Source organism: Argiope bruennichi, chromosome 1, assembly GCF_947563725.1.
Source record: "Argiope bruennichi chromosome 1, qqArgBrue1.1, whole genome shotgun sequence".
Taxonomy (NCBI): Eukaryota; Metazoa; Arthropoda; class Arachnida; order Araneae; family Araneidae; genus Argiope; species Argiope bruennichi.
Genome location: NC_079151.1, coordinates 14576226 through 14648314, shown reverse-complemented (window position 1 = coordinate 14648314; position 72089 = coordinate 14576226). Strand labels below are relative to the sequence as shown.

At 29.9% G+C, this 72089-nt stretch overlaps 2 protein-coding genes across 2 annotated transcripts; one reads left to right on the top strand and one right to left on the bottom strand.

Annotated features, from left to right (window-relative positions):
- The first annotated feature begins 10572 nt into the window (after positions 1 to 10572).
- LOC129962518 (uncharacterized) lies at positions 10573 to 11784 on the top strand. The gene has a single exon (XM_056076273.1). It carries the CDS (start codon positions 10573 to 10575, stop codon positions 11782 to 11784), a length of 1212 nt encoding a protein of 403 aa, XP_055932248.1.
- A 24724-nt stretch (positions 11785 to 36508) lies between these two features.
- LOC129981539 (supervillin-like) lies at positions 36509 to 70083 on the bottom strand. Its single transcript, XM_056092455.1, has 23 exons — positions 69901 to 70083; positions 68428 to 68644; positions 67271 to 67376; positions 65259 to 65472; positions 63089 to 63181; positions 61824 to 62004; positions 58839 to 58999; positions 57461 to 57598; positions 56276 to 56412; positions 55017 to 55196; positions 54485 to 54604; positions 53589 to 53745; positions 51033 to 51193; positions 50403 to 50691; positions 48851 to 49002; positions 48162 to 48267; positions 47409 to 47616; positions 45796 to 45926; positions 44064 to 44219; positions 43635 to 43793; positions 42994 to 43115; positions 41618 to 41764; positions 36509 to 39638 (listed from the first exon to the last, which is right to left on the bottom strand). The coding sequence occupies exons 2-23, from the start codon at positions 68610 to 68612 to the stop codon at positions 39552 to 39554; spliced, it is 3390 nt and encodes a 1129-aa protein (XP_055948430.1). The 5' UTR covers positions 68613 to 68644; positions 69901 to 70083; the 3' UTR covers positions 36509 to 39551.
- Between the last annotated feature and the right edge of the window lie 2006 nt (positions 70084 to 72089).

The following is a 72089-nucleotide window of genomic DNA, read 5'->3' as shown; positions in this document are numbered from 1 at the left end:
TTCAAAAATAACAGCCATTAAAATATCATAATTGAACAGACAACATTTAAAAACTTTAAACTGTCGTAGTTTTTAGGATAATTATTTGATATAAAAACTTTTTAAAAACCTACTGGATTTAATTGTTAGCAACAAGTAAAATTTTCAGATACTTTCAAAAGATTAATAAATTGCATTGATAATTGTTCATTTTACTAATTTTACAAATTTCTTAATACTTGAAAGGTTTTATTTTGTGATTTTATCTTTTAATATTTTTGTTTAAAAATTAACTTTTAAATTTTTAAATGACTGTTTTATTCCTTAATTCATTGTTTTTATTTTTGCCTTTTACAACTGCAATTAGATATTAAGTAGCTCTCAAAAAATGATCTTTGATCCACAATTCCATAAGAGATGAAATCGTTAGAAGTAGGAAGTTAATAAAAGATGGCCCTTATATTAAAATTGAGTTACATATAATCTATTTTGAACTTAATTGCCTCGCATCACATGCTGATAAATTTGAAGCCCTAAAACTGAATCTGAAACGATACGTGCCAGATTTTAAACTTTTGATCCATTGCTTTATTCAAATTTTTAAATTCAGAATCCTTTCTGATAATTTGAAATGGAATCTCTATTCCCAAAATAATATTAATTCAAGTTAGACAAATATATGATGCGAGGGAGACAGATTTGATAAGAATGTTGAACTTTTGTTTTAAGTAATCTGCCTAGATTTCTATACATTCGAAAAGTTCTCATACTGACATTTTACTCTTAATCTATTTCAATTAAATGTAACTTATTTCAGGAGCCCCCTTTTCTCATTGCAAGTGGAAGTTTATCTCTGACATCTGAGCGGTACATGACATCCGACTTATATAATTTTGCCTTTTATATATTTATAATCTTTCTTGCCATTTTTTTGTTTACTCTGCCAAAATGGTAAGAAATGCCGCAGAAGAGATGAATTGTCTTCTTCTTTATAATTAACAAACTTCTTCTAACCAACTTCTTTATGATCAATTAAAAAGGTATGAACCTGTCTATTTTGGATCATATATAAAGCTTGTAATTTTGGATAATATTTCAATTTGTTCTGAAGTTCAAGTATTTGCATTTAAATGTTTACGCTTAAATTTTGAAAAACCTCAATAGCTCTGCGAGTAATTTATCGAATCTTAGTGCTATTTTTAATGAGTCAAAATGTTTCTAAGGATACATATTAGTAATTAGACTTCAATATTTAATCATCAGGCCATAGACTTTATCTCACATGTAATGAAAAATTTTTATATTTAAAAGCCTTGTCTGAAAAGAGTCAGAGGAGACACGAATTTTTTTTCCAGTGACAGAAAAGTTCAGAGAAAGTAGGAAGCAATTATGAGTGTTATCATAAAGCATCCCATACCATGCTAGTTTGAGATTACCAGGACGAAAGTCTTCGTTAAGTCCTTGTTTTTGTAGATAGAGGGGTGGATTCGTTTAAAAATTTCTCACTAGATGTCGTTTCTTAATCTTGAAGAATGAATGCTGTTGGTCTCGATGGTCTCTAAAGTGTTTAAACTCTAGCAGCTTTCACATGAGACCAGTTATTGTGCGCAATGAAAAGTCATGCTTAACTGCGGAAGATGACCCCCGGGGGTGGCACGTCGAAATGAGGATGAGATGCTTCCGGCATGGTGGTTGGATCTCGCCACCCTGGAGGGTACACAAATAGGTGGGGGATCTGACTCCTCTCATCGATAACGGGACGTACTTCCTTCGGGGAGGGTTGTACCGTGGCCGGTGATGGCCATTAGGACTCAACCACAGTTCCCGCCAGTGTTGCTGTTGCGGCGGTCTGGCCATTCAGCTTTTATGGTTTAAATTCGTGTGCCGTCATGGCGGGTCGGAGAGTCAGATGGCTGACTTAACTGCTGAAGATCATACTGGGAGAATGGCAAATAATTGTCTCGATGAGAACTTTTTGCTATTGTCCTAATGGGGTCACGTGATCTGGTTGAGGTAGGCGGGAGCTTCTATTGCTCTTAATAGTTGTCCTGCTTCTCTGTGGCGAAAATTTGCACCCAAAAAACAAAAGCTTCATTTACACGGAAACTTGATATTACTGAGTCTAACAAATGCAGTAAATAACTGAAATTGTGTAAACTCTTCTCCTGATCTGCAGTATTTGGTTCGGAAAACGAATTTAAATTTAATGTTTCTTCATTTCTTTCATAGTTATTTTAATGTAAGTTAATTAAAGGTAAATAACGCTTTTGTTTTCACAAAACAAAATACGAATTTAATTTTTAAATATTCAATTACATTAGTAAGAATCTTAAAACCTATGGCATTAAGTTTACACCAAAACAACTATCGCCAACGTGGAATGGATTTTAGTCAAATTGCATTTCTATATTTCTGCAAACTACATTTCTGCATTTTCTGCAAAGTTTTTTGATATTCTATAATTTTTATAATATTCGTAATCTTGTCAAAAAGAGATATTGGTATGTATGAAGAAAGATCTAATGATTGTAAGAATAAATATGAAAGGTATAAAAGCAACTTCTGATCATAAACCTGCATTTCGTTTCCCCTGACCACAGTTCAAAATTATGAGATGTGTCCCAAAACACAGCTTTTGTTTAGGAACAGCACGCTAATGCAACGAAAATTGTTATCATTTCAAAATTTAAACAAATCAGTAAATGAGCAGGGTTTTTTTTTTTTTTTTTTTACTAAGTTAGAAATATTAAGAATATTTTTAATATACTTGGTTCGCAAACTAGCAGAATACAACCCAGAAATTTAAGCATTAGCTACCGTTTTAACATTGATAACCGAATAACATCTAAATATTGATTCATAATGAAGATTCCATTGCATAAATGCAAGTTGAGCCTATAAAATCGAATTGTGATCAGATTAAATATAACAATTTTTCAACAATGGGCTAATTAGAGCCTTAAAATTTCTAACCTCAGAATTTTTCCAATATGAAAAGCTTATTATGCACCTTTTTGTTTTTCATGTAAAATTAAAAATTTCAAATCGAAACAGAGCTAAAGTTGGTCACAAGTCAACCATTTAATGACTATTAGAATTTTCCCAAATCCTTTTATTTAACAAATGCACGAGGTCTTCAAATTGCTTCGAATTTTTCGAAAAACTCGTCCACTATATTTCGCTCAATATATTTCAAAAATAAAAATTATGCTATTCCATAATCCCATGTATAGGAAATAAGATCCAAGGGGTAACTTTTTCCGAGTTCCGAAGCAGTAGATATGACAAGTCTGATTAGATCTTAAAGATCTAATTCTTTATATACCATTTGCTTACCAAATAACGACTGAGGCCTTGATAAAGAACAATTACTCCAGTAAAGCCAATCAGGATTATTTGGAATATATAATTAGTAATTAAAAATGCACTTCCTAAATTATAGTATTCGAATAACAACAGCTTTGTAGGAATTAAATTATTTTCAATTTTCTCAGGAGTTCAAATTATTCGATTGAACTCTACTCAATGGAATTTTAAAATTAATATTAGCTTTTGAGTTCTAAATATGCATAATTAACAGATATCTAAAAGCGACTCGTCTTAGAGCTTCAACAGCTGTAAGTTCTAACTAATGAGTTTGTTGAATTGATAGTTTTTTGCATTTTTGTAAAATAACATTTTGTTAAATATTTAAATGTTAAAAACTTTTCAATTAAATTTTGGATTTCGATCTGATAACAAAAAAGCAAATTACAACGACGAACGAATTGTATGCTCCTTGTAACATTAGAAAAATGATTCATTCTCCAATTAATAGCATAATTCATTCTCGAATTTTACACATAATGTGAAACTCTTTAAAGGACATTTTTTCCATAAGAAACCATGCAAAATAGGACAAAACACTCCATTCAAATAATAATAATAAAGTTATAATAATGTATCTTTGTAATTATCTAAAGATATCTGTCGTTGACTACACTTCAAAATTTGGCGAAACAATGAAACACAACATTGTCGTTAAAAGAATTTTTAATGCACTAGCTTCTGCCTTATCAGGGTATGTTTGCTTCTCAATATACAATAATTTCCCAAGCTTTCAGTATCTCCCTTATTTCATTCGTAGGTTGCTGCTCTATTTTATCTATTGCCTCCTTTCAAACCTTCTCCTTAGCTTTCTGTTGCGATATGGAATGCAGCTCGGTAAGCTATTCGGTAGTTCTGGCCTTTTTCATCCATCAGCTCATCAGTTTTGTTGCTGTGCACCTCTAGGCCTATAATCTTGGCCAGAGACTAAATCTTGTCAATAAAGGTTTCACAGTCACACTTGTTGAGATCCCCGGAGTCGCGTTCGACAAATTTTTCGTTTCTGGTCAAAATTTCTTCCATATAGATGCAAGAGCTCTCTTCAAACAAGCTTTCAATTCAGACAGATACATGCCAATCCCGCATGCTCCATCTCCTTGCCGCTTGTTCTGCGAAACATCGCTTGTTAAAGGAGTTACTATTTTGCATTTTCTTTTGCTTGTTGTGCGAATCACTCGTTGTACGAGATGCTCATTAAGAAGGTTTGACTGTATTAAAGCAGCGTCAGTCCTCTAGGCAGCGTGGAATGCTTTCTTACCCTTAACTGCCCATTCTTACTTCGTGAAAAAATAGAGGGTGGACAAGGTGTCAGCCGGCTGGTGAGATGAGAAGGAAGAATGGAGATACCAGGTATGGTTAGCATACCCTAGTCAATTTCCATGTATCATAAAAAAGCTGAACTTTTACCATTAATGACAGGGAATGGTCTGAAAATATCGAAGTAATTTACCACAGTCAGTTTTCAAATGTATATCAATCAATAAAATCCATTCAATATAATTTTTTACTTGGGAAAAATAATCCAGCTTCTTATACTAAATTTATTTGCAAAAAAAATTACGCATTTATATCTGAAAGACTTATTAGTACAATCTTTTCATTTCAAGAAATGGGATCGAAGCTTAGATATCGCACCTTTAATGTTGCAAATGGCGTTATAAATGTTTCATATCTTCTGAATGTTCGCGTTTACAGTAGAATAGCTAAATGGCATATAACTACAACTTTTTTATTCACTTCAACTACAATCCGTTTTTCACTGTCTATATTTTAATGCGTAAAATCTCGGCTTTTTTATAGTACTCGGACCTGTTGCGAAATAAACACACCTCACATTTGTAGCTGAAACGCAAGTCACTTGCTCGTATTTATTAATATATTGTCTTGATGTTCAACAAATTCACAATTTCGCATATAAATCTCTTATCTTTTACATTTGCTGTTTCACCGCATACCAGAAATTAGGATAAAATTAGGAAATTTAGATATAAATGTTATTCGAAACAGTTTGTTTCAAATTCATTCCTATTCGTCAAGTCTGAAATTTGTTAAAAAGATGTTGAGTTTTAATTTGAATCCATTTCATTACATTTCGAAAAACGGAATCTTATGCAGTCGAATACCTACATAGAGCTCTGTACGGTCTGTCAAAAAAATAGTGAGACTCACCACAAAGTCACAGATTTTTATCATATTTTGTTTAAATATACGAATGAAACCCAAACAAAGAAATGAATATTATTTTGGTATTTACAAATCGTAATAATCCAAACAAAACTCTCATATAAAGCAATTATGGCTATAATTGACAATAAAAGAAATCAAGTAAAAAAACGTGCTCAATGTATTGAGACACTTCCCAATAAATAAAAACAAATCAAACTTAAAAGTTAATATCTTTACGGGCTGCCTTTGCTTTTTAGACCTCTTGTAGTCTATTTGGTATGGGTTGGACCCATTTTTTGCAAAATGTTCCATCGAATTTGGCCCTCACTTCGACCCAATGTTTCTTAAATCCTGCTTGTTAGAAATTTGATGTTCATATAATTTTTGCTGAAAATAATCCCAAATCTGGACTTTGTGCATAGTGGTAAAGAACCCATTACTTGCAAATATCAGTCATGAGTCCTTTATGTTTCGATTCATTATCTTGGTATAATTTAAAATGTCTTGAGATTCCCAACTTGCTCGCACTTTGCTTTAAATTTCGTTTGAGAATGTAAAGATAGACATGTTTATTTATTGTACAACCAATAAAATGTAAGTTCCCTACAGCCAGTGCTTGCCATACGACCCCAGATTATTTGATTGCCACCTCCATATTTGACAGTAGGCCATACATTTTTGCTTTAAAAATACAGTTTGCTATGCATAACTGTATTTGGTTACTGCCAAACGTTTTGTTTGCCATCCGATTCGAAAATGTTGTATTTGCTTTCATCAACAAAACTTACATTTTCCCAAAATTCTTTTGGCTGCCTGCTTTATAAGCATTTTAACAAATGCCAGTCTAATTTGTCTATTTGCTTTGCTGATGTAGGGCTTTCTTTGAGGTACTCTGGCATGTATTTGTTTTCTTAAAATATTTCCTACAGTTTCAGGATTTACAGATTTTCCGAACTTACTTTCATATTACAGATTCAATTTTTATGCTCTAGTTTTTGGATTAAAGTGAACTTGTTTCACAATTCAGCACCCTCCACGTTCATTAAATGTCCTTGAAAGCCCTGATCTTTGCTTGTTTCGAACACTATTTGTTTTCTTGAACCTCTGAATAATGTTAAAAACAGTAGACCTACTCCGTTTCAAGATGTGTCCCATATAGCGAACTGAGTTTCCATGTTTTCAATAAGTTATTACAAGATTTCCCACATCAACCGATATATTTTTGTTTCTTGGCATATTTTTCTATAACTAATCTTATCTATTGAAAATTTTAAGTTTAAAATTATAGTTTACAAATTTGGTAATAAATTCAGTTCTATTGATGTGCTATATATTTGTTCAATTTCTCATTTCAAAAGTGTCGCAATACTTATTTGACACCTATTTGCCTTTGAATTATATTTGAAAAGTTAGATCAAAATGAAATACCAATGAAATTTTCCTTAGAAATTGTGCACAAAATGTTAAAATATTTCTTAATTCATTTTTTTAATGTGATAAATAGTGTTATAAATAGCTTTGTAGTTATTTAAGCCAAGTGTCCCAATACTTTTTTGAGTGATAGTAAATGTTTAAGGATATGAACTTGGAGTTTAAAATTACACATCGTATTGCATTTTAATGACTTGAAGTTTGCTTGTAAAGATTTTGCTCTTGATCAGTCTGCTGCAATTTTTTAAATGATTTCATAAAGTCTGTTTAAATCGATCTGTTTCTTGACATTTAGCCGCGTCTTTTCGTAGTTGCTTTTTCAGTCTCGTAAGCACATGAATCGATACTACACATCGATTAGAGAGGTATGTCTTATCTAGTATCTTGTGCCATAAAACGAAAGTACACTTGCTGGTTGCTGTACGCTTCGAGAGAAACACTTCAATATTTATGCAGACTATACTTCTAATCCGAATGACAAAGCATCCATTCAGTTTTATAATTAATGAAATAATGAACACGTCTTGTCATCAGTTTGGAGAATAGTATCAACGACTCTTTGAGATGGAAGTTTATTAAATGAAGGCCACAACTGGTTCAATTAGATGCATTTCAGTACCATACTAATATTGAATATGAAACTAACTACCTCTGTGCCTGGTTTTATTTACCCTTCCCCCAAATCGCCACTTTTGTTTAGAACTGTTTCAGTCTAAAATGTATTATAAACGAAATATAATGTCAAAACTATGTTGTCGAGTAGTAGTTTTAGATAAGTATAACGTTATCGAAATATGTGGGAAGACCCATGGTTTTAAGCAAAGGAAATGCTACTTACATCATACAACGAAAAGTTAGTTGCATAATGTAGCAAAGTTCGAAATAAATCTTCCAATAAGGGAATACTAATGGCTGAATAATTTATAAATATCAAATTTTATTTAGTTTCTCCTATACTGCGATGTTTAGGAACATATAAATTCTTTCGTGAATGTGTAGTCGATAAATTCTTTATTATTAGTTTAATTACAAAGCTGATCAATATTTTTTTCAATGACAAAATGGGAAGTCAACCATCTAACTCTCCGACCCGCCCTAAGGCACACGGATTTAAACCATAAAACTGAATGACCGGACCGCCGCAACAGCAATTGGCGGGAACTGTGGTTGAGTCCTAAGGGCCGTCACCGGCCACGGTACAACCCTCCCCGAAGGAAGTACGTCCCGTCATCGATGGGAGGAGCCAGATCCCCCACCTATTAGTGTACCCTCCAGGGTGGCGAGATCCAACCACCATGCCGGAAGCATCTCATCCTCATTTCGAGGTGCCCCCCCCCGAGGGTCATGACAAAATGGGAAAAAAAACTGTATTACGACTACAGTAACAAGGCTTAATAAAATGGGGGGGGGAAATGAAGAAAGAAAAGAAAATCGACGCAGCCGTTACAATATCGACGCAGAATGGGTGATGCTTAAATGCCCATTGCTTTTGTCAGTATCTAAAAAACTAATTTTATGTTTAATCATTTCCTCTATTCTTTGGCAAGAAATAGTAACGGAGTAAGAAATCTTTGCTTCGTGAAAAGAAGGAAGGATAGAATGGCGAATACGTAATGACTGATTTCTACATATCTGAAATTCAGAGAGCACAACAGGTGCTGTCTGAATTTCCCCAGAAGCCGGCTGCTTATGAGATTTTTAACAAATCTGCTTTTCAAAGCTTCAATGTTATACTGTTGTGCGCCATCTCATGATGTAATCGCTGGTAACGAAAGAGCGGATAAAGTTATGAAATTTGCACCTGATTTTTAGGTATTTCTGTGCCTTCTGAAAGCTTTCTTTCAAGCCCATTAAAATTCTACTCTAATTCAAATGACGGATGTATTGAGACTTAGATTAAACTTCGCGTTGCCAGTTTTCGTCTTCTCAAAAGAAAATGGGTATCTGATTTCCTGTAACTCGCCTGCTTATTTCACACAAGATCCACATTTTCATTTGTTGCTTTGTGAATGAATTAAAGTCCAATGTTTGCATTATTTTCTTTATGCACTTTATAAAATATATATTGTTTCGCATCGTTTTAATTACTTCTTTATTTAAGCAAGAAACGATTTAGAACTATTTTGTGAAAATATATAAATAAACGCGACACTTTTGAACGCTCTGTCGGCGCGATATATACTCCGTTGTGTAGACGTCGAATTCTCTAATAATATATCCCTGATAATATTTGTAATATCCCTGATAATATCTCTAATAATATATCCCTGATATCCTTGCAATATGTCTGATCATTCCAGTCATCAGACATAGATTCTTGAGCAATCACTGATTTATCGAATTGTCACTGATAATTTAGAATTATAACATTAAAATGAAAAATTATGGAGCAAACTATTTTAAAAAACTCGAACAGATGTTTTTATTTTTATTTTCTATTCTGAAAAAATTCAGATGATTTTAATTAGAGCAAAGTAACTCAGTAAGAATTGTAAAATGATTAAATAATATTTGTTGTATTTTATTTTAGAAATAAGATTAGAATGTTTTATTAGCAGTAATAATACTTTCATCATACTATCATAATACGTAATTTAATTAAATTCTTTAATAGATATTTATTTGTTGATTATTTTTAATTTTCACCCCTCACAAAGTTGTTGCAATAGATGTACAACTCAACGAGCGAAAAAATAGTAAACAAATTAACTTCAGGGTTACTAGGAGAACTATTTCGCTTGCTTGTATGATAGATACCATATTGGTGACAAGCTCAAAGGCACACTAAGCTAGGATTCAACCCAACCGTGTTCTTGTATTAGCTTCAGTTTCTTTGCTTTCTGCATCTTCAGATATAATAGAATTGGATCGCGTTCTGAAAAACTAATGAAGCATCTTGTGGGCAGGTATATAGTAACACTTAAAAAATTTACTTTCATTTATATTTATTTCTGATATTTATTGACTTCTCTATAAAACAAAACAAAAACCAAAGCTGAACTTGAATATAAACAGTGAGGGATATAGCGACGAAGGCTGTTATCCCATAGGAGCGACCCCTCAGGGGCTCACCAACTATAGGTGAGTACGGGTGTCCAATCCCGAGGTACCCAGGGATCTATACTCCCTTTATGTTTATACTCCTCTTCGCCTTCTGCTTTCTGCCTTGTTTTTTCTTTCCCTCGACGGCAAGCGAGGGAGCTCTCCATGAGAAGCTGTCGCCGCTCTGTTTGCTTCTTGCTTCTCATGGACAGCCAATGTCCCACGTGTTGGCCGTGCATGGCGACCCATTTGAAAGACGGGTGGTGCACTGTGGTCCCCTGTGCATCAATCGGCTGGTAGCTAGTCACCTGAGTGGCTAGTCTGCTAGGGATCAAGCGAAGGGGTTACTCCTTGGGCTTGGCGTTAAGGGTGGTCACTGTCCCCGGGGGTAACTCCGAGCGTATAGGTTCCGGCTAGCACCAAGGTAAGCGCCGAGGCTGGGAATGGCCAGAGCCGGTGGCTGCCTTCCCTTGTTGGGCTCCATGGTGGGCGGTGCCGTCGGGCCCGAATCTTATATCATATCGTATGGGCTCCTCCAAACGTGGTCCCTTCAGTGGGCGTAAAAATGTTCCTAAATTTACTACAAACATGAATCAATTTGACACGTATTTTATCATGAAGCGTATATCTGAAAAAAATGAAACCTTTAATTCTGTCTCCCCATTTCTGGTACAGAAAGCCATCGCAGCAACTGTAGGCGAAGTTTCCTCTATTAGAAAGATGCGTTCAGGTGATTTGTTGGTGGAAGTTTGCACGAAAAAGCAAGCCCAACAAATCATTAAATTGAAGGCTTTGGCTACGTTCCCTATTGCGGTCACTCCTCATAACTCATTAAATTATTCAAAAGGTGTTATTACCTGCGGGGAACTGTTTAATGTTCCTATTGAGGAAAAAACACACGAACTGAAACCTCAAGGTGTAACGCATATACGCCAAATTACCATTCGAAGAGAAGGGCAAATTTTACCAACAAAGCACTATATTTTAACTTTTCATTCTACGAAATTACCTGAATGCATATATGCGGGGTACATAAGATTGCCAGTTCGGCAATATATACCAAATCCTTTGCGATGTTTTCAGTGTCAGCGCTTTGGGCATTCCAAAATTAATTGTCGAGGAACACTCACTTGCGCACGCTGTGCTGAGAAAGGTCACGACAGCCAGCAGTGCACGGCGCAAGAAAAGTGCGTAAATTGCAGTGGTTGCCATGCCTCATATTCCAAATCGTGTGAACGCTGGCAGCTTGAAAAGCAAATTACAAGCATAAAATTTAAAGAGGACATATCCTATCCCGAAGCAAGACGGAAAATTTTAGCATCAACACCCAAACCTGGTGTGAGCTATGCATCCGTTGTGCAAAAATCTTTCTGTGAAAATTGTAGTTGCCCAAACTGTAAAAAAACAGTCAATAAAGAGAAAACTCAGGAAAAAATTTCCGAATCCGACACTGAGGCATCTTTGACCAGTACTCCTGAAAGTAGTAACGCTGTTGCACATAAACCCAAACCAAAAACAAATAAATCTTTGAAGTTAAAACTCTCCAAGCGTGGCTTGGTTGCAAAAGACATTTCTCATAAACTTAAAAAAACTACTTTACGCAGTTCTGTAGCCCTTGGACTTGCAAACAAAGGGGTCGCTCATAAAGACTTAACATCCATTTTTAGTGGCTCCAAGAAAAGTCCGGCAACCATCTCACTCCATCCGTCTGAGGAGGAGGATGAATTTGAAATGAGTTGCAATGCTTCGCAACCTCCGAACATTGTTCCCAGAACCTCCCTTGCAAAAAGATTTTCTTAATGGGTACTTTCCTCTCTTGGAATTGTCGCGGCATTAGATCCAAACTTTCTGACATCAAGTCCATTTTAAACAAATTTCATCCAATCTGCCTTGGGGTACAAGAAACTTTCTTGACACCCAACATCCCTATCAAAATAAGAGGCTATAACTGTGTTCGGAAAGATGCAGACACAGGAACCCGAACCTCTGGTGGTGTCTGTATCTTTACTTCAAATCTATATCCGAGCACATCTCTCAAATTGGATACACCCCTGCAGGCTGTGGCTGTGCAAGTTCACGAACGAACTTTGGTCACAGTCTGCTCTATTTACTTACCACCTCATGATGTTATTCGTCAACATGAACTTGATGACTTAGTGGACCAACTTCCGTCCCCTTTCATTATATTGGGTGACTTCAATGGGCACAGTACGTTGTGGGGTTCTGATTGTACAAACTCTCGTGGGCGGCAGATTGAACAATTTATTTCTAACAACTGTCTCTGCCTGCTCAACAATGAGGAAAAAACATATTTCCATGAGCCTACACGCAGCTTCCATAGTCTTGATCTAGCCATGTGTTCACCTGAACTTCTTCCAATGGTAAACTTTCAAGTATGTGATGATTTATATAATAGTGATCACTTCCCAATTATTGTCTCTAATATTGATAGAGGAAATACGGATCTTCGCAGTCCACATTTCCTATTCCATAGGGCAGATTGGGATGCTTTCACACAACTGGCAGTTATCACAGAGGACATGGTAAGAGGTGTAGACATTTCGGAAGCTTTACAACATGTCACTGATGTCATAATGAACGCCGCTAATAGAAGTATTCCCATAAGTTCACCACGTCTAAGACGATTTCGTAGACCGTGGTGGAATGACGCATGTCGCGACAGTTATAAGAAACAGAAAAGGTGTTGGAATATTTTCAGGAGATACCCAACTACAGAAAATCTTCTTGCTTTTAAATGTGCCAAAGCCTATGCTCGACGTATTCGTCGCCTTAGTCAAAGGGAATCTTGGAAGTCCTTTGTTTCTTCTATTACATCCTGCACCTCCAGTAAGATTTTGTGGAGAAAAGTCAAAGCCGCAAATGGGATTTATCGGGAATCGTTCTTTCCTGTATTAAAAGTTGGAAATGTAACGCATTCTGCCCCATTAGACATAGCTAATATTCTCGGAAAGGCTTTTGAACAGGTTTCCGCAATTGGAACTTACAACTCTGATTTTCTAGCAATTAAGAAACCTGCAGAACGTTTGCCTTTGCGTTTCCATAACAGGAATGCTTTCCCATATAACTCTGAATTTGGGAGGTTTGAACTAGAAACGGCCTTGTCTCAAGCCCATGATACCAGTCCAGGGCCAGATGGAATCACATATAACATGCTCCGCCATTTGAATACCATCTCCCTTTCCAATCTGTTGATATTATTTAATAGAATATGGACTGAGCAGAAATACCCTTCACAATGGCACGAAGCTATTGTGATTCCAATCTTAAAACCCGGTAAAAATCCCGAAAACCCTCTGCACTACAGGCCAATTGCTTTGACCAGTTGCGTGTGCAAAACTCTAGAACGCATGGTCAATGCCCGCCTCATCTATGAATTAGAGAAAGAAAGATGCATCCCCCCGTTGCAAAGTGGTTTCCGTCGAGGTCGTTCTACTTTTGACAACCTCATATTACTGGAAACCCAAATTCGCAACGCGTTTGTAAGGAGAAATCATCTAGTCTCTATTTACTTTGATATCGAAAAGGCACACGACCATACATGGCGCTATGGCATACTTTCTACCCTTTATAAATTTGGTTTTAGAGGAAACATGCCCATATTTTTACAAAACTTTTTATCACTTCGTACTTTTCGTGTTCGTGTTGGTAATTTTTACTCAAATCGTTTTATACAAGCTGAGGGTGTTCCGCAGGGAAGTGTCCTCAGCGTAACACTTTTTATAGTTCATTTAAGTCAAATTTTAAATCATTTGCCACAATCTGTTCATGGAAGCCTGTATGTTGATGACCTGCATATATCATGTCAAGGAAGCAATATGAGCCTCATTGAGCGACAGCTACAAAATGCTGTTAACAATATGGTAGCTTGGTGCAACAATAACGGGCACACAATTTCTCCGGAAAAGAGTAGATGCGTACATTTTTGTCGGAAGAGAAGTATGCATGTAGATCCTGTTATCCACATACAGAATACACCTATTCCAGTTGTGGATGAAATACGGTTTTTGGGAGTGATTTTCGATCGTAGACTCATTTTCCTTCCGCATGTTCTTCAACTGCGAAAGAAGTGCGAGAAGGCCTTAAATATTTTGAAGGTACTCTCCAGAACATCTTGGGGGGCCGATCGAACCTCCTTACTCCGTATATATGAAGCAATCATACTTTCCCGCATAGATTATGGATGTATGGTGTATGGTTCTGCTCGAGATTCCGTTTTGCGACGACTGGATACTGTGCACCACTCTGCTTTGCGAATCTGCTCAGGAGCATTTCGCACCTCACCAGTTGAAAGCCTATACGTTATTTGTCACCAATTGCCCCTTAATTTAAGACGAAAAAAATTGTCCGCTTTATATCATTTTCGAACTATATCTCTGTCAGGACATCCCGTGTCTGAAATTACACTCCCAGTTGGCCTTCGCAGATTATATGATGCTCGTCCGTTTCATATCCCCCCATTCTGTGAACGAGCCAAAATTCTTGTACAAGGCTCGAACCTTGAGAATATCATTCTTAAATCGGCTGATATGTCATGCTTTCCGCCATGGGACACTCCAGAGTTTTCCTTTTTAAATCCCTTTCTCGGATTTGATAAATCATCAACTGCTCCGATTGTTTTTCAACAGCTTTATCTCTACCATCGCAACCAGTACTCTTCCTCTATACCAATTTTCACAGATGGCTCAAAATCAGATGGTCATGTTGGTTGTGGAATCGTATTCCCGTCTGATACGCTGAGCTACTGTCTTCATAATTGTTGTTCCGTATTCACAGCTGAGTTAATGGGTATATTCTGCGCTGTACAGAAAATTTCACCATCCCTTCAGCGAAAATTCATTATTTATACAGACAGCCTGAGTGCATTAGAAGCACTTTCTCATTATCATAATCGGATGCACCCGATAGCTATAGAAATTTTGTTCGCTTTGAGTCTCTTGAAAAAAAAGGGTTTTCAAATCAATTTTTGCTGGGTTCCGGGTCACCTCGGCATCTCTGGAAATGAAATGGCTGATTCGGCGGCAAAATCAGCAAATACTGTTTTGTCTCACGGACTTCCTTATTGCGATGTCAAAAAGGCCTTGGTGAAACACATTTTTTCTACTTGGCAATCAACGTGGGACCTCCGGACACAAAATAAACTGCATTCCATCAAACCTATTATTGGATTGTGGTCTGTTCTGCCTACACGCGAGACTGACGTAAAATTGACTCGTCTCCGTATAGGTCATACGCGTTACACACACCGACATCTCATTTTTGGTGATGCGGCGCCAAAGTGCCCAACATGTCATGTGGATTTTACAGTAAATCATATTTTAATTGAATGCCCTGCTTTTAATTTAAATCGTGTTCTTTTTTTTTTTGAATCATCGCAATTAAATTTGCAGGACTTGGTGGGTGAGAGATACCACCCGAGTATTTTTAAGTTTTTAAAGTCAATTAACTTTTATATATACATTTAGTATTGTGAGCTTTAGTTTTACCTTTATGGTCATTACGTTCATGTCATTTATCTGGCATTCATTCAGAAAAGTTTTATCTTATTGTATTGCATTATTATACTATACAGAATTTTATTTGATCTCCTTTTAGATTTTAACTAATGTATTAAAACACCTATATATGAATGTTTTATTTTACCATTTGCTTGGCGCAGTATGGCCAAATATGGCCCTTGAGCCACTAAACATCATACAACAACAACAACAACAACCCATAGGAGCGAAAAAGTTACAGTTAATGGATATAAAAATACTTTTGAGGGCTTGAATAAAGATGTTTAGATGGTATTTGCTTGCGACAGCTTGAGACAAAAGAAATGTTTGGCTGTCGGATGTTGAGTTTTTTTCCAGAGCGCCTCTCTGCACATCTGTATATTTTGAGCATTTTAACAAGGTATGGGAAATGTCGCTGTCTTCGTTGCATTTGAGGCACAAGGGGTTGTCTGAGAGAAGACTTGGAGTAATGATCATTTTACAAATCACCCAAGCTATAAGTTTGCCTTGAACCCTACTTTTAGTCCAATTGGGGATTGTGTCGATGTCTGGGAAATGCCCGATCAAAGCTAGATATTTGCTCTTGTGATAATTATTTGAGGTGATTTGGCCCGAGTTTTTTTTTCTCAGATTGGAGATCGTATTCTCCGGGAAGATCCACTTTATGAATGGCGTGGATTTCTAGACTGCTTTTGTAAGAGTGTCGGCTTTTTCGTCCCATGCGATACCAGAGTGGCCAGATACCCATAGAAAAGAGATTTTTTTTTTTTTTCAAATTTTTCTTTGTGTAAATTTTTGAGGTTAGTGTTTGAATAATTTTAGGCGAATAGAAATTAATATTTTTAAGTGCAATCAAAGCAGAATAACTGTGCGAAAGAATTAGTATATCTTTATTTGGGATTGTCAGTTCATCCAGATCTTGGCAGATAGCTAAAACTTCAGCTGTAAACGTCAGCTGGAGTTTATGGCATTAATGCGATAAATAAATTTTCTGGAAACAAGAAATGCCAGCAATTGAGGTGAAGTGCTATGATTTTGAAAAAATCAACGGCTATGATGAAAGGATTCGGAAATGTCTTCTGGATGCATTCAGTGAAGTTTGCTGCGATGACAGTAGATGGAAATTCAATGTTTTGGAAACTGAAATCGATCAGAAAAATTTCACAAAGGTCGGGGTTAGAATGGGGAAAAATTGTATTCTTATTAGATGCTTTGGAGAACAATTAAGGTTTTGAAACGTAACTTTGAGCATTTCTTCATTCTTTTCAGTCAATAGGACATTTAGGTCATCAAAATTGTCGGTTAAAGGTGAGAAAGGATTACAAGGCGCTTAATTTTTTCTGAAAGTATTTCTTGCCCTGAAAATTTTATAAAATGGTATTGGGTGTCCAGATGGGGACGGAAAGTGCTATTCTCAGTGTCATTGTTGAATTGTATTACGGGATTTCGGATGCGTTTCATAGAATTTGTTAATGATGGGACTACTGTAATAGAATAAATTAAGTATGCTGTTATTAACGATTGTGATTTTTTTTTCTTTGTTATTGGGCCGTGTCTCATAGATCCTAAAAATTGGAAACTTGGCATTTTTTTTTAAGTTCCTTATTTCTAAAACTCTAAAATTTTGCCATTTTGATTAGTTTAACAAACGGAATTCCAAGATATTTGATCAATTCATTCCATGTAAGCGGAAATCTGCCATACGTTATATACGGAAGTAAAATTGTGCGCTTCCTAGAGAGATCAATTATAGCACTTTTTTCAGCGCGAATGGAAATTTTATAACAAGAGCACCATTTATAAATATTTCCCAATGTATTTTGCAATTTAGGTTTAATATAATTCATTGAAGGATGAGAACAATAAGCAAAAATATCATCGGCAAAGATGGAACAGTCGACATTTGTGTCTAATGTTTCAAAAAGATCATTCATGAAAATGACAAAGAATCGGAGAGAGAACTCTTCCCTGCGGAAGGTCTTTATGAAAGAGATTTGGATCAGGATTAGTGTCTAGCCAACTAATTTGAAACGTTCTTTCTTGAAGAAAGTTGTGCATTCATTTAGCGATCTTGCCTGTAATGCCAAGTTGGAGACATTTATAAATGAGGTCATCTATAGGAATTGAGTCGTAGGCACTTTTGAGATTGAGACTAACACCACCAACAACAACAACAAAAAAGTGTTTCTTTCTATGTGCCTCAGATATTGCTGAATAGATTTCATATGTTGCTGTTTGGCTCTCTGAAAGGAATAAAACCATGTTGGTTCATGTTGTTTTTGTTGTAGCGAGTTAAATATTGAGTTATAGGCTAAGATGCGTTCGAAAATATTAGAAAAACTGAAGTTAGAGCTATTGGTCTATAGGAGGTTATTTTTGCTTTATCTTTGTTTGGTTTTGGGATTGGAACTATGATGGCATGTTTCCGATCGTTTAGAAGTAAAGAGAAATTTAATTGCTATTGAAAAATATCGAGGATTTTGCAAAAGGCCGTATCATCAAGTTTTTTTAATCAGGCCGCTGGGATGTTATCTGCACCTGCTGCGGAGTGTCTCGTTTTCTGTATGGCTCTTTTGAGTTCCCAGATTTTGATACTGCTATTTAAAAATTGGTTGCCATTACTGTAGTCCATCAGAATAGGATCCAGTTCATAATTATGTGATGAAATATTTTTTGCAGAAAGTTTAGTTTGAATTGCTTAAATATCTATTGTTATGAAAAATGATTCCATTAGTTTTAATATCGGGGTTAGTATGACTGGATAACTTGTTCAGTATTTTAAAAAACATTCTAGGATTTTGAGAAATTTTGCTTTGTTTCTTTGGTTTCCACGGTTTTAATGTTGTCACATATTTTTATCTTATCATACGTACTATATAGAACGATACAATAAATCAGTGTGATCGAAGCGATACAACATAATGCAACTAAATGCATAATGGTATGCATAATGCATACCAAATGCATGGTATGTATAATGCATACCAAAACACAACTCATCTTCGTATAATCCAAAACTAATTTTTCTTTAACAAATAAAATACCGGTTACTAATCTTAAAGAAATTTACATTGCTTTAAATTAATTAATCCATAAACGCTCATTTCACAGATAGCAGCTCGTGAAGCATGGGATGGTAATATTTAAGCTTAATGCAATATTTAAGATAAAGTGTATAAACATTTTGTAGATAGCTAAATTTATCTTTTCAAAGAAAAGTAGATTTTTTTAAGCTAAATTCATTTTTTTTAAATGTATATATTTTGTTTTTGGAATCCAAATTATCGTTTGTAATATAGCGATCTGCTTCATTTGAAAATTTTTTGAATGATATTCTTCTTTTTAAATTAACTCAATCAATGATTCATTTCATCTGAACAAAACAGTTCAAGTTGATTCAGATAAAATCATGGATCTCAATATCATCAATGGTTCTTGTAAGGTCTCGGAGCATGTTGGAAAATGTGTAGGCAGAAGACGCGCAAAATCGGGGGCAGCAGCGGAAAGAAGACACAGTCGTAATAGGTCCAGAAACAGGAGATCTTCAAGAAGACGTTCTATTGAGGCCAAACGGAGACGAAAAAGAGCCAAGGAACGAGGAGAACTCAAAGATGAAGGCTATTGATTCGGGTAGAGGATTTCAAAAACATATTAATCACATTTGAAATCCAGAAATGAATTCAGAAACTGTTTGCTATGCTGAAATTTGTGATTCAAGTGAACTTAGCTTAATTCATAGCACAGAAATGAAAATAGATATATAAAAGACTTCTAAATTACAGTCTTCTGTACATGTGTCGTACAATAGTCTTTCCTCTACAAATTTCTTCAGAAAAATTTTCTTTAGTTGTATCGTTTGAAACCTATTTTAATACGTTCCATCTTATCGCCAATGATGTCAAGTCGCTAATGCCAAAAAATAAGATAAGCTGAGGCAACGAAATAGTAATTGAAGGGCTGCAAACAAAATTATTATACTCAAGGTGATTGTATTGGCGATAAACTCAGAGAACTAATGGTACGACCGGAGTTTAAACCCCTGCTTGGCGCAATTTTCAAAAATCGCTAACAACGGTCTTGCGCCGTATTTTGCGAAATGTTCAAAAGCGAGGGAGCAGATGTCCAATCATAGCGTATAATAAAGACGAAAGATAATAAGTTTGTCGGTCTAGAGAAAATGGTTGCTAGCTTTGGCGCGTTATCGCAACTTGGCGAAGAAGGGGGTTAAATGCCGGTTTACACGAACTAATAAATCATCGTCGTGAAATGTCTTCATCACATCCAATGTCAAATCGGATGGGGGAAACCAGCACTGTTTTGCTCAATTTGTAATTGCTCTATGTCTGTTTTACACATTCTTGTTTCATAGTGTCTAATATTTTTCCACATGTCTCAACTCGATTTAGGCGGTCTGGTTTCGAAAACTCCTCATGTTAACCTGTTTAAGTTTTTAAAAAGTATAACTTTTTTAATAATCATATATAAACAATAGCCCAGCTTTTAAACACTAGGCCATGTCTTATATCATTGTTCCGTAATTTTCATTACTTTTTTTTTTCTTTTCCAATTGGATTTTCTAACACATCCCATGCTTCGAATTTTATGAAAAACTGATATAAATATTTTAATGCCATGTGCGTGGCTGATCTTAGCCAAAGACAACGTTTGTGCCTTAAAATATAAACAAACTCGAACCCAATGTAAAAATTTATTCACATTTCCTGTTTTTCATGTTTTATCCAGTCTTGTCTTCGTTTGCTTTTAAAAAAATTTGAAAGTACTTACAGAATCCCTTCTCAACATATCAATTGATAATTTGAGATATAGCAATTGAAGTGAGAATTAATCTCAAAAAAAGCATGAAGCTAAACTTAACTTTATGGCTGAAGGATCGTATTAAAGTAGATTTTAATTATTTTGTTTCGTTATTGCTACATTTCTGTTGTCTCAAAAAAAAGATATTGAAGTATTTCTCTCCATTCCCAAAATATCATAAAACGGATCACGATATGTATATTTCTTTAATTATATCCGAATAATTTTGTTGATTTAATTAACGAAATTATTACGAGTAACACGTTATTGACAGATTTAATGAAATTTATTTAAAATTTTATACACTGAAGTCATATAGTAGATGGTAGTGTAATGAATCAGCTTCTTCCTGGGTGACCACTGTGACATTCCTTTTTCCCACACTCGATAATGTACATTCCGGGCCATTCTTCATCAACGAAACTCCCACAGTGTTAAGTGCCTCCAGATTGCCAAATGGAAGACCCTCCTTTTAAGTACGGTCATCTGGCCATTTAGTGCTAATCCAGATAAGGAACCACACGTGCGTTTCCCAGGGAAATAAATCGTGTCTTCGAAAGGCGACAGTGTCAAATACTCCAGATGTCCTGCATTTTTCCCATGGTGGAGGGTGAATCATCAATGGACATTTTCCCACGGGCGACCAGAGACGATTCAGGTTGTTCTGAACGGTGATTGGGTAACAGGGAGTCTGAGAGGAAAATAAAAGGTGAGAGTTTTCGGAAGAAGAAGGAGGCATTTTCATTTTCATTTTACGTCCACCGATAAGGTTGGAGGGATTCTGCTTGGAGCTAACTGTTAAACTCTTCGCTCTTTATTACTAGACCGCTGCCGAACTTGTTCTTTTTAGAACTTTGTGGAACGGCATGTCTGGAAACGAGAGTGCGAAAAGATTGTGTGTGGAGGAGACAGCTATGGCTATCGAAAATATGCAGATAGCACAACACTGCGAGGTTAGACATGCTACGGAAAGGACGATTGAATTCTATGCAACCAAGGCCAGAAAACACCTAGCAAGGTTCCATGCACTACGGGAATTGGATGCCAACTCACCTCAATGCGAATGGGCCCAGCACTCCTACCAGGAATTACAGAAAAGAGTGGAGCACTATCAGGGTGAGTTGAATTCTATTCCTGCGTGCGGAACACCGGATGTGTGTAGCAAGCTACCAGTAAATGCTCAAATTGACCCCTGTAATAGTGACGATGACACAGGCTTCACGCTTGTACATAAAAGAAAGGCAGGACGAAATACCACCACTTTAACCCAGACTGAAACGATCCAAACAAACAACAAATTCTCTAAACTTAATACTGAAGAAAACCTAAACAACCCAGTAGATAATGACCCACAGGAAACCAAAGAAAAAACCCCGCCACTAATGTTAAAATATGTTAAAGACTACAATAAAGTACTGCAAAGAATTCACGAGAAATTTGGTCACACTGACAATAGACTTGGAAATAATTTTATTAAAATATACCCCAAAGACAACCAAATGTACAAGGAGATCCAGGAATTCTGTGCTCAGGAAAATTACGAACATTATGTAATCACCCCTAAAACCTCCAGGCCATTCAAAGTCGTTGTTAGAGGACTCCCAATAGATACTTTCCTTGACACTATTGAGGATTACCTAAAAGAACAGGGATTTTCTGTTATAAAGGCATTCAGAATGACCCACCAAATCACGAAACAGCCGCTACCCCTATTTTTAGTTCACTTGAACAGAACTCCAGATGTTCAAAGGGTTTACAACATCGAAACAATTAACTATCTTAAGGTGACAGTAGAGGAATACCGGGGAAGAAACGTAGTGTCCCAATGTTTTAGATGTAATGGATTTGGGCACAGGTCAGGGAACTGCAAAATGAATGCGAAATGCCTAAAGTGCCTGGGTGGGCACGAAACTAGACACTGCAGTATCAAAGAGAGATTAGATCAACCGCAGTGCGCGAACTGCATGAAATTTGGGCACACTGCAGCCTATAGAGGATGCGAGCTATTCCCCAAAATAATCAGGCCGCAAAGGAGGGAATTTAACACAAACCAGGGCAAAATCAAAACAGGAACCTCCTATGCGCAACTTTTTAGCAACAATAGCTCCCAGCAGATGGCGCCACAGGCACAACCAACCTCAAATGTAAACAAACCCAGCCAAGCTACTGAGGATATACTTAAGGGCATTGATTTAGCGGATATCCTTAATACAATAATGCAAATCAAAAAATTCATTGAAGAGTTCCCCAAAATAATTAATATATTCAAGCAAATGTCAACAATTACAAATCTACCGGATAAATGTGGAGTTCTCCTCAACGAAATTTCGCGCAACGTACAAACACCCAATAATTAATGTTCAGAGCCAATAACTTAAAAATTGTATATTGGAACGCAAATGGGATTAGGCACAAAATCCACGAGCTGAGACTGTTCGTAAATAAGCATAAGCCCCACGCTATTCTTATTCAGGAAACAAAACTGAGACCCGGAAAAAAGGTGTATTTGGCGAATTACGATGCCTACTATGACTATAGGGAAAATCAGGATCCAGCCCAGGCTAGTGGAGGAACCATGATATTTATTAACAACTCCATTAAGCATCACCAAATTATACCACCCAAACTGCATCATGTAGAGGCCACTGTTGTTGCAATCACTCCTAAAAACTACAACACAATCACACTCACATCCATCTACATTCCACCCAGCTCAGACGCACAAATGTTCACATTTGACCTAGAAACCCTCTTTCAAATCAGCTCCAACCAAATTATCTGTGGCGATTATAATGCCAAACACAGGAGCTGGAACAACAACACTAACACACCAAGAGGGAATACACTTAGGCGATTTGCCGACAATGCTGGCTTGGAAGTAATTGCCCCAGCAGACCCAACACGATACGGACACAACAGCGAAACCACAATTGACCTTGCACTTGTAAAAGACTTTTTATTTCCTTATGAAATCACCTCACTCCCAGAAATGAGCTCTGACCACAACCCGGTTGCTCTACACTTTCACTTTAAATACACACTACCAGACATCACAGGAAAAACAAAAACAAACTGGAGAAACTACAACAAAGACTTGAGCCACACTATTGTAAACTTTACTAACATCGACACTCCAGAAAAAATAGAAAACCTGGCAACACAAATTGAACAAGAAATTTGCAACGCAAAAAACAGGAACTCCAACTTGATCACCAACAGAAAACCTCAATTCGACCCTGAACTAATCCAAATGAATGCTGTAAGAAATGCCGTCAGGAAACAATATCAGAGAACCAAAAGGCCTGAAACTAAAAGGTTACTAAACAACTTGAATAACAAGATCAGGAGGCTCTCTAATATGCTCGAAAACAAGCAATTTGTGGATAAACTAGTAAACCTATGTCCTGAAAATCAGAACGTCTGGGACTTTGTGAGACCATTTAAAAAGAAAAAACACATTATTCCGACCCTTAAAGGTCCGGCTGGAATTGCACAAACAGACCTCGACAAAGCAAATTTCCTGGCGAGCAGTCTGGAGAACCAATTTAAATTAAATCCCTTATCCCACAAGGAAACGGAAGTCGAGGTCGAAGAAACAATTAACTTCTTTAACTGCACACAGATGGCGCCACTAAATGTAAACATTGAACCGATCAGGCCGACAGAAATCATCGAGAACGTCAAAAAACTCAAAAATAACAAGGCGCCTGGACATGACAACATCACTAACAACATGATAAAACACCTCCCATTGAATTTTATTCTATATTTCACCCTTTTAGTACAAAAAACACTAGAACTTGGATATTTCCCAGCTAGATGGAAGACAGCCACAGTCGTACCCATTTACAAGCCTGGAAAGGATCCCACGGATCCCTCCAGCTATAGACCCATTTCACTGCTTTCCTCTCTTAGCAAAATTGCTGAAAGTATTATCTTAAAGAGACTCAACCAACATCTAGTAGAGAACAACATTCTTTGTCCGGAACAGTTTGGCTTCAGACCAAGCCTATGTACTGCACACCAACTCATCAGAGCCACTGAATTCATCACTGCAGGATTCCAAAACAAACAAAAAACAGGAGCTGTCTTCCTTGATATACAAAAAGCTTTCGATCGGGTATGGATCAATGGTTTAATTCACAAGCTAATTAAAAATGCTACCCCCAGATATTTAATTAAAATCATTGTTTCTTATCTCAACGATCGAAGCTTTAAAGTAAGGGTGAAAAATGACTTCTCAGACACAAAACACATACAAGCAGGAGTTCCACAAGGCTCTAAACTAGGTCCAATTCTGTTCTCCTGCTACATCAACGATATTCCAAAACAATTTAACACCATGTTGTGTTTATATGCAGACGACACTGCAATTCTGGCCAAAAATCATAATGCAAAATACATAAAAATAGCACTGGACAGGCATCTAAACAGCATTACGGAGTGGATGACTCAATGGAAAATTGAGATAAATGCAGACAAGACCGTTGCTGTTATGTTTCACAAAGCTCCCAGAGATATAAATTTTGAAAGAATAAAAATCAAAGGGAAATACATCCCGTGGTCTCAGGAAGCCAAATACCTAGGTGTCATAATGGACAGAAAATTAAGATGGAGGGCACACTTTCATTATTTAAGGGATAAATTCCGAGCTCAATCGCGCAGATTTTTCCCCCTAATTTCTCGGAATTCTAAGATGCACAGGGACACCAAGATGCTTATTTACACAGCCTATTTGCGTCCAATATTGACTTACGCATGCCAAGTTTGGGGACATGCAGCCAAAACAAATTTAAAAATAGTGGAAAGACTGCAAAACAGAGTCATAAGACAGATATGTGGTGCTACATGGGCTATGCCCAGTTCGGAAATATACAAAGCCCTCATGTACCCCACTTTCAAACAAACCATTAGGAAAATAGCAACAAATTTCTTCAATAAACTTGATGACCACGATAATGAGGCAATCCAGGCAATAGAAAAATACACCCCCCAACCACATATTAATAGACCTAGAAATATACTGCTACTCTAAAATCTCATCATTTCTAATTTCCCCTCTAACATGTTATACCAAACTGATTTCCAACTAAGTAAGCGCATGCTGATTGGCTCTGAGCAAACAATAGTATATCTCTCAGTGTAAACAAATCTCTCTGCCGGCTACACACTCCGATCCGCACTGCAACCCAACGCACCCTCTCCACTGCTGCTGACTTCCCATTGGACGGCGTTTCACCCTCCTCTCCCTCTCCATCAGGGGACTACTCTGCTTCGCAGAGTAGCGCCAGTTCCACCACTACCATCACACGCTAAGGAACAGTGAAAGACAACGGCAATTATGTGAAGCCATGTCCACCGTCATCAATTAAAAACCATCTACAGGAGATAGCTTCTGTTGGAAGCGGGCTCTCCTTCAACTTCTACCACTCGTCGAAGAAGAAGGAGAGAAGCTTCGTGAACCAAAGAGGGAAGCTTCGTGTGAACCAAGGAGGAGAAGCTTCGTGTGAATCGGACTTCTGCGTAGAATTCCACCCGAAGAAAATTCGGTGGATTCCGAGAGCTACCCCTGGAATAGCCTAAGACGCCAACAGCCTGTTAGCTGTTCTTGTAAAGTTGTTTCCTTCGAAATTGTTCGAGGAACTATTCTTGTTTAATTTTCGTGTTGTAAATAGCATCATTCATTTAACCTAGATTAGAAAGAGTTGTTTTTATGTAATAAAGCTGTAAATAAAAAAATTTGATCATATCGCTACCTGTTTTTGGATCGAGACTTTACAGTAGCTTGATAATTTGGAACGGAAAGCAGAAAATATTGTGGCAGGTATTATCTAATTTATTATAAAATCTTCAAGTTGTTATCAAAATGTTTTACCAAAAAGCAGCAAGGATGGTCCCCCCGAAACTTTCCCGCATATTCTCTAATAAACGTCTCATGCCAGAAAACGCTTTGCATACCATTGACGTACTATAATTGCAATACTATCTTTTGACGTGAATTTAGCAATTTTACTGAATCAATTGTCATCCTTGGCGATGAATCCCTGTCATGCGTTAATAGTATCCAAAAAGAGCATTTGCACGTTAGATACGTTTTTCTCAACCGAATGAAACAAAGATTTGACACAAAATCTCATAACAATTTGATATATTTAAGTTCTTGCCCTTTTGAATGATCGCGCTTCCATGTTTCTGAAAGTACAGACCGATAACCCGTAGTTGGATTTGGCTCAAACTTTGACAAATGTCTGCATTATAGATGTAACATCTATGTACCGAATTTTATATTGTATATCTAGCTCTCTTCATTTTGTAATTATCGTGCAATAACTTATAAATATTAATATAATATTTATGACCTACTTTTAAATAAATTATTTACATTTTATGCTGTTACACTTTCTGGTTTGTTAGGTATTGGCCAGACTCAGTGTTAAACGAGCAGAATACAATATCCGCACACATTATTTTAGTTTCGTAGCGTAATGTAAATAAACTAACTGTAATTTCAGCCTATAAGAACACACACTTCACTTCAAGGTGTAAGTTTGACGATAATTGTTGACGAACTATTGAAAAACACGATTTAGTTAATCATATTAACAAACTATTCGGAATTTATTCCAAAGCTGCTACTGTCGAGCAACATAATTTTGAAGAATGACCAGATAACAAGGACGAGAGCTAAATTGGCAATCTATTTTTAGGTCTTTCGTTTAGTTATGTTAACGTCCCGTTTTAAAGCAACACTACGGTTTCTTTTGGGACGGACTTGGTAATTTTGAACTGCCGTCAGATGACACCCGAGTTGGTACCCCCTCTCCAAACTTCCATACCACGCCAGCAGGAGGGCGTTTGGCTCCGACGGATTTAACGTGCACCAGGCCCGCTTACATGAATGTTCTTCGGTGGAATCGGGTCTCGCACCTGAAACCCTCCCATTCTGAAGCCGAGATCTTACCACCAAGGCCCTTTAGGTCTTCCGAATCACAGCAATGTAAAGATTATAATCATGCGATGGCATCTTAAGAATGTTGAGAATTTTGCCCCTCTCCGAGCATGCGTTATCAAAATGCGCTTACCGTTCATATGATATTTGTTATTTCATAATGATGTGCTCGTTTGTTTCATATGACTAGTTTCGTAACTAACCAGAGTTGTTTCCCCACAACTTTCTCGCCTTCTTTCTAATAAAGGTCTCATACATACGTAGGCATACAGTTGTTACGAAATATTAACCTTTGGCGTGAATTTAGCATTTTTACCGAATTTACCGTGACATCCTTCAGGAAATTTTCTTGGCGATTAATCCCTGGTATGCCTTAATAGTATACGAAAGTCGAATTTGTGTTTTTGGCGCGTTTTCTCAAACCGATTGACACCAAAATTTGACGCACCACTACAACGTATGTCATAAAATCCCACTCCAAATTTGATATATTTAAATCATTGCGTTTTTGAGTTATAACATTTACATGTTTCTAAAATGAAACGGGCAGACGGTCAACACTTTGTTGGCTCAAAATTTAATAGATGTCTAGACAATAGATGTTAAAACTGTGCATCTAATTTTATTCATCAATCTCTCCGTTTTGTAGTTATCGTCTTGGCTTAAATCAGAGACAGACCTCCTTCGAATGGAATTTGCTCAAAATTAGAGAGAAATTTACAATTTGGTGTAAAGACAACATTCAAAATCTCATCTGTCTAGTTCAAATCGTTTTTGAGTTACCTCTGTCTCAAACAAACACAATGCCAAAAATGCGTTTTTCGAACTCGGGTAGGTTTAAAAGTGAAGATTGCTGAAAATCTTGAGTTCGAATTTTTTGGATGATTAACGTATTTTCTTTATACTACATATACGAGAAAATAGAAATCGTTACATTTCGAGATCTTAAAATATCGAATCTTAAGAAGGCTGCAACCCATCTGTGCATCACAAGAACATTTCCAGTATTACAGCATCAAAAATCTAACTACTAATGCTTGGAAATTTACGTTTTAAACTAAAAAAAAAAATGATGTGATTTCTTAATATTGAGATTGACTACTCATGCCAAAGTAAATCGGTAGCATTTATTCCAGAAGGTCAAATGGGATAAATTCATGTGACAGCAGAGTCACACGGAAAACATAACCGCAAATATTGTGCATCCGCGCGTCAACTAGCACTTTGAGCTTATTTACGTTTTCCCTTTAGTGAAAATATTCAATTTTTTGCTAGGCTGGCGTGAACTTCTTGAAAGATGTAGATAACGCCTTAGAAAAATGTTACGCGCAGTTTGATTGTGAAAATAACCAAGTGGTTGCTGACTTCTATAGTTTTTCTTACGCCTATATAACAAGAGACATGTATTCGAGTACAATCATAGAGAATGTAAGTCCCATGTGGTTTGCTAAAACGCCACAGAGAGACGTCACTTTATTCCTTCAGTGCTAAATCTGTCGAAAATGATGGCCAGGAGAAATTATTTTTCAGTTACATGGATGAGATGCGATAATATTTTAGTAACACAACTAAACCTATAAGCGACCACTCCGACGGCACTCGGAAAAATTTAAATGGTCGGATCGCCGGAACAGCAATACTGGCAGGAACTGTGGTTGAGCCCTAAGAGCCATTACCGGCCACGGTACAACTCTTCCCTTGTGAAGTGCGTTCCGTCATCGTAGGGAGGCAGCCGACACCCACCTTTTTTTGTACCTACCAGGTTGGGAGAACCAACCACCATACCGGAGCTTCTTAACCTCAATTAACAGGTGCCTCCCCCCCCCCCCCAGTAGGAGTAATAACACAACTCAAGAAGCATATGTTGCAAGAATCAATACTGATTAAAATGCAGTTGCTTTCGACATAACCCAACGGGTTCGGCGCATTATCATTTTTTGCAAAATATGCCGGGTAAGTTGCTCGGTAAGTGAATCTCACTTTTATTTAAATAGGCACTTTATTAAGAAAAATATTAATGAAAAAAAAGTTGATCAGAAATTATATCTTCCCTTTCTAATTTTACTATAAAGAAATGAAGGATCAGATTTACATAAATATTTATTAGACCTTGGTAATACAAGCATAATTTTACAGCTAATTGCACTTCTGTTAAAATGTACAACGTATGTTACACAAGAAAGGCTGGTACAAAACAAGTGTTAGCCAGCTAACGCTACCTCTCGATTTCACAACATCGAGCCCAAAGCAAATTCATGAAAGACAGTCTCTACACGTGCACTGTAACTTATCACTATTTTCTCTCATAAATGACACAAAATCTATTAACTCATACTCTAGATCCTAGGTGAGCTCTGGAAGGGAACACAAATAATCTGAATAAAAAGTTTTTAACAACATTCATTAAAGCATTATTTATAGATTCTTATTATTTTATTGTTATAAATATCATGATGTAATCGTTTCTTCTTTAATTAGGTGGCAATGTGTATAGAATCAAGATGAATTACAGTAGTCTAAGTATCACGAGCATACCACTGTATGAGATTCCAGAACTCTAACCAATAAGGAAGCTACTGGAAACAAAAATTTGGAAGAAACCTAATTAAAAGTACAGAAAGATGATTTGAATCAAACAGTAATGAAACCTATATTGATGTTTAAAATATTTATATCAATTTTGGCAAAATCGATTCAAACTTGCATATTATAAAAAATAATAAAAATAGTTTCAAAAATAAAGTGGAATTTTGACATTCATTTTCTTTTCTGGTACAGTTTTAGAGTCTGAATATATATTTACGAACTTTGATATGAAAAATCCAATTCAGTGGAATTTAACAACTTTAGTTCCGAAATGGTCAAAGTAAAAATTCGAGTTTTTACTTTTTTAATTTCACAACTTTAATAAATGATATACGAATAATCTAAAAATAAATGACTTTTCTCCGACGTTCACTTTATTATACAATAATTTATTTAAGTAATGAAACAATTCAAAAAGGAAAATATTGTAATTTTTAGTTTTGAATTTAAATTAGCATTCAAGGGACCAGAGAAAAAAAAAATTAGAATTCCCTATTAATTCGAATAAATCTTCTACAGTCCTTAGAATTTAAAGCATATAATCCGTTACAAATAATATTGATAAAACAATTTCTTTTATGTCAATAGTGAAAATGCAGCTTTTACGCATTTTGTAAATGTCTCGCACAATTTTTCATGCACATCTTACTTCTCCTAAAACAATTCTCATCAATCCCGAGTAGCTTAATGACTTAATAAAAAAAATGGCATTAAAAATAGAACTAGAGGAAAACAGTGAAGAAAAAAACAACATAAACCTGAAATAATTACATTCAGATGCAGAATATGTTAAAAGAAAATGTATAAATTCCTTTACAGAAGTACAGGAATAACAATTTCAATTCTTACTAAAACAACAAGGAGATCATTTTTATAAAATTCAATTTAATAAAAATGATTAAAAGCATATTCTTTTCAATTGAATGAATTTTTATTCGAATAATATGCGCCATTTGCGAAATCAGATTAACCCTTTCGCCGTCCTCTCCTGTCCGCGAAAATTTGTTTTTCGACGCATTAGAATAAACAAAAACTCAGATATGTACAAAGAGTTTTAAACTGTAGAAGAACGCTTGAAGCGCATTACAGCCGCCCTGCAGAAGTGGTAAAATATAAATATAAATGAATAAAAGTAAACCTGATAATGTTGGTATCGTTTCTTTTTCTCTCTGAATAAACCAACTGAAGTCAAACTATTTCAAACTGGATAGAAAAATCAACAAAACTTCTCATTAATAATAAATATTCATTTGTGATAGCAATCACAGATAAGGAAGCAATTTTTAGTCCAACGAATTTAAGTTACTAAACACAATAAAACACCGTTTGATAAGTTTGTCATTTATACATCGTTTTCTCAGTCATTATTGTAATGGTAAAGTGCCTCATTTATTCGGCATAAAGATTCAGCCTTTGCATCAATTTTCCTCATTATTTGATCCATTTGGATGGCAGGAAAAAAATGAAACGTTGTTTAAAACGCTAATGTGCAGAAAATATCTTGCTAAACATGGGCCAGATAATGATAAAAAAAATCAGAGCATATAAAATTTTAAATTCCTTAATTTTCCCAGCAATATGTTTATTGATTAAACTAACAAAATAGAATTCTTTAACTGAAAATATATGTCCATCTTTAATGCTTTTGGCACTGATTGGAATGACCATCCTGCATGTTCATATAAAATTTCTAGAACGTATTAGAGGCTCTTGATATAAGTTTGAGCACAAAACATTTCGCCTAGATCTTTTGTAGAAAGTAGAAAATTATGCAGAATAAATCAAAGACGAAAAATATATTGCGAACAAAAATTAATTCTAGACAGGGATCTAAACTGCAGAATCTGAGCAAAAAAATTATTTTAAATATTAAAAACATTAATAAATTATTTTATTCCTAAATTTCTTTAAAGATTTCAATTACTTCTATTCTTTTAAAATTTCAATAGACATTAAAAAGAAAAAAAGATATAAAAATTATTTCATTTGGCCAAAACTTTATGCAATCCTATTTTTTTTAAACCTTTATTAACCACAATATCTACTGATACACTCTACAGTAAGAAAGATTTTTTTTAAAAGCAATAAGCCGTCAAATGCAGCAGTTCAGAGAATTTCAATGGCAACTGGACGAAATAAACAAGACAGATTTACTTTTCACTGTCATTTAATGAGCAGTAAATGCTGATCTGAAATTTAACAATAATTATGACTATTGAAAAGATGAATATTCTGCACTTCCAGAGCTCAGTATTATTCCATAAAAGTAAAAAGAAAACCTTTAAAACATTCATATATTTTGTTAACTCTTAGATTCTAGAAGATTTTAAAATATTTATTACCTTTTTAAGGCTATCATAAAATACAATAAAATTTGCTATTATCTAAAGACAAAGAAGATGACATAAAATGCATTTATCCATCTACTTACATCATCGAACAATGGAAATAAAAGCTTAGGAGAAACATCTACAGAAAATAAATTAATATTCTTATAATCATTAACAAAATGCAATATAATTTTTAAAGCAAAACAATCTTAATATTTAACAAAAGAAAGAACAGAATAAAATTTAAAACATGTTGCAATTTCCTTTTTTTTTAAGTCAAAATGAACTGGCTCTACAGAAATACTTAAATATCTTATTTACATTTAAAACTTTTCATTAATCGTTCCTGATATTATACACATTTCACAAACAGTTACGATTACAAGTCAAACAATAAAGGTTAATCAGAGTATATATATCACATTATTGAGCAAATCAGATGTATAGGAAAATAGATTCTGGTATTTATTTTACAAAATAAGCAAAAATGAGATAAAATACAATTATGAACAATCCCATGAACAAACACTTTATTTTAGGCAGAAAAATCTCAAAACTTCGTTAGAGAAAGATTTTATGGCAAAAATTGCAGACACATATTAGCAAAAGTGCTAGGAAATACAATGAGTAAAATTGAGAGTTCAAAAAAAAATATTTGAAAGATAATAAAATTACTTTTTGATTGTAGAAATATAATTAAAAAGCATTGATATAAATTTAATGATTTTATCGATTTTTTCAAACAATATTTTTTTATTAGTAGAAAAAATAAAAACCAAAGGAGTAAATAAATAAAGGCCCCCCCCCTTTTTTTTAATAACTAATTGGCTGAGCCCCTTATATTATTTACGTTTTCACTATATTTTTTTGAATGCATAGTAAAATTTAGATTTCTAAAAAAAAAAAAAAAAAAAATGCAAAATCTACTTTGCAATCATTTATTTCCACAAATAAAAGCATTCTTCAGTTATTTCAGGTAACTTAAAGTAATACAAGATTTCAAATCAAAATTAAAAACGCATGATTTTAAGATTATGCAATAAATTAGAGTTGATGATGTATCAGTTTCCAAAACTGCATATTATACAATGAATCATTAAGCATCATGAGTCATGAGATAACTTTTTTAACAATATCTTAAATACAGCAACCTTAGAAAAATTTGTATGAGCATTTCATGTATTGCATAATTAAAAATTTCACTTGCCCAATTTATATTACCATTGAATATAGTTATGCAATTTAGAATTAAATCGAAAAAAGTACATTTTAATAAATGTATCGCACCAAATGTAGCAGTAAAATTTTGAATATTTTCAAAATTAATCACTGCATTCAAAATACTATGAATGTCATTTATTGGAATCATTTTTGTTTTCAGTTTTGCCAAGTATAATACACATATAAGGCATAGATTTTCATAGTGAATGTGAAATTCATAAAATGGTAGCATATCTTTATTACATAACTATATCCATTATAAATACATAACAAGAAAAGATGCTTATATAATATAGTATTCATATCATGATGCATGCTTTTGAAACTTCACTGATGATTTTTAAACACAATGAAAAAAAAAAAATTCAAAGAAGTAGAGATTTAATGTCTTTTTCACAACAATAATATTGCATTTTTTTTTTAAAAATAATGCATTACAAAAGAAATACAAAGAAAAATCAATACTGTATTAATCAATAAGAAAATCTTGATTACCACTAATGAACACATTAGGTGGCAAAGTGATTTCTTTGAAAATCACATTTATTTTTGACAGGTGGCTGTTTTAATAAAAGCCTTTTGAATAAGCCTAATTTAATTAAGAATTGAAGCCCTACCATGACAGCCCTATCATGCATATAATAACATCAAAAATAATTTATCAAATCTTATCATCTTAAAATCAAAGTGTTGAAAGAAAAGCCAAATTCAGGTATTGTGAGGTATATAAATAGGATAAAATATTAAATATCAGTAATTTAATGAGCATTATATAAAATTAAAAATGATTATGAATTATTGATGAATTAACATTAAGTACATCAAAATATTTGAATTATTTGTACTCCGCAATGCTAGCAAATGACTGGAACCTATTGTTGTGAAAGGTAGGCACTTCAAAGCATTATGCAATAAGCATAAATGTGTGAAAATACATCAATGATAGTGAAATTCAAAAAGCAGAAAGAAAAATGGGACAATTAATTACTATAAATGCTGAGCAGAAGGATATTTGGACATATAACTAGCAGAAACAAAAGTAACAGTGGATGCACATTTATCCTAATAAAGTGGCTCAAAGCCTATTAGAATAATTGTTAGACCAAACTGCTAACTTAAATCAGAACTATGCTAGGTTAGGAACTTTTAATTTTGAGTTACACCATGTATATTACTCTTTAAGTACCAAATTATTGAATATTAATGAATTTTCAATTTTAATGTTCAGTGAAAACGCATTTTTTTTTAAAGTCAAAAATATTCAATACACAATTTACTAATTTAATTTGTCCAGAAATAGCCTCATGCAAAAGACATTTCAACAGAAGAAAGAAAGAAAAGAAAGACAACACAAGAAATTGGAACATAAAAATAACATTCCAGATCTTTTTTTAAAAAATTGAAGAACAAAATGCAGTTTTAACTCTCATGAAAAATAGAGATGTTAACTTAGACATACTTCTTATTCAAAGCAGCAATATTACTTAAACCAAATAAAAAAAATCAAGTGTTTTGAAAATATTCTCAATTAAATATTGATAGCAAATTTAAAAAAAAAAATAAATAAATAAAATAAAATCATGATTATCTCATATGCTAAAAAGATATACTCATATACTGCATGTGGTGTACTAGCAAGCTATTAAAATTACACAATAGCAACAAGAACATCATTATTACTTTATATAAAGCATCATGCTCAGAATTGAGAAAAATTTCCAACTTGGTTCATGTAAAATCACAATTTTTTAAATCTTTAAATACCTAACCTCCCCCCCCCCATCCCACCCCATACATGCACTCATACTAAGGTTTTAAAAATTGGGACTTCTGAAAATGATCAAATTAACAATTAATATGTTTTCCAAAAAATTAAATATTAACAAATATAATGAGTTGCTGGTTATACAAAATTTTCTAATGTATAAAATTAATGAAGCCAGAAAATTACTACTGAATTCTCTTTGAATTAAATTGAGGATATTTCATAATTTTTGGTGATCTATGTTCCTTTCTTAAATGATTTTCCATTTTTTTTTTTTTTTTTTTTTTTCAAATTACAAATTTTACACACATTAATATTTTACTTTATATAAATATACAGTTTTACAGGTTACTTTTTTTATGAAAATATAATTAATAATATCTACAAATTTTGAATTTTTGTGAATAATTAAAATTTGTAATCAATTACTGAGTGCTTTGTCAAACTTTGTGTAAGTTGTCTTGAAAAAATCAAGTTAAAACAATATTAGATTTTTTTTTTTTTTTTTTTGCTAGAATTCCCTAAAACTTGAAAATACAACCTAAGATGTTAAGCCTTTAGATTTGCTCAACACTGCTGACAAAATATTAGTAAGTAGTTATAAAACAAAGGTAATGATATAAAAAGAATATTCATTTTGGAAGACTTGAACAGAAATAGCTATCATTGACACACAGAGTGTAAATGGGGAAATAACATGGCACTTCAAGAAAAGAAAAAACAATGCCTTAATCTAACTTAAGAATGAAATCTTATTTACACTTTTAAAATACTAAACAGTACGACAAAGAGAGAATAAAATAACATATATGATGATTAGAAAAGAAATAATTTTAAGACATGACTCAGTTATTGTTAATAATTATAATCAAGATAAAGATATGCAATATGGAGCATTTTTGTACTATAAAAATTATATAGGAACTGACTTAAATGTTATGAAGAATGTATTTCAATATGAAAACAAGATAAGTTAATGATTTTACTGTTTCTCTCATAATAATATTACCTAGTAATTCTTTTCAGGTATAAAAATACAGCACTGAAGACTTTGCTAACCAAATCATTTATTATAGTCTTATCAATGGATTTAAATCAATTCATTTGAAGATTGTTATTACTATTAAAGATCACAAATGTTAATTCTCGGTGATGAATTTATATTATATTAAATATACATCAGTAATATTTCAATAAACAAAATTCAAATACTGTTCATAAAGAAAAGAAACAGATGCATAGATTGTATATACTATCATAAATATTTAAAAAAAAGATAGTTATTGTTTTCTATAAATCACTGATATCAAATAAAAAGTATTGAAAAATGAAGTAGCTATAAATAAAACAAAAGTTCTATCCAGTTGTATTAAGAATAAATGGAAATTCCAACAACTTATTATTATCATTATTATTTTGGTTCAGCAAATGAAAAAAATCTAACAGATAAATAATGCTTTGTTAGATTGGCAATATAATCTTTTCTCCGCAAGAAAACCTAAACATACAACAGACTAAAAATGCAAAACATAAACACTTTAATTAAACAATAAAATGAATAAATTTATACAAAAAGTGCTTGAGATATTAAAAATATTGAAGGATTATTACATAAGAGAAAATAAATCAATCCTATGAATGTTAAAATTCAATTCTGATATTTATATATGCTATCTATAAAATAAACATTCAATATCTTAATCAAATAATAGTTTCAATTTAAATATATTCTGATTTAGTCCTGTTTTGAGTTTTATGATTTTTGAGCTTTTGGGGTGAATAGAAACATATAACCAATACTCCTAAACATTATACAGTTCAAAAAACTATTTTCTTTATTTAATCTAAAGAGAAGTAATAAATATGTTGAATTAGCAAATATTCAAACACATTTTGATTTTTAAAAAAACACATTTTATCCTTTTTAAGAGAGTTAAATATCTTTTTGAGCTTCCATATCTAATAATATGTGTAGATCTAACAAATTTAATTAAATGTAGGGAGTCTAATAATCTTTGAATCTGTATAATAAATTCAAATATATCTAAAGGCTATTTTTGGCATTAGATAACTCAAAACCACCATGCATATTTCTCAGCTTAGTGGATTACATCACAATACATGGAAAGTTAAATTAAAGTAAAGTTTGTTATTCAAAAGATAGCAACAGATTTTTTTTTTTTTTTTTTTTTTTAAGTACTCAATAAATTTATTTTAACAAATGAGGAGTCATTCGTCAGATCAGCAGAATTAAGAAAAATTTTATAACTACAGCCAAAACAGTTTGTAAATTCAAATAAAAGAGCATTTTTGATAAATTTTTGCCAATCAAACAGAGTTAATACACCATGAAATTAATAAAGAAATTCACTACTAACTTGGCAAAATAAGAAATAGAAAATAATGAGACTTCCACAGTTGTTTATTTGAGGAACCATTACAAATGTTATTTTTATTTATTACTGCTGCTTTAAACATAAAATAGTAGAGACCTAAAGATTATTATAAACTTCAAATAAAAATAAAACTCACAACTATAAATCATAAATATTTTTTTAAAAATGCTTTCCATTTTTCTTAAACTGAAAATGAAAACTGTTTCTATTCACTCCATTTCTCCAATAGAAAATAGAATCATAAACCAAAGCAAACTTCTACAACTTTTATATTTAACAAACAAGTCCATATAATAAAATTCAGTCTTTCAATATTTTCATTGTTATTCTCAGCAGAACATTATTAAGTTTAGTTGCATATTTACAAAAAGAATAATACTGCCTTCAGAAAAATATAATTGGTATGACACCATACATTGTAGACAGAACTGTACAAAAAAAAAAAGTGGTTATATTTTATATCCCCCCCCCTTTTAAATAGAATTCTTTACTTTAAAAATATGCATACAAAAGCTTACAAACAAAAAATACAATCCATGTATTAATCAACATAAAGTTATAAAAACAGAGGTTCCTCTCAGTTGAAGCTCATTATTAAATCAGAAAAAAAAAAAGGTCACAAACAATTGCTTAAAAAAATGCAATGCACATAGGCTTTCAAACTTTATTATAAAATCTCTCACTCATTGAATAACAATTCAGTAAAACTGAACAATAACTTGTCATGGTACATAAAACTAATTTGAATTTAAACCATGAGCCACAACCTAGTGGTCAGATATCACACATCTTGAAGAAACATAGAGTTATCTATCAAATAAAAGCTTTAATAAAAACATAAAATAAGAGAAAAATATAAGACGAATAACATATAACACTCAAATTTAATTTACTTTTTTAGTTTAAAGTGCAATAATTATGTACATAGAAACATGCACTAAAAATGAGAAATGCCTTTTGTTTCAATAAACAGAAAATAAATTTTTTATAAATACTTTACAGGCATAAAAAGAGGAAAATAAAGGTAGTTAATAGTACTTACTGAGACTGAGGGGAAAAAATCACAGAAAATAAAAATGTCAACTAGCTCATGTCAACTGAAATTCACAAATTTATATATATAATAAAATTTTAAAAAATTAAATGCATTGCTAAGCATATGGTAGATGCAATAAAATTCAAAAATTTCAAAAAAGGAGGTAAATTATAGCACCTAGTGAATCTCAATTTAATTAATTGATACATTCTAACAAATTCTTAATGCAGTATAAACTAATATTTTTTAACTTTAATGGAAATTATGATCATCAATAATGAAATTCTTAACTATCATTACAAAAATTTTATTGCATTTTATTACTAAATTATTTTGGACAGATGCATAGAGGTATGACAAAAAGATACATTATGTGCAAAACACATAAAAATTAAAATGATTTTGAGAGTGAAGTAAAAAAAATAGAGTTAAAAAAGTCTTGTCTGTCTCTTAAAAATTTGTTGTCATAAACATGTATTGCTTTTTCATTTCTCAGTTCATAATTATATACATTTTTTTATATCCTATATAAAATTTGTATTTCATATCATTCACACACAAAAAACATCGAATTGTTAAAAATATGGCAATATACTGGAAGAGAGAGAAAGTGTATACAATTAGAATCTGCCAAAATTAGTCTTTAAACATGCTTTAGTCGGATAAATACTGTTAATTAAAATGCAAAGCTCTTGTCAAGTATACTGGAATTCAAAAAATATCTTTTTCCGTCATTAAATATCATAACATTTGTTGGCATTATTGATTCCCCGAAAATTCGTAACAAATGTTTAAAAGATTAAAATCATCATCAATCTATACGAAAACATAATATCCAAGTCAGGTATACTCATGTAAGCAATTAACGTTAAAAAAAGCCTCTGACAGCACAAGTTTCCAAACTACATTTCTAGATCAAAGGCACATATTGGCACAACACAAGCGAGCGCTGCTCAGAATAAACCGTTAGATTTTTTCAATTCTGATTGTTTCCAAGATGGCATGTTATAGAATTCTTCTTTCTTCATTCCAAGAATTTCCTATAAAATAAGTTTTAAGATTTTAAGAATTAAACAATCAATATTCCACAAGGCAAATACAAAGTGTCTTCCTGATTATTCAAATTATTATACATGATTATTTTTTGTAAATATCTTAATTGAGTTTGTCATAAAAACTATTTTAATAAATATTATCACATAACCTTTTTGCAGCTTAGTAAATGCCAAAGCAGTATTTGAATTCATTTTATGCAGTGTGCAATATTTATTCTGCAGTATTAGATAATAATCTGTTATGTTAACCTTCAATGTTTCAATATAAACAATTGCTGTTATACAGACTGTTCTAGATGCAACTTTAAAATAAGAAAAAAGTAAAATACAATAACATCAGGACAATGTGATGGTCATTAGCTCATAGACATCATTTGTTAAAAATTAACCTTTTGTTCATTGTTTGTTTTTACAAACTAATTGAGTCATCAATTTGACAATTAAAAAAATTAAAATCAAAATTATACATTGATAAAAATTTTGCACTTCTATCTTCATCAATTATTCCATGAAAATAGTTTATAACCAGAAAACAATTATGCATGAACCTATTTTATCAGCAAAATTAAAAAAAAAAAAAATGGTTTAATTTCATAAAAATCAATGACTGAGGAAAAATGACTAAAAGAATTCTGTAACAAATTAATAAATGTCCAACTGCCAAATGCTTTATGGGGAGATTATACATTGGGAGAAGTGTCAAGACATTATATTTTTAAAAGCCAAAATGCTATGCTCTTTGAAACATGTGGCTCACAATAAAAGTTTATTTTAATTTAATAAATCTAGTTTCAGATAAGTTTATACTTTTCAAAATTTGTATAATTTTCCAATGGGTAAATCTTTTCATAATTCAAATGAACAATTTAATTCAAAATTATAAAACAATTACTTATCAAAATAATTATTTCTTTGCATGATGAGAATTCAAAAGTCTAAATATTGGTAAATGTCCATTCAATTTAATAAAACTTTTCATGGATAGAATGTTGAATACTGTTACTTTTACATAATCTTCAAATTTACATTAAATAATACAAATTTTAGATATAAAATATTATTTTTCTTCTTCTCATTTGAATAGTAAATTATTAATAGCAAAATAAGCTTCAGAAATCAAAAAAAATTATCATTTATACATATTTTTCAAAATCATGAAAAATTTATATTTTATGCAATATTTAAAAAATTTCTTTTCAATTATTAATAAAACTTAAAGCCTATAATATCTAATAATGATCATGAAATAAAGAATTTGAAATTAACATTAATAACATAAAAGGAACAAAGAAAAAACATATATTGTGAAACCTAAACTAAAAAAAAATGATGATTATAACTGAACAGAACATGTTTGCATAAACTTCAAAGAGTTTTAAAAAGTGATTTGACTACATATGCACAAAACATGTGAAGAGCAAATCTACCTTATATTTTTCAGAAGTTTAAAACAAAACACAAGATTAAGGAATGCATTTCCTTATGACTGAATTGTCTAACATTTTTTCAGATAATTATTTCCACCCAAATTAAAACAATTATAACTTTGAAAAGAAATTTTATAAAAGAAAAAAAAAAGAATGAACATTAATTTCCAAACTAAAATTCTTTTGGTAACAAGAAATTTACTTGTTTTCAACATAAAAAAATATCTTTGAAAATTAACAACCACTTTTTCAAATATTAATTTTAGCTTAATGCTAAAGTACATGTGAATATTTTTAAAATATTAATACATGCATGAAGTCACTTGGGCCAAATTGTTACACTAATACTTCCTATTTTGTAAACTTTTATAACACACACACACAAAAAAAAAACCATCTTTAATATTTGAATATTAATGTTAAGAGCTCATTGTGTTTATACAAATATTTACACAAAAAAAGTACTTTCAATTAAATTTTACTAAATTTAAAAGCTAATGCGCATAGATAAAAAAGAATAATATGATTCTTTTTTACCTCAAATTCATCATCATTTAGGTAAGATTCCAAGCGCAGTAGATCTACACCAGGTGGACGGGGCTTGGTTTGGAGTTCCTGGAGACTATATCGATCTCTGGATAACTGGGACAGGACTTCTTGAACAAACATTACTTTGGAATTTTCCTGAAATATTGAATTTTAGTTCAAAAGAATAAATATATAAAAAATGTTTCCAACTAAATACTTTTTGTATGTTGTTGTTACAGAATGAATTTAACTTTCAGTATGAAGCAGCAAATTCTAGAGATGCAAAAAATGCATGAATACATAATAACAAGAATTATTAGATCTCAACCAACACCAAAGAAATTTAAATAACCAACATAAATTAAAACTGCTTCAAGCAAATAATTGCAATAAAGCATATTCATTTTTTTAAAGTATATATTTAAGTATATTTTTTAAACAGCTGATTACTTTCTTATATGATAAATGTACTATTAAATTACAAAGGAAAAACAAACAATGCAATGAATATAAAAGATTCTACCATAACACATTATGCCCAGCATCGAATTTATTGGGTAATTACACTTTACTTCCATAGATTAACTGGGCATATTTCCTGTTAGTTATTTTTGCATTGTCTAATAAGTCAGTATGTCTTCCCAACTCCTAAATTATTTGCATTTAGTATATACCATCCATTGAATAGATTCTGAAGTATCGTCATTTTGAAATATCTTTGTCATTTCCTTTATTTTACCTTTAAAATTATTTTTATGGTAATGAAAAAGATTAAAAAATAATGATTTTTTGAGATTTTACTATATTTTAAAATCTTTTAATATTTAGTTGCCAACAAAAAATGGTTTTTGAAATGTTATACTGTTAAATTATCAATACTTTTTCTTTAAGAAAAATTAGAATTCAAGTTTACTCAACAAACTGGAATCTTTGTGTTTTTATCACAATTTAAAAGAAATTTTCTGAAATCTATTTAAATTAAATTGGACATAATGGGATACTCTATTTATTTATTTTATTCTTACTGAAAATAGTGGACATAAATCAACTAAGTGTCTTTAAAAACCGAAAATGAGCATAGTGATCTTAAATCTCAAAAATATTTTAAATTGCTGTTGAAAATAAGATAGCTTAGACAAAAAATTTAAAATATAATGATAAAATTATGCACAATGATTTCATAATTAAATAGAAATGAATTCATTTAGAAAGAAATCTAATATGCTAAAACAAGTGCTATATAACTGTAAATATCCGGTTGAGCATAAAATAATTTTATCAAAAAAATGCAGACAGCAAATATCAAGAATAGACATTAAATAATGCTACTAAAAATTAATTCAAGATTCAAGCTTTATAATATTCAGAAAGATAAAATGTCTCACTTCATCTAATCCATCATTTTTAACATCCCATTCTTCCCAATAGGGGAAAATATTTGTAAAGTAAAGAGGTTCAGCACCAGCATGAACAGAAAATGCTTTTGGAATTTCGTCAGAATTTTTCCCTAAGTAAATAAAAAAAATGAAACTAATATATATATATACTCACATAAACAAAAGAGAAAATACAAGTAAGACTATAACAACAAAAATAAAATAATAATAAAGTTAACCTAATGTCTAAAATACATGAAAAAAATGGAGAGAAAAGATATAAAACACAAGCACAACAAGTTGCAATTCAAGGAATGCTGACTTAATGCTAATCAATAGCAGAAGTAGAAATAAAATGTAAAAGAAAGAAACATGGAGTTAGAAGTAAAATAATCTTAAAATGAGATCGAATATAAAAATATTTTTAAAAAATTATAATAATTGAAGTTAAATAGAAGCAAACTGTAGATTAAAAAAAAATTAAAGTATACCACTTGGATGTATGTTTGTGAGGGTTGCCTAATGAAGACTTTGCAAATTTACACTGTGCACCTATCTCAAATAAGTAAAGAATCAAAGGTTCTTTCAACCTTCTTAGTACACTCTGTATATCACAATTATTTGTTCATGGATTGAGAGACATTCTTTACCCTGACAATACTGCAGTGCAGTCTCCATAACCAAGCGGCGACTGATTTCCCATCGTAACTTTGCAGATCCAGTGGAATTATTCTCACTCTCAGGATCATCACTGGGTAACCAACCTTGCCACACGAACAATTCATGATTGTTATCCAATAGAAAAAATGCTAAAAAAATTTAAAATCATTGAAATTTGCACAAAAACTTATTAAATTTGTATACATAGTTATTAGATACTCTACATTAATGCTGTGAGGAAAGGAATTTAAAAGACAATATAAACTTAATATCTTAAAATAAACATGATTTTTGATGGTCTGGTAAATTGCTTAAGAAATATAAAATGGAAAAATGCATCAAATAAAAATCCTAATTGATTCAGAATTTAAAGGTAATTGGAAAAAGAAGAATATATAACATTTGAAATTAAATCTTACCTGGTTGTGATACATTCTTTAAATCTGATTGCAAAAGTGGAAATGGACAACAGTGTGTTTTGGTGAAATATGGACATACAATTTCTTTGGCACACATATTACCAGACATGCTGTCAATTAAAAATAATCGAGGAGTAAAGTCATATGATAGTTCACCTGAAAAGAAATATATTTACAATATTTTAAAACGGATTTAAAGAAATATTTAAAATATAAAGAAAATAATACATCATAAAAATAAATAACATTACTATTGCATTTCAAATCCTAATCACATTGATTTTGTTTACAACAAAATAATCCACAACATTTTATGCTCCAAATAAAAACAGATCCCATATCCAATATAACTTCAGGAGCTGAATGATATCTTCTTCGAAATAGTCAATAGAGTGATTTAAAATTGCACACTTTTAACGTGTATATCAAATCATATTTACCTTAAATTATACTGAAATATTGAATTCACAATGCAAATATTTTAAGTTACAGAAATTTCTTTGTTGACTTTACTTTTCTAGAAATTAAGTTTCATTTATTATTATTTATTTTACTTCATACAGACACTTGCTAAAAATTACATTTCTCTAAATTTAGTTGACTGTGACAATTAAGTTAATCTTTTAGTTTCAGCTTTTGTCAGCATGATGGCAACACACTGAAAAAGCTAATTTTTTTTATGCAAGCATAATGTGCTCATGCAGGTTTTGTGTGCATGTGTATGTGTGAAATGTATTGTTAGAAAATATACTTAACATTTTTTTAAAAGCTGATTTAAAATTTAAAAATATAAATTTTATTTTCAGGTTAAAAAATTGAAATTACTCAAAATATAATTTTTTCAAACTTTATGATAAAGTAAAAATCATATTCAAACTAATATTTTCAGCAGTTATCTCAGAAAAATGGTAAAATTAAAATGAACTTTTCATTAATTAAAATTTTAATTAAAAGTTTCAAAAAAATTCCACTGAAGTAAACATTTCTACCCTCTGAACAATATATGTGCCAAGTCTGGTAGCACAATAAACTTTTGATAAAAAAAAAGGGGCAAGAAATGCAGTTTCTGTTATTCTGAGTCTGAGAAAGTAGTTGTTGAAGGGGCGGTTTTGCCTGTGAAGATTTTCTACTGGAACAATAGAAGTGCGGCTACTGCTTTGAAGAAATTCCGGACATTTAAGAAACAGCTCTGGTTCATTGACTGCATTCAGTCTACAGAAGATGATTTATAAATTCGAAGAGATGGGTCCATTTGACATGAAGTGTGGCAAAGAGAGGAAAGCAATTTCTTCAACATCAGTGGAAATGTGGCTACAGTATTGCAAGAAGCGTCAAGCAGTCCTCTGAGAACATCCAACGTGCAAAGAATTTCTCAAATTTTAGGCATGCTTCTTGGCAAAGTTCGTAAAATTTTACAAAAATACTGCAATGTTATCTATTCAAAATTTAACAACTAAATTACATTAGCTGAAACAACTTATCATGTCTTTTAATTAGTATCTTATTATAAATTATTTTTTCTTCCTCAAAACAAATTCCCATTGTTTCCCATATACTCAGATGAAATATCAGGCCATTCTGTCCAGTTCTATTTTTTTATATATAACATTTTGAAAGTGCAATTTAAATTATAATCATATTATATATATGCATAAACATACAACCTTTCATTCACAGGTTAAGAATCAAATAATTCTTTTTAATGAACATTAAGAAATACTTTTCAGCTTACTTTTCAGAAGTGAATAATACGGTTCATCATTTCCATTCGACCAAACCCAAAAATCTTCAGATTCTGACCCTTCTTCAATTTCAGACAGACTCAGCTCAGCATCATCATCAAAATTCATTTCAATAGGACAGCTAACATTAAGAATGAAAAAAATATATACATGGGCATGTGTTACCAGCAGTCAGTGAAAAGCAACAAGGATAAGGCAATCAAATAATTGCACTATATTAAAGTTCCTGTGCATACGTTATTAGTCTTTGCTACAAAAAAAAAAAAAACATTATTTAGTAATGTATTTTTTAATACATGCATAACTAAATAATTAAAATTAACATAAGCCTATACATATGTAATGATATTTCTCAATCTAATTTATATTCCAATGAATTTCCTTTTACCTTAATTTAGCCCATATTAACATCATTCTAAAATGTTCTCTTATTTTTCTGATCCAATTCCCACTTTTTATTTAATTACTTTTAACACATACTCTGAAAAACTAATGAACGCAGCATGTTCTCATGCTCCGAGTGAAGAGATAAAACTCTTTAATACTTACAACATTCTTTTAAAGATACCTAAAAATCCCTCTCCTAAATCAACATGTGTCAAAAAAATCCTTATTAAAATCTCATAGTAAAATCACTGAAGGGAAAAATTTCCCTCACTTTTGTTCTTGTGTCACAATACAGACTAGCACATTGTTTATGATTGTTTCTTGTACAATTATGCCTCACGGAATGAAATAAATCTAAGTTAAATTTCAAAAGTTTTTTCTATTCAGCCTTGCAACTGCTAAAATATAACATACATATGCTTATGTATATTATACACAATTCTCAATAACAAAGAGACGCTTCTTCCAATTCTTTTAAAATCACTTTTCTGAAGAAAATAATGCAATTTTTTTTTTCATAAAACATTTTTCATTAAAGATGAAAGCAAAATTATATACAATCAAAGCAAGATTGTTAAAAATCAATACATATCTTAATATTATAATTCTTCTGACTTTCTACAGAAAGAAATTAGATAAATGGAATTACAGAATTAAAGGAATGAATTTATACAAAATAAATAATCCTAAAATCAATCATGCTTCTATCTATATCAAATAATTTTTTCCCCCTGGTGGTTTTTACAAAAATGTGAAAAATGTAGTTCAAATACAGCAAACAGCAGATTGCAGATGAAGGCATGAATTAAAATTTTTTAATACACAATTACATTATTTTAATTAAAAGTTTCTTTTTAGTTATTCTGCAAAATAAAAAAGTTAGTGGTATTTTAATTTGACATATAAAAGATTTAACTTAATACTAATATAATGCTTTTGTTCTGGTTCATTCATATCCTGTATTATGACTCTTAAAAGATCAATTTATTAAGCAAACTGAATTGCACTTATAAAACTTTTTTTTTTTTCCATTTTAAACCTGACAAATGACTATCATAATCTCTTTGATAAATATTTACGATCCATGGCAGCAGCATGAAATAATGTTTCTATATTCTAAAAGTATTTAGAAATATAAATTATAATTTAAAGACAAAGCTGATACAAAGATGGGTAAATAAATAAGAAATTTGCATATAGCCAAAATGATACATACTTATCTACAACTAATTGAGCAGAATGTAATATAAATTCTCTTGTATGAGCAGCAGATTTGCAACCATGCCAGATCAGCAGTTTCCCACTTTTTTTATTGACGAAGAGAAAAGAGGATCGACTTCGCAGACTTCCTTTACTCAACTTCACTTCTTGAAGCACAGCTTCTGTTTTCATATCACCACGTAACATGAATAATCTGTAAGGATCTGCAATAAATGTTCATAAGCTTCTAAACATTTGAAATAAAATGGTAAATTAAAATGTCTGTCATTACAAGCAATGAAATGCAGAAAATTCTTTTCATGCTATCTCCTTGTTCATTAGTATACTCATTCATCTATCACTTCATTTGCATTTACAGTTACTATAAATAATAATTCATCTAATGTAATGTCATACAAGGAACTGATGATCATATCAGCAATAGTATAGATGCTGAGAACCAAACAAAATATATCACATCATAAACATATATGCATTAAGCATTCACTAAGAGGAACATACAATTGTAAGGGATGGTACGGTTAAATAGAACATGATTAACAACAAGTTGTTAAAAGGAGCTGAAAATTTGATTGTCTGGTATTATAATCAGCATAAAAACCAAGACAACCAAATACAATTTAAGCACATAATTAAATTGCATCACTGTATAATCAATTTTAAATATTTTTCATACAAACTTTAAGTCATTATAACAAATTAGAATACATAAATGAAACACTTCATTTGAACATAAATATTGTCATACTTGATTCGTCAGAAGTATCATCATCTCTTCGACAATTGTACACAATCATCTGCCCACGAAATAAATTGAGGAAGCATGGTGGTTCTTTGCCACAAGTCACTCGAACCTGTACAGAGACAAATGTTTCGTGTTTAAGACTTAGAATCAAGATACAAAGAAAATAATAAAATTTCCATTGTAAATTAGATAACCTTTTACAATTCATGTGAATATATGAATACATGAAGTATTCATATATTATAATCAGAATTTTCATTTCAGTCTTTTCAATGAAACATTCAGTAATATAAATAAATAACTAAACACTAACAACTTAATGACTAAAGAAAGTTTAAAATTTCAATAATATGCTTCCAAAAAAAGTAGCCAGATGACTATAATTTTATAATCATAATTTAATTCTTCCTTGATATCTTTCACTGATAAGATTTTGAAAATTAAATTTTAGATAACTTAAATAATAGAACATATAAACGAGCATACCAATAAATATAGTGTTAAAATGGATTTTTAATTTTATCACATAAATTGACAGTAAAAAATTTCCTAAATACTTATATAATTGTATAACTTATTTATTACATGATGGCTATTAATTGTTTTAAATAATTTCAAATAACAAAGCTTCAAACATAACCAAACTTAAAGAAAAAAAAAAAAAAAATCACACCAACATGAAGGAGACTTACATGAGGGCCTTTTTCTTCATTCAGTTCAATAGTCATCAAAGCTGAAGCTCCCTTTTCAGTGATAGGTGAGTTGATGCCTTGCCAAAAGAAATAGACCCAACGTTTGCGACCGACAAAGGAATACCGTGAAGCTCCACCTTTCAAAGTTCTTCCTGAATAAAGGATTACCAACTTAATCATGACTGAACTGCTTTATAAAGCAATGTAAAAAAAAAAAAAAAGGTTTTAATCATGAACTGCATCGACATCAAACTAGATATATTACAAAACATATTAATAAATAAGGCCATTAGTTTCTTAAATTAAAATTTACTAAATATGCTTTATTCATAGTATATTCCTGGTCTACTATAATATACAGTATAATCTGGTATAATATATAGTGTAACCTGGAACTTTCTAAAGATTCCAGATGATCTAATATTGAAGCAAGATAAAAAAAAATTTAACGAGATACTAAGAGAGAACACAAAATCGTATCATATATATTTTCTTTCAACCTTTATCAAATAGCAATTAAAATGTAACAAACAAAAAGTTTATTTGCATTGATTTCAATTTTTGTTTGTCTGAATTGTATATGCAGGAAGTAATCTAGAAAGAAAACTTATATGTTTTATCATGCTCATATAAACTGCACAGCATAATGGATGATGTACATAGAAACTTTTAAGACACCTAAATATTTCAGATTCTATAAGGGGTATTTTTCCTTGCTTTCTTTTCCAAAATGAATAGCCACAAAATAATTATAATAAATTAATACAACTGCAAAGATACTCATTTAATTATATTTTTGTCAAAACTCATAGAGGACCATAGCCATATTTTTTACTCAGAAAAAAAAAAGTACTCTTCATAAATTCTCTCTAAAAATATAACTTCAAGCAAGATTTAAGCTGCTTTATGAATTACTTAATAGTATGGTAATTCTGTTTTGAATCATCTGTTTTTTTTTGTTTGTTTTTTTCCCCTTCATAAATGAAAATATAAACTTTTTTTTTTCCCTTCAATATTGTTTCAATTTTAAGATAGTAGTGAAAAGTTATAAAACATTCCTACTTCAAATAAATTATATGCAATACTAAAAATAAAATTTGTATTTAGTAATGCAGTGAATGAAAGAGATGTGCTATTAACAAAGTTAACTAAGATTGTAAAGTGTGATAATTAATTAAAAGTCAAAAAAAAAAGTAATTGGCATAGGAGATAAATTTAACAAAGTAAACAAAAATTTAAAAATAAAGCAAAAATGTTTAAAATTGATGAAAAAAATTAATTTTTAACTACAAATAAGTAAATTTCTTTATTAGCTGTCTTTAAATTCTCAAAAGTTAAAACAAGAAAAATGTAACGATATGCATATTTATGACAGCATTAAAAAAATGGATTATATATTTAACATAACTTTAACAAATTCATATTATATTCTAATTCCAGAATATAAATATTAAATTAAAAATAGAAAACACAACTAATTATATTTCAACACATATCAGAAAACAGGTAAAAGATAAGACATCAAAACCATTTCATGATATTTTTTACTTACCAGTGCTACTAATCATATACTGCCATCTCACAACATATGTATCACAATTATGAAATTGTCCCCAACTCTCCTCTGGCATCACTTCATATCCATGTTCTGAAATGTGCCACATCTTATGAGAAACACTTGTTATCCGGAAGTGACGCCGTTCTTCTTCATCATGATATTCTAACCCTCTTCCAATGTGACTGTTCTCCAAAACAGTATCTGGTTCTTCAACTTCACTTTCCAGCATAGTTTTGGCATCACAAGGTTTAATATCAGATATACTGGTAGGAAATTTACTACCCTACAAAATTTGTTTAAATTAAAAAATTTTATACTTTAGTTAAAAGTTACATAAATATAATGACATTTTCAGATTCTAATTTTCCTGACTTTTTCAATTAATACTTACTAGAATAGAAAAATCGAAAATGTTTATAATGTTTAATATACATGTAGATACAAGATAAATATGTGAAAATATAATATGATTATTTTATCTGGAACTAAATTAATGAAAAAATTTATATTTGAAAAAAGCAATCATTTGAATTTTCTATATATTTCTATAATTTTTAAAGAATGATCCTTTAAATTTAATAGCATGCAATTTGAAAAAAAGCAATATATCGACCTTTTAATTACCTTATTACTGTCATTACTATAAGTCTTTTGTGTAATAAGAGGATGGATATTTGGCCAGTCAAAGAATTTTTCTTTGAAAAGGACAGGTTCTCTGTGTTGACTGGTCTTCATAAAAGTAGCCCAATCAGGACGCTTACTGTCTTGGCTTTTTAAAGGACCATCTATAAAATGAATGCAATACTTTAAAATCAAACAAGAAAGCATAAAGCATTCCAAAGAACAAATTGTAATATTTGTATTCTGATATTTTTAAAAATTTTATTAACTGTTTACAAAATCTGTATGAAATACTGAACATATTTTGGCAGCTATTTGTTAATAATACCAATTTATTGAAATCTGTTAACAAGCATTTTATGATATTTGATACCAAAGTCAATAATTTATACATTGATTTTTTTTTAAAGTTGAATAGATATAAAAAATTTTACATTGTAGGAATTCAGCCAAGTGATAAAAAATACAGTTCAACCACTTGCTCATTCCTCGGAGCTCAATGCTTTTAAATCGAATTACTCAACTATTTTGAGGATTTTAATAGGTGTGATATTATTTTAAACATATGTGACAAAATTAATAAAGCATGCTATTAAAAATACTTTTTTACTAAAATAAAAGATTTACAATGACATGAATTCTTTTTTTTCACAAAAAATTGAACAGAGAACAGAAATTGAAAACCAAGAAAAAAAAGAAATTTATAAAAGATTTTTGCATTACTTTTATGCCCGTAGGGACTAAAGTCTGAGAAAACTTTTTTTTAACTCATATTTTCATGCATTCAAATTTGGCATAATTATTACATCCCAATGATAACAGATTATTTAAATAATTTTAGAACTCCTAATTATAAATTATTATATCAATTTAATAAAAAATAATTTTACAAAAGTAGCAAAAAATTAAAAATTTAGTTTGAGAAATATTAATTTTTAGATTCCATACTATTCACAATCACAAAATGTGAAACATATCAAAGATTAATAAGTAGAAAACAATTTTTTATTTAAAAAAACCATACATAATTACAAATAAATTAAAGCACAATCAAAATATGAAGAAATTAAAAACATTCATATAAGTTGAAAGGTATTATAAATGTGATTAAAATTCCAGTTTATTTGGAAAATTTCAATCAAAATCTCATGATTTTACAATTTTGCATCCATATTTTTGAAAAAATAATTAAAAATACTATTGGAAATAAGAATTAAAATATTTGTTATTAGAATAAGATTACTAATGCATACAGAAATATTTAACAATCTAGTATAATATTCAATACATAGTTTACACACAAATTAGGATATTTATTCTTAGATATTACTTCCCATACTGGATTTATCAAGAGAAAAGTAAGAAAAATTAGAAAATAATAAATATAAAACAATTTTTAAAAATACTTTACAAATGTATTTAATAAGAAAAGTTAATATTTTCATACAAAATTTGGGGAATCGCAAATGTACAAGGCATAAAATACAAAAAGAGAAGACTATAAAGCCACAATAAATATTATCAAAAATATAAAATATCATACTTTAATTGTAAAAAAAATAAAAATTTTATAAATGTGATTACAATTCCAATTTATTTACAGTATTTCTGTCTAATCTCATGCTTATAAAATTTTGTTTGGGTATCCAGATTTTCGATAAAATTTCATTTTAATAATAAATCAACAAAAATATTTCTTAAAAAGTTTTAATTTTTCGTTATTTTAATATACTTATTATTTTCTAATATATTTTAATATCCCTAAAATTACTTTCAAACAAATTAACAAGCAATTCTAATGCAGCTGGGAACTTAAAAGAAAATGTGACAAAATACTTAGAATTCAAATGGAAACAATAATTTATTTTACATATATATTAGGTAAAATCAAGCACAATGATATTATTTACAATGATTCATTTGACTAAAATTCTTTCATACACAAATATTTACCAAAAAAAAATTTATAACTTCTGAATACTACAATTAATATACTTCATCCATTTTTTCTTCTTCATAAAGCTATTCAATTTAAAACAGTTTATAATGGGTGTAAACTTTAAACAAAAATAAAATGAAGTATTAAGCAACTAATTTTGCATGAAATTAAAACTCAAAATTCATATTTGGGGCAATAGTTGTTTTCAGCAAATCAAATAATTTCTCAAATACATAACAATTGTAGCAGTTGCATTATTCTACAATTTTCTTTTGGATAATAGGTGGCGATGCCAGATTAGGTGTGCATCTCATTGTGCATTGCAAATGTTATTATAATGAGATAAAAAGTTGTTCTGTGAAAGTGTGAGCACATTCATTTCTTGCCTTGTCTTCGTGTTTGATTTGTCTGAAATGTGATCATTAAAGATATGTTCCAGAAAACATGGATCCTCTTGCTTCAACAGCAGAGATCATAATGATCTCCATTCTACCATACAATACAATTTCACCAATGTTAAGATTGATTGAAACATGAATTCTAAATGCTTGTTATTCAGTTTAAGTCAGCATTTGAATTTAAATCTTTAATTACATTAACAATTTTCAAAGAGAACTTACCAAACAATGCATTAAGTGGATTTATATCACATTCTGAGTAATTGTAACCTTCATCCCAGAGATCCTTTGCTAAAGACATGGCTGTTTTTCGAAGTTCAGTACCTGCGTGCTTTCCACACCACACATACATCTCAGCACCAAAATCAAATACATAGATCTATAACACAAAATATATCAATGCTAAAATTATCATTCACTGTAAAATCCTTTTAATTCTAAATATCAATATTGTGAATAACTATGTTACTAATGAGAAACATTTAATTGAAATATGTTCCAAATTATTAAATTACTATAGTATTTTATAAATTTAAAAAATAAATATATTATTCTTTTTATGTTAAGATCATATGTATATTTATATGTGGCAACATTAAAATTTAATTTTAAAAAGCATTAAGGGTTTTCAAAAATTTAATAAAAGTTGTCAATTTGAATCTTTAAACTCCAAAATTCAATCAGCTTTTGGATATAAAATTTCCTATAAGATACACTAGAATTTTTTCGAACTTTAATTCACACACACACACACATATTATATTATATATATATATATATATATATATATATATATATATATATATAAAAGATAGAAAATTTTGAACTTATTAACATGGGCAGCTTTATTTAAACTTTCTTAAAAATAATTTATAAGACTATTTAAAGACTTTCATAAAAATAAATTTATATTATTTATATGACCATTTCTTTTCCCTTTTTAATCCAATGCAAAAGGTAGCCTAATAAAATTATCTTTATTAAAAAAAAATTTTTTTTTTTTTTTAAAGTTTTTTTATGTGCACCATGTAGTTTAAATTCTGCCGTAACCTAATTAATAAATTAAAATGCATGGATTTAAATATATTACAATTAATAAAAATCAAATATCAAAATACCATATCTGATTTTAACATTTCAATTTTTGGCACAGCACCACAAAATTCATCACAAGGCTTCAATTCATTTTCTTCAAGTCTGTATACAGCATTCGTATTAACAATTGCAATTTCATAAAGCTAAAATAAATTAAGCATATTAATAAACATATATATAAAAAAATGTTAATATGTATTCTTAATTGTGGGTTTTGTAATTAATAATTTTGGAAAATTAATCTCAAAAATCAGTATAATTATTAATTTAGAACAAAGAATTCAATTTCAGATAATATAAGAAACTGGAACATTATTTTATCAAATTTTAATAAATTTTTTCATAGGTTGTTTTATGCTTATATACTACAAAATAGTATTTAGTTAAAATTATTTTAAGAATATATATAGAGCATAAAGTCTTAATTACATTCACAATTTAAAATTTTTTAAAGGTAGCTTTTTTAAAAAAAAACTGTAACCCAAGTATAAAAGGAAAGTGAAATATTTTTTAATTAATATTTTCTAAAAAAAACAGGAAATAAAATTCAAATACTTCATCTTCATCTGGTGCCCCTGCTGCACGGATTTCATCTTTTTTCACAGATAAAGCATTGAAAAATTCTTCTTGCAGCTTTTCATGAGAACTGTTTTCTTCTTCAATTATAATAACCTCTGACTGACCTTTGAATCCCAAGTCTTTCGAGCTTTGAATTAAATTTGCAACTTCTGCAGCCTATAAAATTTTTTTCCATTTATTTATAATTATTTTTGTTAAAATGAGACAATATGTAATACAATAATCAAAAAGAAATATTTTTCCCTTCAAAACAGTACAGATATAAAAAAAAAATATTAATATTATTATTTAAATTGAACAATGCAAATATTTCATCAAGACTAAATGATGGAATTTTATATTGTACAATCAGATATAAAGAATAAATTTCTAAAATAAATATAAATTTCATTTTATTAAATTAATTTTTAAAGATTTAATGAAATATATATTTTAAAGATAATTACTCCCAATCTCTATTTTACATGAGAGTGATTTATGAAATTAATAATAAAAATGAATATTATGAAATTTTTTCAATTGCTAACGATTTCAGATAATGTTATTTTAAAATTAGTAACACATAAAAGGCAAAAATGAATATAGAAAAAATAAAACTTTAATCTCTCAAATGACACTGACATAACTAAATCATAAGTTTAAATAATTTTCAACAAATTAAAAACAATTAAATTTATTCTACACAATTAGAGAATATCTATGGGAATATTTTGAATTAGCTATTGTTGTTTTACTTGGCTTTAATATTATTATTATAGTTTTGTTTGTTTGCAAATTATACTGAGAAAAACAACCAAGTCAATCAGCTATCCATTCTCCAAACTCATTGCAAAATTAGTGAAAGTATCAGACCCATTACATTAAATTCAATATACACTAAATCTATATAAACACAGAATCATCTTTTAAACATAGTCTTAAACATATATATATATATATATATATATATATATATATATATATATATATATATATATATATATATTTCCTTTTAAAGTCACGATTCTATTATAGACATCACAAAAAAAAAGTCACTGCTGCAATTTTCAACTTCTGCTAACATATATCTTTTTAAAAATACTGCAATTTATTTCTACATTATATTCATCTGCATGAAAATTGATTATAATCATTTATTCATTCATGTAGGTCCTAAAAATTTAATTTTAGCAACATATCACATCATCTTAAAACTTTATACATATACAGTATAAAACAGAGTATTATGCATTTACCTTCACTCTCTCAATAACATTACTGAATTCTCCATGCCAACAGTACACTTGATTGGGAGTGACAAGAACATAGCTATCACCATGGTTCAAAGAGGCTGCTTTGGGTTCCACTAATCTGACTTGAGCACGCCGACGTCCTACATTTAAAAAAAATTAGAATACATATACAAATTGGAATTTTTACCTTTTTTTTACAAAAAAAAAAGAAGAAAAAAAGAAAAAAAAGTCCCAAAAGAATCAAAACTAAATTTATTGTTTTACAATTTCCCACAGCTCTTCAATGATAAATAATTAATAAATAAAATCAAAGAACATAAATGATTAAAAATATACCACTATAATAAAATTTTGAAAGGATGTATAGCAAAATTTAACACTCTTTATAACATTTTAAAGTTCAATGTTATATTTAAAAAGGCAGGGGAAGTTAAAAATTAGAATAAAGAAAATTACTTTTTATAAAGAAATTTACATAAGAGTTAGATCAAACTTGGAAATAAAGAAAGAAAAAAGTGATAGTTTAATTTATTGATAAAAATATTTTTCTTTTATTTTAGAATAGAGCAAATAAATACTTTAAAAAATGTAAAATTAAATGTACTACATATGTTATATACTTTTAGAGAAATTAACAACACGTAAGGGAATAATTAAATCAAGTTTAAAAGGAAATTCTGCTAATAATTATATGAAATTTTATGAATAGATTTCATACACTGTTTTGAAATCTGTTTTCATTTCATTCATTTTATGTTTATTGTAAATTATTCATCATTTCTAAGATAAGTATTTGATAGATCCTTTCCTCCCAATCCAATAAATAAATAAATAATTTGGCAACTTGAAAACAGATCTTTAATCAAGGATAACAATTAAAGCTCTAAAATAAATATATTATAGAAGATTTTATTAGTTATTTGATTGTTTGATTTTTATGAAAATCAATTAATGATGGAATCACATTCACTTTATTTGTCATTGATAAAAATTTTATGTTTCAATCAATCTTAAACTCACGCAAATTAATTATTTGGAACAATAATAATGATTTAATAAATAAGAACAATTGGAAATACACAAGGCAAATGTTATTAAATAAATAACTCCTCAACACTCACTTCAAATTTATATAACTTTCAACATAGTAATGCAAAAAACTCCAGAAAATTTAATTATTGCAAATACCTTTTATTTGTAAAAGAAAAATTTTGTTTTCAGAAACAGGGTTGGCAGGAGATCCTTTTTTCAAGGCAACATTTTTGAAATCTTCTGTGCTTGCTAGGCCAGCTAATGCAGACATAGCTAAGCTAGAACCTTTGGCCACTAAAAGAAAGAAAATTTTATTTCGAGATACAGAAGGATATAAAATTTTCTAAAATATTTTGCTTTTCATTGAAAATTTCACTTGAATTTTATAAAAATCACAATTTACCACACTTTTTTGATTATTTTGTATACCTATATTTTAACTTTTAAAATAAAATTTCAGAAAATTTATATCTTATTCAAAATAAATTTTTTAACTGATTAAAACTTTAATATTTTAAATAATTTTTTTTGGATTGAGATATTTTTTAATAATTAGTTTAAATAGTATATACTGAAGCATAATGAAGAAAATCAAGAGACCTAGACATGAAAATCTACACTTTGTATCTAAATCTGAGTGCCAAATTATTTCATTCAGCTCTTTATGTTTCATACTATGTTGTGTCATCATTCTTTGAAAAAAACTAAATTTCATCCCTCTTTTAGAAAGTATTTTTGAGTAATCATATTCAAACAGACAGACATAATTAAAAAAATCTTTTTTTTTTCAGGCTCAGAGAGGTCTGATATATGGAGATTCATCAGAATCTTGTGTTCAAATTCTTTGACAATTATAATACTTAATATACTTTCTACATGAAAAAAGTAAAAACAATTTTATACTAGTCATTCCAACTTAAAGCATATCATATTTTGAAAACTTAATTCCTTTTTCAATTTTAACACTTCAATATGAAGCAGTATCTATCAACTCAATAATAACACTTAAAATAATGATTAAATAATTCTTATTATGCACATAAAATATTTTTTAATTGTTGCATTTAAATTTTATGTTATTAAAAATAAGATAGCTAGGATCTGGAAAGTAGTATATTCTCTCATTTCCACAACACAGGCAGGAAGAAGAGGATGGATTTCACAGATATATTGTAAATGTATACCCCTGGTGAAATCTAGGCTGAAATCTCAAGATTACAATCACAAAATTAGATACAGCATAAAATTTGGCATTTCATAATTATTGGTTTTTTTTATCTAGGACCACAAAGAAAAGTAATTTAATTTTTTAGGATTAAACAATGGAGTCAAATCATCAAATTTTAATACATACCCATTGATATATTCAGAATAAGATCTCTGTTTATTGCAGAAACCTTATTCTGTAATAAAACATGTATTTTCATTTTATATTTAAAAATGTCATTATAACCACTCAATAAGCAAATAATACACTTAATGTGAATGATTAATAATTAACGATTTTTTTAAATGAAGCAATTATCATATATACATCTTTCAATTTTCATTCTTTCTAATTCTCTCTCAGCAACTCCTCTATAAATTTCTTCATAATCTTGTTTCAGGTCAGAACGTGAAGCCAAAAGTCTCAGGGGATTCCCAGAAGAAGCATGCTTTCTTTGAATTTTGAGCTTTTCTTTTCTTTGACTTAATCTAAAAATAAGGAAGTATATTTAGAAGAACAAAGGATACTATATGCAATATAAAAACAGATTCTTCACATTAATATTTGATTTTACAAGCTCTTAATTAATGAAAGCAGCCTATTTAATTTCTTTATAATTAATATTGCTAAAATGATCAAATATATATAAAAAAATAAAAGCAAATAACATTGCAATCAGTATAAAAACTAAAAAAAGCAACTATGACTCTTAATAAAATTTATATTTCATTTAGCTTTATATTAAGTGGTTCACTGAAATTTTCTGTCTCATCTTAGCCAGAGCTTTTATAAGTTGCTGCATAAAATATACCACAATTAAGAGAACTTGGCTCCTCATGAATATCTCCATCATGAAATAATAATTAATAAACACAAACATGCTTTATAGAATTATATTTTCCCTTGTTAATTTTCTAAGTAATGTAGCATGGTTTTTTTTATTTTTTTATTGCTTGTTGTCAACTAACTCAAAAGAGTTTCTTTTTTTCTATTGCAATTTTTAAACATATGATTACAATAAAAAATTCGCAATTAAGAATTGGCAGAGCATAAAAATCAACTATTAAAGTACTAACATACATGAATAAGCCACTTCTTAAAAAGCTACCTGAATCCATTGTTACTTAAAATAAGAATAATTGTAGGTTGATACTCAACAAACTAGACTATTTGACTTAAAGCAAATATACTTGGCTCATAAATACCTTGGGAAGGGGGGAAATATGCACCTCGGAATAAGTTTTTAAAATATTAATTAAAAATTAAACAAATTTTATTGCTTTTACATGCAAACTTACAAAAATATTGCAGCACAAAAATTATTTTTACATCATTTTAAAATTTTAAAATAATAATTTTTTCTATGATATGTCAATGAAAAATTACCATTTTTCACAGATTTCATAATACCAAATGAACATCAGTTTTCCAACATGAATACAAAAGTAAATAAGAACTCTGAATGAATATTAAATGCATCATGAAAATAATGTAAAAACATAATTATGAAAGAACACCAAAGTTATTGATATAAATCACAATTAAAACTGCAGATATATTTTCATTTTAGTTTTACAACCTCAATTACTGTCGAAATTAATACAAAAAATTATGAAATATGCAAAATAGTGAAATCAAGCTTCTGCCCACAACATAAATCATTATTAATAAATCAGATTTTAGGAAAGCAAGGAATATATTTCCTTATTTCTGAGAACAATCTGTAAAAGATTTAAATTTGGATTTAACATACTATTAACTTGAAGAAAAATGTCAAATTTTATATTGTTTTAGGCTAGAAATTATGTTTAATTGTTAAAAGGCTACAAATTATAGAGTGTATCCATTTTTTAGGAATTTTAGGGAAGCTAAGGCAAATGCATTGTAAAATGCACAGAATAGAGTAAGGATTCTAAAATAGTATAAACTATATATCTTATCAAAATTTGAAGCTTAAAAATATTTTGCTAAAGAAGTTATTAAGACCAAGTTAAATAAAATATTTAATTGAAAATTTCAGCAGTCATGAATCTTGGGAAACCAGCTAGTCACCTAAGGTGATTAGTCTTTAGTGTATAAACTCCCTTGTCCTAAACAAGTTCTTTATACACGTTTAATCTCTATTATGATAATATAAAAAAATACTCTACCACTAAAGAATATTTTTTGATAGAAACAGAAAATTTTATTAACTTTTAAATTTAATAAAAATATTATCTTAAGTAAGTGCCGAAACTTCTTAACAATCAAAATTTTTTTATCTATGATAATATTTTTCTGAAGATGTCAATGTTGAAGGAATTTCCTTTAAAGCAAAATTACCATAAAGTGCATAAGATGTTCAGTAAAATATTTTCTAAAAAAGTGACAAAGATGAATTTTTTTTTTTTTTAATTTTAATGCTTTCTAATTGCTAATAAACACAACAAATGACTAATGAACAGTTTCTTACAGATGCAAGGAATATAATCAAGAATATAACCGCAGATCATAATATTTATAGAATATATATATATAGAGAAAAAAATATATTGAATGAGTTGGACAATCACTCAGAAGAAAAATAAATGTAATGCACTAGTCAAAAGGATCTGAAAACATTCAAATCATTATTTTAAATAAAACAAGATGCATGTTAATAGTTTCTTAGAAAAAAAAAATGGCCTACTACAAAAATTACCAAGCTATTACAATTTAACAACTGATAAAAAAAGGGTATATCATAAACAGTCATAATAAATGGTATAGATATAAAGCTTAGTCAATTTCCATCACTGTCAAGTACTAAAAAAAATTCGTTCTACATTATACTGAAAAGAATGGTTTGGGCAATGTTACAGTTTATCACCTATTTGTAAAGAAAAATTAAATGCAGATTTTTTAAAACTGAAAATATACAAGTGATTTCCAGTACAGCCTTTAACAGAATTTTTTTTTTTTAATTATTAATAATAGACTTTACAAGTAAACTATTTGAAATGAATTATTTGACAATATATACACACTCAAAAATCAAAACATATATTATACACAAAAAATAAACAATTTTGCATGCCCACACAATGCAAATGAATTTCTTTTATGAGGAACTGAAATAAAGACGAATTGAAATAAAGACAAAGAGTAACACTTTCTGAAAATTTAAACTCAGTTTTAATTTCATGCTTTTTACTGCATCTTTTATATGAAATTAGTATGTATTTAAGGAATTAAAAAAAAACACCATGAAATAGTTTAAATTACAATTGATAATTTTTTTAATAAAATTTTCTTTTAAAATGAATTAAAGTATTTAAAATAAAAAAAACTTACAGATCATGAGTTTCAGAAGATATAAATTCAAAGACTTCATCAGATATATCAAAAGTGCTGACACTTATTCTGTTCAATCTGTCTTTCACAGATTTGAAAAAGGCAGTGAAGCTTTCATCATCAATTTTAGGAACTGAAACTGTATTTACTTTAGTTACCTTTTCAAGTTCTAATGTACTACCTATAAAAAAACATATTTAAAAAAAATTAAGTAAAAAAGTCTTGGAAACAATTAAGGTTAAAAGGATATGAAATTAAGAAATAAAAAATATAAAAATATTTGTATATCCTCCCAAATACCTGCAATAAAAATTTATAAAATAAAATCCTTAATCTTAAAAAAATAGTGGATCTAAGAAATTAATCCTTTTCACTTAAAATAACATTACAACATCATTGGGTTGCATGTACTTTATAAACTGAAAGCATATATAATTAAGTTAATTTAAACAATATTGACAGATCTTTACCAATATCATAATTACTAATTTTGTTTACTAATGAAAGTAACTGCATTATGATTATGAATAAAAAAGTGGAATTATATGTGTTTTAAAGCTAATACCACTGCTCTGGCAACACTCAAGTACAAAGGGTTAAACACAAATCATTTGTAATATTTTAATTTAATTCATAATATTTTTTTTTAATTTTTCATTTACAAACCTGAATTTTTTTTAAATATTTATTTAAATATAATTTAATTTAAATATTTTTGATATATTATAAGCCTGTATTTTTCAGCCTTTTTTTAAAAAAAATAATAAAAGCATTTTGCAAAATTTTAAATTAAAAAACTTTGAATTTTTTTCATATATATTTTTAACAATCAGATAATATTTATCAGAGAAAGATTCATCAGAGTAATTAAAAATAGTTATGTATCTTTCCACATTGAGTTTAAAATATTAATATATAAATCTGGAATCAGACATATGGAAATATATTGATAAAATTCACCTAATAATTGCAATTAACCTGTCATAATTCATTAATTGTTGTTTATTCTTGTATTCTTGTATATTTTTTAAAAACATACAGATTAAAGATTACATAAGAAAGTTATAGCAGCATTTTTCACATTCAAAATGTTTTTTTAAGATCTTAAAATGAAAATCTTAAGTTCTTATTGTGTAGAACTAAAACAAGAACAGAAGTAAACTAAAAATAAATTTGAGATTCACTAAAGTCCTCTACAGGAAAGGATTTAACTATTTTTTTAGAACTATAAAATGAACAAACTGATTAACTAAGATGCAACTCACTAGTAGTAATCAGGGAAGACTGGCTTTTACTTAAATGATAAGGAGAAGAAGGTGTGCTCTGACTAAGATAGCTGGAAAGCTCTTGGATGTTGGCTGGAAAGGGAGACAATTGCATTTAAATAACTGATAAGAAAATATTCATCATTTAAAAATAAGAAAGTTGAAATAATAATTTATAGCCTTGCAAAAGTGCATTTGTAATATATTTAATTACATCAATGTTAATGCAATATAATTAATTTAATAGTTCTTGTACCATAAAATATAAAACAAATAATCAAATGAATATATTAGACTTAGGGTGAAGAAAATTCTAAAGCAATAGAGTGGATCAAATGAAAGAGAAACATTGGTTATAATTGGTATTTTTGAACAAGTGTGAACAAAATGTTACGCAGAGGAAGACCAGAAGATAAAGACAATTTTTATTGTGGAATGGACATGCCTTAAGTAATCACAGGATATGTAATGGTGGTAAGCCAACAGAACTGTCCAGCAGACAATTAGAGGTCACTTCATCTGCTTCTGCTAACAACAATGAACAAGAAGTTATTAATTTTTTAATGCCTGAATGTGTTAGATTTTGAGAAGGTAGAATGTTGTTGTCTGAAAATACACGACCACTTACACACTGAACTAGTCGATGAAACTTTAGTAAAAAGTGCTGAAATACCTACCATATAAATTCAATCTTTGGCTATACAAATTTGAATTATTCGTTCCAATGAAAATGGCATTGAAATATTGCCTTTTACACTTAGATAGCAAAATTATGGACATTCCTTGAAAGTGGTTTGAATTCAGGGTCACAATATCTATGAATAAAATACTCACTGCTTAGTAAACCAGTAGGACAAGTACTTGTGGAATTTTGGTAATTATTTTTAAAAATAAATTATGACATTTTATAAGTGACTTCTGATCCATTTTCATTTCATCCCCCACATATTGGCAAAATTTAGGCTCATTTAAAAAAAATGTAATGAATCATCAAAGTGGTTAATATAACTTTTGCTATTCATTATAGTTAGCAGATAATTTTCATTAAAAATATACACATAATTTCATTTTATAATCTGCAAAACAGACATTTTTTATTAATTTCTTTATAAAGTTTAAAGTCTTAAAATTATTCAGATTTCAAAGATTCAATTACATACAAACAAGGATGATCCATACATATAAAAAGCACATTTCTCAAAACAGAAATTTATAAAATAAAAATATAACCAACACTTTATTGAGGACAAAAGTTATACCATACATAGATAAAATAAGAATTCCAAATAAGCTGAATCAAAACAATTTTTAAATCATACTTTTATAAGTAAAAAAAAAAATTATTTTAATCATTTTAATTTTTAATTTCCAATTTATATCATAGAACTTTTAAAAGATTTTATTCCTATTAAATAACAAGTAGGACAACTTTGTGAAATAAATATTTCAAAAATTTAAATGCTTAATTGATAATTTATTCTGTCAACATGTGAATTAAGAACAACCCAATTCACCAAAAATATTAGGCAATATCATCAGAAAGACACAAATATACAAAATTTCATTACTCTAGCACATCAGCAGATGAATGAAAACATACAAAATTCCAACATCATGCGCAAGCAACAAGTTGAAAATATATGCAAATGCCTAACAATATCAACTATTAATTAATCAAAATCATTTTCATATTTAATTTAGCAAAATGAAGCATTTTAAATATTTGCCAGAACTCTCTTTTTCTAATCTCCCCTACACCTTATGAGTTCAAAGATTATTTTACATATAGCATTAAATAATAAATGATATTTCTATTGACTTAAATTACGCAACTTTAAAAAAATGTGCAAATAAAATCAACTGTTAATTAGTCAAAACCAATTTCATATTTTATTTAGCAAAGAAATAAATAATAATAAATAAATAAAAAATAAAATATTTACCAGAACTTTTTTTTTTTAGCCTCGCACCCATTTTAAGAGTTCTAAAATCATTTTACACATCATATTAAATAATAAATTATGCTTTTACTAACTTATTCTAGGTAATATGTACTTCAAACAATCCTTAATTGAAATTAAAGCATTTTATAAAAAAAGTACGATTAATTTATTTCAAACATCTTATTTAAATATATATATATATATATATGAAATCACAAATTTATTACTTGTTTTGCTTCTACTCTGAACAGGTTTTGGGCTATATTTCTTCCTACTAATAATTGGGCTAGCTTGAGGGGAATACCGCATTTGTACCATTTTACCAGCTACAGTGAACTGGCTGGCATCTTTGTCCTCCACTCTATTGCGCCACTGATCTTGGGCTTCTCCCAACATCATTATGCGATCCATCAGACTTTTGGGTCTCTCCCCACTTGGCCTCTATAAATTAGATAAATATTCATTTTTAATCCACATCTGCACAACTTCATTTAAACCATAGATTTCGGTAAATTTTCTTCAAATTGTACATAAAATATCAAAATTAAAATATGAAATAAAATAAAATATTGCTATGATAATTTTAAAAAGAAATTTTATTGAAAAACTGGTACAAAATTATTTCAGAAAGTTTTATTTCAATAAATACATAATAAAAAAATATTTTAAACAGAATAAATTGTAAAAAATATTAAGATTATTATCAAATTATTGCATTATTCGGAAGACAAATCAAACAAAAAAAATATAAAAAACAATGTTACTTTGAGTTTAAAATTCAGCTAATGGACAGATAGTATATGCCAAATAACAGTTACTTAGTAGTTTGAGAATACATAATTGACTTATTCAACACAGCAAAAAGAAACAATGGGATACATTTGGTTAAGCCTTTGCAATGAAATATAGCAGTCACATTAACAAGTTGATGTGAAAATCACTAAAATATAGGGGGAAAGGAACATATATGTTGAAATAACTATTAGGTACTGAATAATGAGAAAGTTTTTAAGAAAAAGAAATGTGCAAAAGAAAAAAAAATAATAAATGAAATTTATATTTTATTTTTTTAAGTTTTAAATTTTTTTAATCCCAGGTGTTATAGCTGCACTATACCACTTCCATGAAACCAAAGATTTCTAAAAAGTCCAAAAACAATAGCAGATTCCTTAAAATTTCAAAAATTGTAAAATTTAAACATTTAAGAATGTGATTGGGGGAGGCTTGATCTGCCTTGCAGGGATTAGGGAGGGGTATGAACCAGGCAAATTATTCTATTTTTCAACGCTCACCTAAGAAATTAAAATCAAAGTTATAACTTTGACACATGAAAATTGCTTAACCTTCCATTGGGCGCAACTAATCTGCGAGATGAAGTCACATTAATTGAGTACTCATATATACTCAAATACTCATACTAAATATACTCAAATGTAAGTGAAAAGTTCTGTTTAATATGTTTGTTTTAACATACATCCAAAAATTGCATTAATTGAGTACATTCTCTTAGATGAATTGCACCCGATCGTGTTAGGATTTGCATTGCGCCCGACGGAAGGTTAAAGATTTCTAGTATATATCAATTTAACTAAATGCATGCAATAATTTATGGTTCTGATACAAGCATGCACATTAAATTAGTTCTATAAATTTTTGTAGCTCATGGAAACTTTTTCCTTGATAATATTAATAATAAATGTTTTCTCTAATTTAAGGTGTGTTTTTTGTAACTAAAAGAATAACTGTATCTGACATTAAAGTGAATTTATTCCTAATTTCAACATATATGACATAAATTACTCTGCAAAAATTAATTGATTAATAATAATCATATTTTCAAAAAAATACACAGGATTCGTTTAAAGCTGAACTTAAGTTTTGAATACATAAAAATATTTAAAAGAAATTAAATTTTATTTTAAAAAGTAAGCGAAACAAATTAATATAAGCCATAAATGTCAATACATCTAAAAAACAGCATTCTATAAATATAATTTAATTTTTTTTTCTAGAAATGATTTTATATCCAGCCAATATTAAAAACATTCACAGCTTCCAATTATTTTTTTTTTAATTTCCTAATCAAAACAACTTTATAATAAAATAACTATCCGAAAATATTTTTTTTATCAATCATTCAGATTTATCATCTTCATTTTTTATTTTTAATAAATTTTATATTTACATTATTCAATTTGTAAGTAATCTTAACTAATGAAATATCACAAATACAATTTACCTCTTTCACTCTCATGACAGGGCCATCAGGTTTAAGCAGAATAGGGGGCCTTCCACCTAACCTTTTCTTCCAATTCTCAGATCCAGATCGCTGCAGGGCAGCCAATCTAAATAAATAAATAAAACTAAATTAATCAATATTTTCAAACACACTGAAATGAATTTTTAAAAAAACATACAAGTAAACAAATTCAAAAGAAATATTTATATGTTACAAGAGCAATAATACTATATATTATAGTTGATAGAGTAAATTTTAACTAAACATAACCAATTTATTATATTTAAAATTATAAATACTAATGAATTTTAAAATTCTATTGAAGTTAAACATGACCATTTTACAGGAAAATAAAATAACTTTTGAATAAAACTAATATTAACTACAGAAATTCCATAAAAATTAAATAGCACAGCTAACATAATTTTTTGATACAACAGCTAAATATGATTTGATATATATGGCTTTTGATACAACAAAATTATATTACTTTTGTAGCTGTTTATAAAAAATATTAATAAGATATTAATCATATAGTTTAAAAAAGCAACTGTTGTACTAAACAAATAATTACAAATTAAAGTTTAACAAATTATTGACAATTTTAATAACATTTAAAGAACAAAAGCATCCAATATACAGTAAGAGAAAAATAAATTTTAACACATTTTTAATCATACAAGTTAGTTTAATTCAATAAATTTATTAATTATTTAAAAGCAATTTTGAGATAGATCATTCAGTTTTCAAATATAGACAGACTATGAGAATGACAGATGAACTTTTACAAGACATGTCACAATTCCACATCATATCAATAGAAAGACATATGACTTGTAACATATGAATATACTACAGCCCTAGATACACAGCACATAATCAAGGATAAGGGATCTAAAACTTATGTGCTGCCAAGCCTAAAGCTAAGACCTTTTCACCAAGCCATAACAGTACATCAGTTACAACTTATGTGCTGCCAAGCCCAAAGCTAAAATCTTTTCATCAAGCCATAACAGCACATCAGTTACAACTGGTAGAAATTTTGCCATTTGATTAAAATTTTAGCAATTCAATCTTTTAGTTAGGAATGTTTGCAATTAAGGATTTCAGTTAGAATTGTTAAGATTTCAACTCTTTAGTTAGAATTGCAAGAATACCTTTCTGAAATGGATCCACCATGCTCTTCCACGATAGCTTTTTCTTCTCCATCACAATTTTGGGTCCTTATTTCAACATGCCTAGTCTTTTCAGTGACACATGTCAATCCATCAGAACTAACAGTAGTGATTTCAGATGACTTGGAAGTAACTGTGCTTGAGGATTTCACTTCATTCTTTGGCATTTCAAAGAAATACTCTACAAAATAACTGATGCCTGAAATAATCAAGAAATTAGAATTAATTAATAAATTAGATGTATGTCAAGTGAATATCTAAGTTAAATAATATATAGATATATATTGAGAACATCTTTGCTCCAACCTAAGTGTCAACATTTAAATTATGAATAAAAGAAACAGAAAAATCAAATGATTTACAGGAAGAAGCTAGATTTTTCAAATAAAAATTTGCCCATCTAAGTACTTTGCATACTTTACATTTGTTACCTTTCAAATCAAAAGTTGTTACAAATTTATTAAAATAATAACCTTTGTGAACAGAAAACAATTTCAATTTTTAAAAATCTAACTAGAAAATAATAATAAAAAACAGCACATATTAATTATTTTATAAGCAAAATTAAAGTTTCCAAAAGTTTCTGAAGAACACTCTTAATATTTGATATAAATTCCAATCCATTAAATCCAATAAATCTCATATTTCATTTATCAGAATAGGGGAATGCAACTCATCACTCAGTGTATTTATTTATTAAAAAATCTGTTTCTTGACATTAAAAAAGATGACAGTGACTAAGGACATAGCAAAGCCATGATTAATTAAAAAGATTAAATTATGCAGTATTATTCTACATAATTAAATTTATATATCTGAAAATGAATGCTAATTATATTCATTAAAAAATTATTTTAAGAATTCTGTTTGGTCTACCTTACAGTTTTTATATATAAATCTATTATTGCATCTATGAGATGAGTAATTGGACATAAACTGAAATTAATCATAATACAACAGGGATATTACCCAAATTGTAATTTTAAAAAAGTTACATTATGATCAAAATATTAAATTGTTAGAACACAAAATGATATAAATTAACGTTCATATGTTTCTGAATTAGACATAATAACTGGCAAATAAATAAAAAAATATTTTGTAATTTTTTTTTTCAATTTTTAAAATTAATTACAGAGATTAGAAATGATAAGCACTGACATTACAAGATTTACTTTTATATAATCGGTGTTTTATGAATTCAATTTTTTTATTGTTAACATATTTCATATAATTCACATTTTTTTTTATAATCTTATTAAAGCTGATCATACTATTGATAGATGTAAAGTGACTCATTGGAATGTTATGTGCTCTCAGTTGTAAAAATAAGAAATCGAATAGCGCAACATAATTAATAAAAAATATATTTCTTAAAACGAATTACAGCTGATGTAAGGAAAATCACGTTTAGTTATTTATAACACTTAAAGTAAAGTTTCAAAATATACTCACAAGTTTCATCTCACAAAATGCTGAAGTTGCAATTTCGCGGTATAGTCACTTGTCAAATAATAAAAAAAAAAATTGTAAACAATATAACGATACTACCAACGAATTAAAATATATATAATACAAACGAAAAAATACTCTACAGTAAAAATACGTAATAACTATAAATAACTACGGTAAACAAAACTCTCTATTTGCAATTGAAATATGTCAGGTACGGTTAACGTTTGTAGCATGTCCAGTATGTCTAAAAGTCCTTCAGATTTCGTCTGCTAATAAGGGTAACTAGAGCACATTAGATCGCCGGACTTTTATGGTTAGTTTCGTATTCAAACCCTTCCCATTTCGTTTAATACTCTAATGTCACTGCAAGATAACAAAAATGGATAGAGAAATTCATGGCTAACAATATGAAATTTAATTCTAGAAAAGCGTCATTTTTATTTGCGAAATATATGAAGATTCTCAATATAAATAGAGCACTCAATCATTTTTGAAAGCAAAACAAAACTCATTAAGAAATTATTTTCATTAATTTTCAGAGTCAAGAAGACAATTTTAGCAATTGCTCCTAACTAAAATAAAACATAAAAGCTACTAAAAACGGATTCCATAATCTTCAAATGAAAATTCATAAAACATTTTCATTGTCTTGTACGCCATTCTACTAACATGATAGTCAAAAAAGCATACTTCTAATCTTTCTTGAACTATGAATTTAATTTCTCAGCAGAATTACCCAAAGTTAAATCCAAAATAGTTGAAGACTTCTTATCCTAGGCCAGGTTAATGCAATGAAGATTCAACTTCGACTTTATTGCTCTGTCTTGAAAGCTCCGTTTGGAGCTCTGTCAAAAAAAAAAAAAAAAAAAATGAAAAAATGCTAAAAATTACTTCTTATATATTTATTGCTTATCAACCAAAATTCAAGAATAATTTGACAAATATTTCTTCTTACGTTGCCTTTGTCTACGCGCATAAACTTTCATTTTTGTAAGTGCGACATTCCAACGATTACCTTTGATAATATCAAAAAGGTTATGATTATTAAAATGTGTATGAATTGATTATTAAATTTCTGGAAGAAAAAAGAAGAGAAACAAAACAGGAATTGTTTGCCCGAAGCTTGCTAGTATACTCTGTAATAAAGGATTTAGTAATCCTTCTCCTACAAAAAAATTGTGGATTTAATTCTATCAATACTGAAAGACCCTAAACACCTGTTCAAAGAAAATACAAAGGTGTTATTGATCAGACAGCACTGCAAGATCCCCCTCCCCCTCTTTTTGTTAAGTATGGTTGACTAAATACCTGTGATGCGTGCTTTGTTCATTAGAGACGCTCGGCCAGATGGATTTATGGGGGGCAGGAATATTTCCTGAGAATTTTCAAACGATGTTATAACATACATCAGATAAGTAGGTTGACCTTTGTACCCCTTAAGAATACGAGCTGTCATTGCGGTTTTTGAGAGGAGAGGGAACCGTTATCATGGAAAAATAATTTTGGTTGTTCAGTATTCTGAAGTATCTAAACTTAAATGATCTTAGTAATGAAAGGGTTAAGGAAAAGAAAGCCATTAACATGACAAATGCTCCTTTTTTTTTTTTTTTTTTTTTGACTATGCAGAAACCAAAATTTGACACAGAACTACAATTTTAGTTGCGAAATCACATACCAACTTTCATTAATTTTAATCGCTGCCTTTCAGAGTAACCGCGTTTACATGCTTATTGTTGGTACCGATGTGTAGTAAATTGTAGACCGATAAACGCTTTGATGGATTTAGGTCAAAATTTGATACGAAGGCATAGTTTAGATTTTAAATCTGTGCACCAAATTTCATATATCTAGCTCTTTATGTTTTGTAATTATCGAGTTCTCTTCCACATGTACTCGGAAAGATTGACTTCCTTCCTCTCAATGAATTTTATTCAAAATTTGATCGAAACTTACAAATTTGAGAAAGACCAGATACCGAATTTCATTCATCTTGCTCAACGCGTTTTTGAGTTATCGTAGACACAGATAGACAGAATGAAAGGCAGACATAATGCCTCTAGTGGCACAAAATGCCCGCCAAAACTGCTACAATATCTTTATGATACCTACGGCATTCAAAATATTGACCAACATTGTATAGATATCTCACCGTACCTGAATGCCAATAACTAAAAGTTTCTTGGATAATG

Coding starts and splice junctions, on each gene's coding strand:
- LOC129962518 (XM_056076273.1), top strand. CDS start 10,573: ATGAATCAATTTGACACGTATTTTATCATGAAGCGTATATCTGAAAAA.
- LOC129981539 (XM_056092455.1), bottom strand. CDS start 68,612: ATGCCAAAGAATGAAGTGAAATCCTCAAGCACAGTTACTTCCAAGTCA. Junction 56,413..57,460: donor TTTTCTTTTACAAATAAAAG/GTATTTGCAATA, acceptor TTTTAAATGTAG/GACGTCGGCGTGCTCAAGTC. Junction 48,268..48,850: donor ATGAAGAAAAAGGCCCTCAT/GTAAGTCTCCTT, acceptor GTCTCTGTACAG/GTTCGAGTGACTTGTGGCAA.